Source organism: Melanostigma gelatinosum (genome assembly GCF_949748355.1).
Source record: "Melanostigma gelatinosum genome assembly, chromosome: 9".
Classification (NCBI taxonomy): domain Eukaryota; kingdom Metazoa; phylum Chordata; class Actinopteri; order Perciformes; family Zoarcidae; genus Melanostigma; species Melanostigma gelatinosum.
In genome coordinates, this window is record NC_136642.1 from 16,128,365 (window position 1) to 16,192,180 (window position 63,816).

General features: G+C 40.1%; 1 protein-coding gene across 2 annotated transcripts; it reads left to right on the forward strand.

Moving 5' to 3' along the window:
- The first annotated feature begins 30,065 nt into the window (after positions 1–30,065).
- LOC306781980 (lysophosphatidylcholine acyltransferase 1) lies at positions 30,066–60,647 on the forward strand. Of its 2 annotated transcripts, XM_079275115.1 has the most exons (15): positions 30,066–30,449; positions 39,844–39,983; positions 40,503–40,717; positions 44,806–44,918; positions 45,410–45,470; positions 45,969–46,027; positions 48,696–48,730; positions 52,529–52,583; positions 52,925–53,007; positions 54,377–54,502; positions 55,187–55,340; positions 55,720–55,818; positions 56,354–56,495; positions 56,749–57,023; positions 58,004–60,647. In XM_079275115.1, the coding sequence occupies exons 1-14, from the start codon at positions 30,327–30,329 to the stop codon at positions 56,979–56,981; spliced, it is 1,638 nt and encodes a 545-aa protein (XP_079131241.1). In that variant the 5' UTR covers positions 30,066–30,326; the 3' UTR covers positions 56,982–57,023; positions 58,004–60,647. The 2 variants fall into 2 exon arrangements, with proteins under 2 accessions (XP_079131241.1, XP_079131240.1); XM_079275114.1 differs by having other exon boundaries at positions 56,749–60,647.
- The last annotated feature ends 3,169 nt before the right edge of the window (positions 60,648–63,816 follow it).

Sequence of the window (63,816 nt, forward strand, 5' to 3'; positions counted from 1 at the left end):
GAAAGCACAGAGAATCTGGTGAAGAAGCAAAGTCAGTAATCAGCATTAATGGTATCGGTAATAGAATTATTAATGTTGATAACAAAAATGGGAGTAACATTGGGAGTCAGCAGGGCCATGGCCGGAGGAGGGACCAGGGTCCAGATATAACCACAATCCTTATATATCCATATATATGGAAATACATTATGTTTTGAAGTAAAACTCCCAGTTAAGAGTAAACATGGAAACAGTAAACATGACCAAAACACTGAGACCACCTGAGTATATCTTTACAAATTGTATAATATATGTTGCAAATTAGTGTATTTTCATCAAATCTACAGTTACAGTTGAAGACAAAGAGTAGGCAGTAGTCGTTGCATTGTTGTCTATGGGATCATGATTATAGTGGAGATATTGGCTCTTAAATTTTAATTTTACTCAAGCCGAGAATAAAAGTCTCGTTTTTTCCTTCCTTGCTTCTCCATGTACTCTGTAATGGTAATACAGTTGAGTTTAATTGCAATGGATTCACTATCCTTAGCGTCTTACCTTTCAAAGGAGCCCACAGCTATTATACATTTTGGGCATGCTATTTTAGGTGTTTCTTCCAAGGCTGCAGCTAAGGTCACATTTCAGGAACACTTGGTTCACTTTTTCACCATGTAAGGATTCTAGTAACGTCTGTGATTTTGTCCGATTTCGTCATTCCTATCCAATATTCCAATATTCAGCAAGTGGATTGCCACCAGAATATCTGTGATGGAGGTAGACAGCTCTGACATTTAAAACTGAACTGTGTTGTGTTGGGTAGTAAATCAGATTCAGGAAGTATATATTTGCACACTCATAGCAAAAAAATAAAAGTCAGGACGATTTTGCACAAAATATTTGTATTATGTTAGCCAGCCTACGAGCACTGCTGCATTAAAATACGTGGTGCTTGTGATAGTAGTTTTGCTACTACTACTACTATACGTTATCTGAATGTTACTGTTACACCATTGTAGAGTAATTTCAATATAAATGATTAATACTCACAGGTGTTAACTATGTTTCCTGCCTGTCGCTAACTGTTTGTTGTACACAATAGGTGCAATACTTCAAAAGGGTTTCTGTATTGCCGGTTGAAAACTTGAGGTGTGTTCCCTGTAGCAGGTTGAACCAGTTGAAGTGAGTCTTAAGTGCTCTGCAAAGTGTTTGTGGTCAGTTTGAGGTTACAATGTGCTTTTGCTCCTTTACAATTTAGACTCTCTCTCATGAGTGCAATAGCCTGACATCTGAAAACCACATGCAGGAATCTACCTCTTTATGCATCACAGTGGCAGCTTAAATAACATTTTATAGTTTATTTTCACATCACAAATACACCAAACATTTCTCTTTGAAGTGCGATGGTACAGGTAACCGGGTAAAACTTGAGAGAGTTTTAAAAAGGATATTTTTTTTTAAAAACAATATCATGAACAATTATTCAACGGGAAAAGTAGAAGGCATTTCTACAGAAAATGTGTAGGTTGAGATACTTAATACGGGACAGAGAGAGGTTAACGTTGAACCAATCTGTTTTGAGTAGTGTGTAAAGCAACAGTGACCTCTATGGGTTGAAAAGGGAACTACAGAATTGGAAGAGAACATGAAGTTTTATGACTTCAATTTGCACCCAACAGAAGATTTCAGAGCAGGTCAAATTCGTCCATTTTTTTTTCTTATTAGCTACTTTAATTAGAATGTGTAAAAAGTTTACATTTGTTTATGTGTATAGAGGGATACTGCACCGCTGTGATCTTGTGCATTTCTCTCTGTTTACATGAAATGTACAGAATGTGGCTCGTCTGTCAGTCTTGTCTGTCCATCTCTCTCTGTCAATCACTGTGTCTTTGTATTTGTGTGTGTGTGTGTGCGAGAGAGAGAGAGAGAGAGAGAGAGAGAGAGAGAGAGAGAGAGAGAGAGAGAGAGAGAGACTGTCAGACTGTCTGTCTGTCACCACTGATACTTGCTGGAGGGGAAACATTCAGATATTTCTGCTTGACCGTACAGCTGCCCAGCCAGAGACAGCCTCTTTTCCTGCTTGGCCCCTCCGCGGACTGCGGTGTGTGTGTGTGTGTGTGTGTGTGTGTGTGTGTGTGTGTGTGTGTGTGTGTGTGTGTGTGTGTGTGTGTGTGTGTGTGTGTGTGTTGTGTGAGTCAGACAAAGCAAGACAATGTGTGGCCGGTTGGACAGTGATTTTGGAATCTGTTTCACCCTCAGGTGACTGTCAAGCTGTCAGAAAAGCAGGTTTGTTCCAGCTCGCGATGTACCTCACCATGTTTATATTTGCAGTTATTTTCCCCTTTGAGTGCTAACATCTTGTTGACAACGCTGTACACAGAGAGGCTGGACAGGTAAATAAGTCACACAACTCTCCCGATCTGCAGAAGTATTTCAAGAAGCATGCTAAGGTAACAGAAACCATGTTGTTCTTGGAGTTTTTGTGTTTTTAATGTTTCTTATTTCTGGTTATTTTAGGAGCTGTCTAACTATTTGACTTATTAATATAGACCAAAATTCAAAGTTGTACAAAGTTATTATACATTGTCTCTGAAATTATGACAATGATTTTGGCAAAAGTTCATGCTTGAATCCAATCGAATGTGTTCAGATTGAAGCATGAGACCAAACCACACAGCAGCTGTATAAGTGTGATATCAGAACCATCCATGTGGTTTATCACTCGACAGATAATAATGAGCCTAGTTTATCGTCGTACACAAGACAATCTACTCTACTCTGCTAATCATTCCCCGGATCCCTCCGGCAACAAGGACAAAGTAAGAAAAGGCCCCTTTCTCACCTGATTACCTATTATGCTGTCATAACTGTATGATAGTTTTTATCCGAGAAAACAGCAACAACAATGACTGAACACATACATTTTTGCATGAATAAAAACAACAAAGACTTTGATTGAACAGCAATCCAAAAATGTCCATTTGTTTATGATCCAGCATCGTAATGAATGAAAGCATGTGATATTAGCCTTGGGTTTTGTTCAAGCCTGTTATCAAAGAGGAACAACAATGGCAGAGGAAGATGGAACAGGCTTGTGTGAAACAGAAAGTTTTTGTTTTTCAATTTCCAAAGCCTTCCCTGAGAGTCGCTGGGGGAAACAATCGCCCTGACACAGGTCCATTGTTTCTGGGCGGGTATGAATACAACAGGCCTAATGTGTCTGTTGTTCACGGTTTCTGGCTCTCTGCACTCATCACTTCCCAGAAGATAGGTGATGAAAGATAGAGACAACAGGATGCCGAAGAGATATCACAGAGAATGTGAGGATTTACATCTGCACTCCTCATAAAACCAGAAGCTTTTACAATGGAGCGCTGATGAGCCCGCAAGGACTGAGCAGCACTCTGTCTGTGTGTGTGTGTGTGTGTGTGTACAATGGATTTCCAGCTCCAAATCATCTCCTGTTATTATCCTCTATGTGAGAAACACCTATGGGAACCTCAGCAGAAAAGGGAATATCAACAATTTCACACAAAGGACCAAATAGCAACATTATGCTTTCAAAAACCTCTGTCTTGCATGGTAACACATGCATGTGCACAATTCTACACAAGCACACGTACACAAGCACACAGCCAGATGCAAGGACATATCACAGAGCACGGAGGGGATTACAATATTTTCCCCCTCAACCAGATTAGACAAGATCAAATTATTTCCCTTCCCTGATGCCAGTTTTCTGCTGTCTAATGCCGGCTTTTCAAACAACACAAGGTTTATTGTGGGCAGCGCATAATGCAGCAGATTTCAAATTCCTGTCAAATGCGGTGGGATAGAATACAGTAGCTCTTCTCGTTTTCAGCAGGAGGAGGCCCACGCAGGCCACTTACACTGACTGCAGTTAAGCTGTTTATGTCCCCCATTCAGCAGTTACACAGGCCAGCGAGTGTAAACACAACAGTATCTTTTTAATTGTGCTGTTTCAAGCCTCGCTTCTCTGTCGAATTAGAGAGCGGACCACTCTCTGTCTTTCCTCCCAGTCTGGCAGATTAGGGGCCTTGCTGTAAGGAAATGCCGGGGCGGCTCGGTTTGGAGTTGTCACCGAATCAGCTTAAACTTTGCTCAGCATGCATGGCGAAGAGCGATAACAACCAGATGCTTGTTTGCGGTGCAGAGATGCGGCGGCAGGGGGCGGCTGGGTGAAGGCGTGTGCATGCACGTGTGCGTGTATGTCCAGCAGACTTTTCTGCTTGTTGTCATCTTATTTGTTAGAAAGCTGTAGATAAGGGGAGACAGAGTGAGCAGAAGAGACTGAGATAGGTACTGTGTATGCGTGAGAGTGCGATAGAAAGAGAGACGTTGAGTAGGTGAATCAGTATGTGAGTAAAAGATTGTAAAAAAAAGTTTGAATGCAGTTTGAAGTACAGTAAACACATGGAGGCTAAAAGAGCAGTCATATTTCCCCATGTTAAAAAAAATGTCTCCTGCTGTAAAATGATGAATCATGTGATTGTTATGATGAGATTGTTTGACAGTTGACAATGAGAAGCTGCTAGAAGAGGAAGAAAGGAGTCATATAACATAGTCTTTGGCCTGACGCAGCCTAAAGATTGCAGTTACATGTTACAGTGTAGAATTACTGCGCCAACAGCTGCCAACTGTTGCCAACCAACAAGTTATTATAATGGCTTGATTGCTTTCCATGTTTCCATGAGGTGTGTCAAGGACAGACTTGTAACAAGTAACATAAAACAGATTAGCGTAAAAAAATGGTTTCTTTTTTTCCTCATCAAATGTAGAATAAAATACTGATGTTTCATCGATTCCCAAGTCTTTTGTCCTCCCCCATCTATCGGCTGTTGACAGGACAAAGTCGACTTTGGTGTTCTAAACACTAAATGTGTTTTCTCTGTAATTTCTTGTTTCTATTAGTTGGTGAAGTTAGCTGGTGCCAGTATTGAGCAGTGCCTAATTTGCTCAGTATTGTGTTTGCAGTAATCATGCACTCGCAGAACAAATTACCCACCTCCAACTTTGCTTCTGACATTCATGTCCAGTCCGCAGGGCTGTTAGTAATTTTCATTTATTTTCTTTAAATGTGGGAAAGAAATTGAACTTCTGTAATCACCTACAAGTGGAATAAGCATTAGACTGTCCATCTGCTTACTGACTTTGTCAAACGCAACTGTCCTGAATAAAGATTCAGTGAGTGCCCCAAAACGGCATGTATCCTTCTGGAGAGCATTGACCAACAGCACATTTTGTTATTTTATTTGGAGGAGTTGCAGATATAATGTTAGCTTGACCCTCAAATGAGGCATTGGAGACACCTTGAATCCGACTAAATGGCTTTCAGGCGTAAGCTGCATTCCTGTTTGAATCAGAAATAATGTAATGTTAGTTCAAATTTGTTTGTAGATTTTTTATGAAAAAGTGACCTAATGGTACCCAAGCATATTACTTGACGTCTTGGTTAAACTTGATACATCGCTGAAGTTTTCTCACGACCCATTTGAGAGTCCTATTCATTATAAAATGGATACGAGATACATTTGTTTCTCCATCCCAACCATTAAAAACTTCTCCAAGATTGGTTGTGATGCATTTTTAATTGTGCCATGTGCTTTTGTAGAATGATCAGCTGGAGTTAAATTGGTTGGGACGGGCAGGTTTTAAAAATTTAAACATTGTCTTTAAAAGACGGGGGCAGGGATATAACACTGGCGGTTGAAATGAGGTCCATATACAGTGAAGGAATTAACCTTTTCTGTATTTAAGAGCTGTGGAGAAGAGACAAGAAAGTCTCTGTCTGTCACCTCTGGCATTCAGGAGAAAAGAGGGGGAGGGGGTGAGTTAAGGAGGAAAGGGAATGAGGAAAGGAGAGAAAGAAGAACAGAAAAGGGGGAAGGGAGGGATGTGAAAGCTCATGAATATTATAATGACAGTCGCTTTATTTTTTATACCATAGGCACATCACACTACGGCCGTGCCGTATAAGTTCCCTGACATGAGAGTGGCATGATACTGTACATCCAAAATGAAGACAGGTGTGTGAGAGTGTGTGTGTGTGTGTGTGTGTGTGTGTGTGTGTGTGTGTGTGTGTGTGTGTGTGTGTGTGTGTGTGTGTGTGTGTGTGTGTGTGTGTGTGTGTGTGTGTGTGTACTGCTTCTATCTTAATGAAAACCATTTTAAGCTTTAAAACTACACACCATTTTTGCAACTGTTTTGTTCGTGTTAAGATCACAATTTTAGGATCAGTTCAGATTTCAAGTGTTGGATTCTTGTCAAGTACAGTAATAAAAATATGCGGGTGCATGCCAGCATACTTATAGCACATATTGATGTCTGCAATCTTCCTGTAACACAGTCAATGAGCCATTCACTTTCTGTGTGCTTTCTTTTGTTTTCATGACTTCCCTGTGTGACTCTCCCAGGTTGCTGAAATCAGAGCTTCATGTGGTTGCGAGTGTCTGAATTTAAATTGTCACACGGGAGAACTTGAGGGCGCGTGTCCATGCTGTTGAGGATGATAGCTGTTGACTGTATATGTCAGAAGAGAATGAAGGACAAAGAAGTCAAAGCTATTTTAAATTGACACCAATTGGGAAAATGTTTCTGGCTGTTTCTGGATCTATTTCAATAAAAGGACTTTCAATTTTCAAAGAAGTATCTCTGTCCAATAGTTTATGGTTTATGAGCACATACCTCCAAAACTAATGGCATCACCATCAGCTTAGCTTTGTGTTTACTGCTAATTACCTAATATGAGTATGCTAACTATTACCAAACTCATACCAATCTCAGAACCCATCAGTTATCAGTTGGACGACGAAGAAGCCTCTGGGGGCAAGGAGCTGTATCTGGTGTAGCCAGCAGAGGTCCAGACAAAGACTTCCTTTTCCTTGCATTGTTTACAGTCCGATTATTAACTTGAGATGAGACTGAAGTTGGAGTTGACAGAAGACGTGTAAGACCGCATTGTTTCACAAGTATCCAGTTTACAAGCTACTTTAAAACCCATGAAAAGCTAAATCATCGAATGCGTTCTGCCTCTTTTGCTCTCCACGCGGATTGTTTACCGGCATTCAACCAAAGCCCGCTTGAATGAGTCAATACTCCGCGAACTACAGACGGAAACGCTTCTCATGCCAAAATTTGTTAATCGATATTAATGTTATATTGGCTGAACATCAGCCTGTTAGCATTGTTATTGTGAGCATGTTAGCATGCTGACCTTTGCATGTACATTAGCTCACAGTACCGCTGTGCCGAAGAACATCCTCACGAGCCACTAGCACGGCTGTAGACTCTTATTGTTGCATTACACTGAAAACAAGATGTATTGTTTGCGAGAAATTAAATATTATTTGATGAGTATATATAGACTGTATGGCTCTCTGTTTTATATATTTTTTTCTTTGCATTTTACAAATACAAAGGCAACCATCTCAACGGTGCTGTACAGTATGAAGAACTCTGGGAATCACCAAACAATAAGTGGGTTCATTTTATTCATTTCAGCTTCTATTATGAAGTTTATCAAGTGCACTATGGCTCCCTGTACACTGAGTTTAACACATTTAAGTGTCTGAAGCATAGCTGAGGTCTAAAATAGTTTGTAGGCCAATGTCTGAGCCTGTAAATGGCATCGTTACATCATTAAAAAGTGAATCTAAATATAAATCTGTACTCAAAGTATTATTGCCTGAATCACACCTGTGAAAATTTCCGAAAGCACCTTCCATTGCCTTGATTTTTAAATGTCGGTCAGGAAAGATGTTTTAAAATACATAAATTCAGCAAAAAAAAAGATTTTATATTAATATTTTCAAAGGCAAAGAAAACATCAGGTCTGAAGAGCACTGAGGTGATGCCTATTAATCCTCTTCTATCCGACAGCAGCGTTGGAAAAGGTAGAATTGTGAAATGACAAGCCCCTAAAAAAGTGAACAAGCACACTTGAACGATTTCGACTACAGCTCCCCTCAACCATGCCTGTGGTTTTGAAAAGGAGGAGAATATGGTGAAATCTGTCTGTAGACTGACGCAAAGCCGAGTGGACAGGCAGGTAATAGGAGGGCGAGGCGGGGCGAGAGAGACAGGCATGGAGCAATCATGAAAATGAATGCAAATGGAGGCAAGGGCAGCCATGGGAGGTCCAGGAGCATGAAGACGGGTGTACTTAAAAAAGATCTGTTCAAAGGGCACTGACAGCCTTAGCCTCACAAGATACAAATGAATGGGTTTAAAATACTGGATAAGTATACAGACATTGACAGTTTCAAAAACATAAGTAAGTGTTCAGATTTGAGAAATTAAACATTTCTCCAAGCCTAATCAAGTCAAATATATATATATATATATATATATATGTGTATGTATATATATATATATATATATATATATATATATATATATATATATATGTATATATATATATATATATATGTGTATATATATATATATACACACACACACATTTGGACAGACAAAAAAACATGCAATCTTGTAAAACAGCGCCACTTTGATGATAACTAAACTCAGCTCTGATGCAAATACGGTAGACTTGGCAAACGTTTATTGTAGAGCTACATATTGATAGGATTCTATTGTGCAGGTGCTTCTGTTATGTGTGCTGCTGCGGACTGACATCTTAAGTTTGAATAAAACTGACAATCATCACACTTTTTATGATAGTTGACGACCTGCACATTGCAATCGAGATACAGATGGAAGGCAGCTTTGTTTGTGGTTGATTAGTTTAGAGTTTGGTGTCTTTCCGGATAACTTTGAAGATCAGGTTGGCCTGGGCTCCTGATGAAGTGTGGACAAAACTGCATACATAATTCCTCTGTCTCTTTCCCGCTCACTTATTTGCCCTCTTTCCCTGCACCACAGGTTCTGGCCTTCCTGCAGCTTTCAACATCTCAGCTTGTGGTTCCAGATTAATAAAACAGGAAATTAATGAATTTTGGATGAAATCCTCCCAGTTGGGGGCAGGTTGCACCTCATTAAGGCCTGTATTATTGATCACATTGAAAACCTCCAGTACCTCTGGAACCAAACTGTTATAACCAGACACCACCTCCCCCTCATAAAGAATGCTAATTGCATGGAGGTAAAGGATTAATAGCTAATTGAGCATATTTTCAGACAAATCATCATCATGACTTGACACTAAAATGAATGTCTTTAATATGCATGGGGCCTGTCACACACAGTTAGCTTGGCAATATTATGGGCAAGATTTAGAGATCCAGACAAATAAATATACCTCTCGTATTACTGCTGAATAAGGGATGTAAATGTATACTGGAATGTTTACATTCTTATCTGAGAAGCAATCAGCTGAAGTGAATAGAATAGAAAGAATACAGGACATCTAAAATTGTGAAATCTCCAATTGAGTCTCCCCAAAGTTGTTGTTCTAATTTAGTTCATTAAAAAACTGAATATGAAAAATATCAAATGGGTTTAAAACTGACAGTAAATACAGAATTCCATCACTTCAATAAGGTATTTCCTCTGTGTGACAACTGCGCTGCATCATGTGGTTCCATTTGTTTTCTCTTTGGTGACTATATTTCTTTTCTCTTCAGCAGCTTGCCATGAAAAATTAAATGGACGCTAAGTGACTAATGCATTTTCTCAGTCTTGTGTTGAGACAATAAAAAATTAACAATAGAAATAATTAATTTTGATTGGTGCCTACGGTACTAAGAAACTTGTGTTGTCCCCTTATACGTAATTCATATCTCATGCAAATTCTCCTCCTCACTTACATGCAAAATAATGTTGCTTCCGTGTTATATGAATTCTGAAAGACTTTTAACTTATGTTCCACCATGTTGTGATTACAATATGCCCCCATGCACCTCAGCCTGCCTGCAAATTTTATTTGCTTTTATTTTGAAGCTCCACCCACTCATCTAATATGCATTTAACCAGAGGTAAACATGCAGCACAAGCAAGATTTCATTTTGTAACTATTAATTCTTACCTTTCTCCATGGCATGGTTCATTGTCACACTATTGTCAACATCTCTCCTTTTGTTTTGTTGTCTGCTACTTGGCATATCGCTACCAGCGCTGCGTGCCTTAGATTTAACTGTCATTTAGGCTAATGCGGCATCCAGTTCTACTTGTTTACATGATGTAAGCCTGACTACTACCACTGTGGCAACATTCGTTTATTTGTTTCCGCACGTGATTCAACAAATAGATCCGATGTTACCGGGATACCTACTGTAAGTTTGAGTCAGCATCTTTACAAGAACAACAGAGAACCTAATTACATCAAGTCAAAGTGATTGGTTTGATATTACAGTTGGCTGGAAGTTAATATGGTCATGATTTAGGCTGCAAACTAAGCTTTTAAGGTGTGTTCTTTCACTGCTGGGTAATAACACTAGAATTGGATGAAATTGACCATTTTTACATTCACAACTTGAGTTTAATACACTGGCCACAGCGGAATTCCCCAAGTAAATGAAGCTATAGTATACTATCACCACAAGAGCTGCATGTTCTTTTTTGCTGTTTTATCCACTTTTCATGTCACAGGTTCCAGGTGTTCAGAGCAGTCACATTTTACTCATGTATTAACCGTATTTGTACAGAAACAATGAATTCCACGCCACATATAAATGGTTGTGAACATATTTAAGTGTGTATAAATAATCGATGATTTGGTTAACCCTCTTTAACTTATGTCTCCTGGACATGTAAACAAAGGACAATACAAAGAACATACCGTTACAACAAAACAATTACATACATTTCCCCTCAGCCCTGCCTCAACCCAACCAACACTCACAAGTAAAGTTCTTCCTGTAAACACTGTTTAGTACACACACACACACGCACACACACTCTTCTCTGCCCCTTACAAACCCCTTGTTGTCCCCGCATGGCATCTTGCTGAATGAGTGAATCCATCCTGACAACAAATGGGATATAAGACAAAGAATATGTTTCCCTTCACTCCCCGTATTACTAATAGATAGACTGTTGGGTTGCACAGCATAAATACTTTAACCACGTCGCCTCCATTTGTAACTGTGTGGCCCAAACAGATTCAAACAGGAACATATGAAATATCAATTTGGCATTTTATAATGGCCCTTTGGGTGTGTGTGTGTGTGTGTGTGTGTGTGTGTGTGTGTGTGTGTGTGTGTGTGTGTGTGTGTGTGTGTGTGTGTGTGTGTGTGTTGCATTGTCGTGATGCTCTGCAGGGACTCCCCAGCCCTTGTAGACAAAGTAAATTGAAGAGGAAGAGAGACCAAGCTTTTCTGTGGGGATTTGAGATGCGTTGCAGGCAGCTGTAGTAGCTCAATGCAGGGAAATTAAATTTAATCCAGCAACTTTTCTGCCCTAATTACCCCCACCCCCCAAACACACACACACACACACACACACACACACACACACACACACACACACACACACACACACACACACTTAACCCTTTAAAACAAAATGTACATCCTAAAATGTGGTTAATCCATCTTTCTATTTATATATGATAGAAACAACAAACAGTGAAAGTCAATAAGAACATACTACAATTGAAGTGAAAGTGACAATGTCATTATCTTAATATTTTAATTTTTTATTTTAGAGACGATGGTTTTAAGTATTATTGTCTTAAATTGCATGATATTGTAAGACGTCCCTGTTATTTTGTGCACACCCTATATTAATTTGTGCATGACATTCAAAGCTGTACATCGCCGGAGAACAATACAAACGTAAAATATTAAAAACTAAAAAAACACAAGAGGAAACTGTAAGAAATTTGAGCATAGAACTGTGTGTTTAGTAGATATAATAAAGTGTTCAATAATTCATAATTAAGAATTCATAATTAGTCATAATCATAAGTGTTTTGGAAATGCATCATTAAGATAAGCATAAAGTGTTTTAGGATTAGTAGCTAGATGGAGAATTTAAGACATGAAGCTTTTGCCAAAAGTTGCAAAGTCTTATCTATTATATGGAATGTTTATCATCGAGGGATTAAACAACAACTGACAGTCATTGAATGTGTTAGTAAACGCAGGGACAGAAAGGCAGACAGGCGAATACACTCCTGGGAGTTAGCCAATAGGAATCGGGATAAACGGAAGAGGAGGTGTTTCGAACGGATTTGGGTGGTTTAATTTCAAGTCTTTTGCTCTCTCGCGTGATGGCTCTCAGAGGACGGACGGGTTTTATACCTGAGGAGCTGAGTTGAGTTTTTTGCAAACGGGGTTTTATTGATTTAATATTTCATGAAATAGTGTACTTCACTGTAAATACTGTACTTGCATCAGTGGGATTAAATTCCTTTTAATTGTAAACCAGTTTTGGTAGATTTCTTATTGCAGCGTGTCGACTGTACAAAGCAGCCGGACACGTGCTCTGGCCTCCTCGCTGTGGAACAGACTCAAACTTCCACAAAACCTAGTTAGCTGAGCAAATGCACAGAGCACGTTGACCAGAAGCAACATGGTTTCTTGGAGCTTGTACTACACTCCTGTTGGACATCATGTCGATCCTGGGATGATCCATCACTCTGAGGAACACACACACACACACATCTCCGGCTCCAGATCTGTCATTGCGCAGGCTGTAAAACATCTTGTCCGTCTAACACATACACCAGAGCTAAATTGCTGTACTACATCTTAAATCAAGAGTCCATCGTTGTACTTGGTGAAGTACATCTACTCTCTCTTGTTACAAAGCTATACGGCTGCAAACTGAGGCAATTATAGCTGCATGGATTTTACACATCAACCCACACACACTCAAAGAAAATGTTATATGACTTGATTATATTATACACACAGTGACTTATATACACAAACATTTATAGCATAAGTAAATATATTTGTCCTGACATTTTGATAAAACTTTTCACCATGAAACTGGGTCTCTGTTGGAGACTTTTAGTTATGATTATGTAGTTACCCAACATTGGTGGTCTGAGATGGGACACAAACCCTTGTCCACAGTGTCAAAGTCAAAGACATTGTACATAATTCTGCTCCCTCAATGACGGAGTTGCATGTAAATGTTGGCCTTCAGAATCATCCTGTTGCTTGCCCTGCATATGTTGTGTAAAAGAGCAAGATGGAATTCCTCCACTGTCTTAATTAATGCTTTCATCACCTTATAACTTGTTGTTTTTTCATAATTTATTTCCACTGTTTTGAAAACGGTATGTCACCGCTGAAACCTCACCCAACACAGCCATACAATCCAAATCCCAAGTTTTCACCAACTCCCAGATGGATCCAGCTTGAGCTCCTTCTTCAGTGAGGAAACTCAGGATGAGACAACTGAACAGCAGCACATCTGAAAACTAAAGGTTTCTGAAAAACATTAGTGTTGAAAAGATTCAGAACATATGGATAATACAAGGGACAACAATAATCAAGTGAGGGGAAGTGGTAAAGAGACAAGGAGTCAAAAACACGTAAGTAAGAAAGAAGGAGAAATCGGGCAGCGAGGAAGAGAAAGAGGGAGAAAACAAGAGGCATCGGAGTAAAGCCTGTCCATCCAGCTCATGATTACCAGTTCAGATAGCACTGGCAACCTTTGATTTAGAGATAATCTCCTTATCCTCTCCTTTGTGATAAGTGGACATTGGATCTATCTGGAGTGACTCACTGCTGCTCTATGTCTGTCTGCCTGATTGCCTTGTCTGACACACACACACACATCCATCCACTCATGCACGCAAAGTCTGGACACGCACAAATGTACATATTGGTGAGGGTCAATATCAGGTTTTCAGCAAAGACACAGTTTTCACAGTTTCTCTCTTTCCCCTCTATCTCTCTCTCTCTCTCACTCACACACACAGCTACACACTCTCACACAGACAAACACACAGGTCTGGTTGAGCACCAATGGGATGGATAGCACCACATTTAAACACTTAACAGACCAACTAGCTGTCTTAATGTATCTCACTCTTCCTCTCCACCCTGCAGCTGCTGTGAGAGACAGATACTGCAGCTGTTTCTACTAATGGATCAAAAGACAAATGGGTCTTTAAAAGGGATAGCTACCCCACCTGGGTGGTGGTGTCTTGAGGAGATAATTATATGACATATTCTTTGTCTGGTGATTTCTATCATATGCTATTTCTTTGTATTAGCTCAGCTGAAAATGTATTCTGGAACTGCAGCAGTGCAATGTATCACATTGTACACTCCATGTTTTATGATTTTCTGTGCACAGTGATTTTGTCATAGTCAGCTGTCATCACGAACAGCTAAGAAAGATGACGCCGACTTCAGATTGGTACAAGTGACATTTTTTACTTCCCAGACAGGTTTAGTTAAATTATGAACTCCTTTTCCGATGATTGGAATTGTCATTTCACAGAGGAGCGAGATGGAGTATGAAGGAGCGAGAGGTAGTAAGTCTCTTCAATCCTTTCACACAGGTGCTGAAAAATGCACACTTTAGTATATGATAATATTGACTGATATGGCCTGCTTTCACAGTTGTTGACTGTCCTGTGCCGTGTTTGCATCTTAGTCGAAGATATTGGAAAATGCATGATGGTGAATCAGATCTGATTAACAAATATTGTGTCAGACAATTCCTTTAAGTGGGCCTAAACACAGTGACTCGTGTAGAGAGAGGGTCTGGGGTATGCAGCCATGGCTTTGTACGAGTAAAGAGAGAAGTGAGAAGTGTTCAAAGTTTCCATTCTTGTGAGTGTAAGCCTTATTTACTGTGAATTCATACAATATAGAAACATCGGTACTGCTGTTTCATCTATCTAGAGTGGGAAAATGAGGGAGGGAGAGAGAGAGAGAGAGAGAATTAAACCATTCGTCAAATGTTATTAATGACTCGCCCATATGCATGTGCTGGATAATTAACCATTCACAGGTGAATGTAACCGATAGGCGCCTTGCTTTCTCTGCAGCGAATCGAATGAACTTCGATAACATCAATGGCATCCCTCCTTTTTGCTGCACTCATTCATTCCGCTCTTTTTTTTCCATTGTGTTGTCCGCAGGATGCCGGTGTCCCTTTGGTTATCAAACTATCGCCAAAATGTGCCCATCTATCGAGGCAAAGAGAGCAAAGGAGGGCAGAAAGAAGCAGAGAGGGAAGAGCCTAATTACTTTAGCCTGTTCCACTGTCAGGTCATTAATAAAACCTAGTTATCTTCCAGTGATGCCCAGCCAGCAGCCTCCCTCAGCCATATCTTTGTCTTATCTACTCTAAAAAATATTTGGGAATTTTGTCTGTGAAAATAATTCAAGATTTTTGTCTGGGTTGGATATTAAGAAAGAGAAAAAAAACACACCAGCCATGCCAGAGATATTCTTGGAATAATGGAAAGGACCGTCTAAACGTGTGTGCTTGTGCCTGTATGTTTCTGTGTGCATGTCTACACGCACGTGTGTGTTCCAGTTGGATAAATGTGCAAGAATTACACTAGCTCCGGTTTCATAAACATTGATGGATCTGGGCAACCTGCAAATGCAGATAAGGGCTGTGGAAAAATCACTGGGGCAGGTTTTTACTTCTTGGCCAATGTATATTTAAAAAGAGTATGCTATAGGTTACATTTGCATTACTTATTCCTTTGCCCACATACATCAATGACAAGCATGGCGGGGTTGTCCTGACGTGCATATTTTACACCCACCTCTATCAAATAGAAATAGTTAGGTGATATTGAATTCATTTCCTGTAGTGTAACCTCTTGGCCTGGTTGCTCGGGAGTCTGGGAGATAGAAAACAGAGCGCAGAGTTTGTAAATCAGGTGGCAAACATGGAGCAACACTGTTTGTTACCTGCTATCATCCGTCTAGCTACAAAACCGGGACTAAGTCTACATTTTTTTCATCCTCGGACGGCTGTAGAAAATCTGGCAAACTGCTCACTGGAGTAGCAAGGACTGGGTTCGGGCGCATTAGAAACAGCCTTCAGTATGCTATTAGCATTGTGATAAAACATTGTAATAGAAAGTTTAGTTTAATTATGTTGAGTTCATTGAGGCACATTTTTTGGGTGTGTGTCAACAAAATAAGATTGTTCCAACTCATGTATCTGGCTTGAGTTTCCCATACCTTGTTCGTCAGGTATCACATTTAGACACACAAAATGTGTGTCCACATATGTTACAGTATGTTCCTAAGCTTTCAGATACAACCCATAATACCCATCCATTACCTTCGTCTCCCCCCTCTGATGACAGATTGTTTCCAGCTGCTTTGAAACAGTAGTGCCCTCAGCTGTGCACTGGTCTCTGATCACACAAGAGACGTATTCAGGAGGACATTGAATGGATAACTGGATATGGATTATAAAAGATGCTGCCCACTCAAAATATCCCGTCCAAAGCATTCCATTGTAACTCAACTCAGCACGGCAGGGAGGAGGAGTGGAGAGTTCAAATAAAGTGTCAGCAGGAAACATGAGCAGGTGTCTCCTGATGTTCACTGGGGAAAGATAAACTATATTCAGTCTAGTCCAAGTCATTCAACTGGTTATATGTAGTATTTAGAAGCAGCAAATAAGTCCTATTTGATAGCAAAAAATGTGTTATTTAATATAGTCATGAATGGAAGATCATCGCATAATCACTGATGACACTGTATTTTTTGATCTGCTTCCCTGTGTAACATTTGCATATTTCCGGAATCAGTATTTTAACTATATTGATATGTTTTAACAGATGCGGTGTACTTTGTGTGTTATACTTACATTTTGGTCACTTTATAATTGCCTTTGATGACTAGAGTACACTTTAAAGGATTCTATCTTTTAGGTTTACTGAAGGAATCGTACCAGTGGCTCAGCAGCCCATTCCTATATCCATGGATATGTGTTTCCTTTACATTACCTATTACATTTTCTTTGGAACAAAGGAAAGTTGTCATCATTAAAACTATTCACTGGCCCTGCTAACAAATGAATAATACATTAAATGGAACTCATAACAATGGCAGCGCATATGGCAGATTGATTAAGCAAGAGAAAGTATTCTGCCAATGTCAATTGTATTATGGAAAGTAAAATACAAGTAGCGCTTCATGTTCAGGTCCTTAAGTACACGTTGATCGGTAACAAGCCCTTTATAAGTCCTAATAAGATGCGTATTAACATTATTATGTATTAACAAGACTATAAAACAAGAAACGTGTTAATACATTAGTAGAATCCTTGTTTAAAGTTAGTTAGAAGTTGTTTTATAATTGTGAATAATAGCATTACAAACATTTATTGAGTTTGAATAACTTAGTGTTAAACCTTTTCTGGGCTTTTTGTTTGCTTTATTGAGATTATTGCATACTTTATCAGCATTTACTTTCAGTTAACAATGCAGTTATTAACAGCTCACTATGTTATTGCTGGTACATAATCTAGAGGTAGAATAGTGCCTTATTAAGATAAAAAAATACTTATTACAAGAACCTTGATATGAATCGTTACTAAAGTAAGCTGTTAAGGTGAGCAAATACACCTAGGAACTGCATGCATAAGGAACAATCTTGCACCTCGTCATTTATATTCAGTGCCAATGAGGGAAATAGCGTGCCCTGTAACAAAGCGGAGAGAAAGAAAGAATAAAGAAAAGGTGCGGCGGCTATATTTCATTTTTGAGGATGGAGAATTGATTTGAATTTAGTAGTTTACATACTTCCTCATTGAATTACACATTCTTCATTCATTAATACTAACATTGTCAGATTCCAGTTCCAGACCAGTACCCTCACATCAATCAGTATCAACAGCACTGTATTGTAAGTATTGGGCTAAAACATGTAAAACCACCATTTTCCCACAAAATGCATGTCAATTAACAGTGTATCCAGAGCACTAATGACATTGAATGTGTCCTTAAAGAACCCAGAGACAACATATACTCCAAACTCTTGTGAGTGTTTGGGCATGACAAAAGAACATGTTTTAGAAATAAAGATTGCATATGCTCTTTGTTTATCTTATGGCCCACTAGATAAAGTCAACATCACAGCTGGCGCACTGAGCTGGATTCAATCACACTGCTTTCACCTAATATCCCCCACCACACACACACACACACACACACGTAACCCACCCCCTATGATTCAGGGTCAGCCATGCCCATCTCCTCTACTCTGCATTTAGGACTCATGAATAAGTAATGACATCTCTCATCACCTCAGAGCACTGACAGTCAGGCCAAGAGCTTTCATCTGCTCAAGCCCGTGTTCAATGTTCATGTTTTTCTTCCTTCCTGATCATGTGACAGACAAGCAGCTGACCCGAAACCACCATAAACAGCAGCAACCTGTAAGTGCATGACGGTGAGGAAATGGAAATATCAAGCGACATTACTTGATTTTGATTTTAAAGTCATTACTCAGGCAGGGTCAGCACTCAAGTTTGCAAACTGTTTCCAGCACTAACATTTACTTCTTAAATATTCTGAGCAAAAAAGAACTTTTTTATTGTATATTTTTTAAGTAATTATAAAGTTATATGTAGTTAGGTCATTTAAATACAGGCTGTTTCTGCCATGAACTAGAATGAAAAGAGAGTCAATAAAGAAAAATGGCTTAAAGTGAGGACAAGAATGAGGTTGCTCTCAGGCCACTAAAGACAAACACAGATGCAGTTAATTCAATGAAAACACAAAGGCAACAACACCTTTCTCCTATGTTCATTGACAGCACCTCCCCCGTTGAGCACTTTCATAACACAAAAGACCAATAGCAGACTAACCAGAGCAACAGCTCGCGGGGACCTAGTGGTCCCAGGCAGGAGAAGCAAGTTCAGCCAGCTATCATACTCTGTCACAGCTTCCGTCACCTGGAACACTCTCCCATCACACATAAGACAGAGCACCACATACAGGTTCTTCACACACAACCTCAAAGCCTGGCTCATTAACAACCAGGTGTGTCAGCACTAACAGTCTCATGCCTGCCATGTCCGTATGTAGCCTGCCTGTCTGCCTGTCTGCCTGTCTGCCTGTCTGCCTGTCTGTCTGTCTGCCTGTCTGCCTGTCTGCCTGTCTGCCTGTCTGCCTGTCTGCCTGTCTGCCTGTCTGCCTGTCTGCCTGTCTGCCTGTCTGTCTGTCTGTCTGTCTATCTGTCTGTCTGCCTGCCTGCTTGTCTGTCATGTTTGATCCTGTGTCTGCAGGATTGTATTGCACAGCTCTGTTTGCTTGTTTTTGTGTTGTTGTCTTTTTAAACAGTTTTTAAATGTTTAAATGTTTTTAGCGGCTTCTAACACCGTGCCCAGGGACAACGGTTGAAAATTAGCTTTTTTAGCTAACACTGTCACATTTACAGTCATGTTTTTATTAATGTGTGCTGTCGATTAATGTGAACTGTCCCTGTACAAATAAAATCTTAATAATAATAACAGTTAAGACCAGAATGATCGATTAGATAAACAGATGTTCAAATCACTATCAACAGGGCTTGGGGGAAACAAAAGCATGAAGCAAAACAGCACAGCAATGACCATTAATAACCGAAGGAGAGATCACCAAAAATAAAGATTTTGCAGAGTGCCTGTTTGAAAAAAGAAAGAAAAAAAGACAGAAATAGGTCAAATAGGCATCAGATGTCTTATAGAACTGTTTTGTAAACAGTGTCAACAAATGTCTGCCGTGAGAAAGGTCTATTGGTGAGTGTCATCAAGTGTGTTGAATGCATTTCCTTCTCTTTGCAAAGCTGATTTTTCTCAAGTTTGAAACCTGCATTGTTTGCATCCATGTTTACTTATTAGTCGTCCTCTTCTTCCCTGCTTTTTGCTGACACATTGCTGCGTGTCTTGGTGCACCTGTAGATGAGTGGAACTGTGTAAAACTATTAGCTAGAATGTGTATCGTGTCCACTGCATGCATCCTCAAACAAACAAAACAGGGACCAGCCTACGAAAAAAGTGCTCAATAGCTGCTAATAGGGAGAAACTCGATACGGTACCGTTTAGTTATGGCTAGGGAAAGATTGTGGTTTTGCTTAATAAACACCAAAAAAAGTCAATGCCTCCTGTGTCTACACCACAATCTTCACCTCTCTCTCACCAGACCTGGACCTATTTTGTAGTTGCCTACAATGCACTGTGAGTATTTCCACTACAGGTCTGTTGATTCATCTTAAATGTTACAGCGGTGATGTATTTTCACCAGTAGATTCATTAATTTCTTATTGTGGTTTGGCTCCAGTACATGTTTTCTGTCCTTTTGAAATATGGTTAAACATGTAGTGATGGATTTGCCTTGAAGATATGTTTTAGGCGGTAGTAACTAATAATATCAATGCCATCTCCATCCATTCTCTCTCTCTCTCTCTCTCTCCCCCTTTCATTGAAATGTCCGCCTCTTTTGTCATTTTTTAAGAGGTTGGCCGGTGCCCTTCCCTCCCCACCCTCCCCCCTCACTTTTGCATATTCATGTCATGTTAAATTAATGGATTAAGTTATCCCTGGCTCAAAATCAATCGTGGCTTGCTATGCCTTATTCCTTTACACTGGACCGCTATCCAGAGAGAGAGAGAGAGAGAGAGGGAGAGAGAGAGACTGGGAGAGAGAGAATGCATTGAGACACTGATAAGACTCAGTCCCATTATATGTCATTTTAAACAAAGAAGCAAAGCAGCCTGTGGAGACTCCCTATCAGCTATTAAACAGAGACGTAGCATGCAGCCTGAGATTGATGATTAGCATTTTCTCCTGGTAGAATAAAGATGCCGGCCTGGACCAGCGATAACTGGAGAGAGGAACAGGAAATGCTTCCCTTTTTCTCCCCTCTTTTCCTCCTTTTTCTTTTAGTGTTGTCTTGATACCATGAATATCCATATCCATAAATGACTAGTTCTGTCTCTTTTTGTCTCTTCTTCCAACTTACTCTCATGTTCTCCCTCTCCCATCACTCTCTTGACACCCTTGCTTCTCTCTCTCTCTTTACCAAGGCAAATAAATGCACAGGCAGTGTTGCTGTTCCTTTGTCTTTGCGTCCTTGTGTAATCTGTTAGGAGTGGACAACACGGAATCCCTCATGTCACAGCCGGAGACTTGTAAGTTCTGGCCAGATACAAGGCAGAATGACACAGAATGAAAGGGGGGATTTAAGTAAGAGTTTGATAGGCCATTGTTTTCTTTGCTGCACGACCAGTGTCAACCATTGTGCTGGGACAGTTTAAACACCATGTAAGGGCTGCAAGACAGCTGGGTTTTAGATATAGAGAAAGGATGTTTCTGCTTGATAATTTGTCTGCTGTTGAATGCCGTTGTATGGCGCCACATTGGAAAATTACATTCACTCTTCAAAACTACATAAAATCCTCCCTTACATTTGTTCTATTTTTTCCTTTACAAAACTCTTTTGAGAGGTTTTTCAAGAATAATCTTTTTCTTTCTCGTAATTACAAGTTGTGGAACGTGTCATCTCAAGTCACCAGAGTCAAATGCGCATTGACCTTCACATCTTTGCTTTCCTCTGCGGTCTGCTTTGACTTTTGTCTTCTTCATTTAATTCTTTCTGTGATGGACAAATGCATTTTTTCTCAATTATGCAAGGCAAACATTATTTGGACTTTAATTAAACCAGTATGTCTATTACTTTATGACACTCGATAATATTTAGACCAGCAGTTTGTATGTTTTAATTCTGTTCCTGGAATTACCGTAGTTATTTTATGATATTATTTCACTGAATTCTGTTCTCTTCAGGAGTCAACACTGAGAGTCAGAGAATAATATGATACAAGCAGATACCTATTGAATTCATGTAAAAAGTTGAACTGTTGGAAAATCTCTATTGAGTTGTAAAAGTACAAAGATAAAAGGTTGGTAGAGTTGTGTGGTCTACAGGTTAGGAAAGTTTATCAGGCTTGTGATGTCTCTCCAACATTCCAATCTTTGATTTCTTCTCGACCCCCAAAGTACCAAAAACAACCAAACTTTACTGATAGTTTCAAAAACCTTCTGACTTGTGCATTTTCATAACCTTCCAGATGGTGACATATCAGTCAATTTCACTTATTGACCAATATTTTAATTCCCTTTTCAATCCCACTGTTATCCATAATAGATTCATATTGATTTCTAACAATTTGACTTTTCTACTTTTTTTAAAGTCCCCCAATATCTGCAGTCACCTCCACATTTGCAATGCATGCTTGTTCACCTATCAAGCACTCCACGTTTCAAGATTTTTTAAACTTCACGGTAAATTGCAAACTACATATAACTATATGATTGTTTCTTTATGTTTTCTGAATGCAGCAGCCTATGCAGATGTGTAAAGTGTAAAATCCTTGGTTCTTTGAAGCTACAAATTGCTGCTTGTGTACATGTACTGCACATACAAACATTAAACAATGTCCACAAATGAATTGTGTATATGTGTGCAGTACACATGCAGTAGTAACACATATACATACAGTAAAGACTACACACATTTATGCAGATGTAGATGTCCACACACACTGAGAGACACAATGTTTGTCTTGTGGTCCTCCCAGTGGTCTTCCCAAGTGGTCAAAAGAACATCACGAGAGCTCCTCCACTAGCTCATAGCTATGTACTGCAACAAACAAAATCATGTGTGACATATCCCACTTTGGAGCAGCTGACAACCCATACATACATGTGTCTATTAAGAAATAACTATTTAAAAAATGGTAAAAAATGAAAAACATATAATATTGTTGCAAGTTTTTTTTATGTAATAACAAATGTTCTCTAACTCAAAATACTTGACTAGTGGATAAAGCCAAAACACAGATATGATATGATATGTATATTTAGAATATCTGTGTCTCATGACACATTCTTAAATATCTACCACACGTTTGCTGTTTATTTTGCCAATTTTGGATAAAACTATACTATTTAGTTTAAAAAAAAAATGTTCTAAGCTACATTGTACAAAAATATATTGCTTTAGAAAATATAAATATGCTCCTCAATTGTGAATGCATAGCAAAACCAGATATAAAACATGAAGACCTCACTAAACAAAATAACTCCTGGTCATCTTTAGATGTTGCATTAAATCAACATAATTTGGCAGAAATTAACATTTCTACAAAAAAACTTTGATGTGCTTTCCAGACAATATTACCAATTATGTTTTACTGAGTCGCTCTATTGGGTTAATTCATTGTTTCAGGTTCTTCTTCTTGTTCATTCACATTCTCAACCCAAATTGTCCACTTCTAAGTGCCTACGCTAGAATCATAATCTCTGACCTCTGGGTTGTCAGCACCGCCTCAAAGATTCAAACTGCCCTGGAGAAGATGAAGAAATGGCAGAGGGAAAGGAAACAGGAAAAGAGAGTGTGAAATGACAGTCCCACCGTTTTGATACCTTTGTCATCAACCTAGATGGTCAATTAAAGTAAACAGTATCTGCCTTAGAGAACAGGATGTGACAAGAGAGTCGGAGAGAGAGAAAGAGACGGATAAAAGGACACATTTGTTGCAGTGTTGACAGATGTGTAGACACGGAATGACATTTCCCCAAAAGACTTGTGGCATCAGCCTTTCTGCAATCTGACTGTGAAGTCATCCTCCCACGCCGCCTTCTTCCATTCCAGCATTCCCTGACTAATTCTTCCCATTAAAGGAGGATCATTTTGTTTTTGTCTACAGCTTTTCAATCTGCTTGTCGAGAATATAATTCCGCCTATGTTTCTTTCTCTGAATCTCTCTCTTCTTCTCTACCCAGCCTTGTCTACCTTCAAAATGTCTGAGGATTGTTTAAAGACTTTTTTCCTTAGAACAGTAGCAGCAGTAAATGAGAAGTCTGTGTGTGTTTGTTAGCATGTTAACAGTGCAGCTGTAGCAACAGCAGTTATGTGAATGTGTTTCTGCTACCACAATGTTTTCAAGGACAAAACTTCTTCATGTCACAGCTCCATTATAAAGGGGCCGATTGGGACCTTAAGACTTTGGATTGGTTCTGCTACTCAGGTTTTTTAACTTTATAATTGTTTCCACTCAGTTTTAGCAATGAAACCATGTGAGACTGTCAGCCTCTAGTTGAGCAAAGTGTTTAGAGACTGACTTGAGTGAGTCGAGCAAGAAAGTGCATTCCGTTGCCTTTTAAATGAGTCAGGCTAGCTGTTTCCACCTGTTTCCAGTTTTTGTGCTCAGCTGTGGCTTCATGATTAACTTACACCCTTGATAGTGGTATCAATCTTCTCATGTAACTCTTAGCAAGAAAGCAGATATACCCATCTCCAGAAATTCCTATTCCTTTAACTATTTTCTATGTTCTTTGCATTTTAACCATCAAAATCCCTCTACTGTGTGCTGGAGCACATCCATATGCTGCAAAACATGAAATATACCATCAAATATGAAGCCACCATGCCATCTTAAACCCGGTGGCTTCAATTCCCTTATGTTTGCACTGGCAAATGAGAGAAATAAACTAATTCTTGGCAAACATAAACCAAGTATGAAAATAAAAGTCAAAGCGAAGCCTATCTTATGGTCTTCATTTGAAAGAACCTCACACATAACAGGAGATGTGAACCAGTGAAGTGATGGGTGTGCCTTTTAGTGAGTATCATTTAAGCCAAATCATATACATAATGGATTATTCCTACTAAATTATGAAGCATAACACCTGCCACACTGTGATGTTGGCAGTGTTTTCAGAAACCAGAGTGATGCTTGTTGAAAGACCTGGTTCTTAACCAGTGTATCATGATAGTCTGGTGGAAGATCCAGTGAGCATTGTGAACTTATTCCAATTATATTACTTATAAAATAAATGCGAGGAATTAACCTAAACGATATAAATGATCAGCTTGTAGCCCCAGTATTCCATTCTAAAGCAAGGCCTTGGGTTTTATGTGCATCCCTCATACAGACACACACTCACACACAGGTCACCGATGTCCTCGTGTCTTATCGTGGTATTAGCACTCAGGCAGATCAGTGGTTTCTGTCAACTAACACTCGACCCTTGATGATAGCACAACAGGGCATGGGTATCTGTATTGTGCGTGTGTGTGCATGCCAGACTTTATCTTTTTCCTCTTCCTGCTCTCTATCATCCAGTCACATTCCAAAGACATGACCTCCCCTTTCATTTCCAAAAGGGCTGACATCTCTATTTGTTGTCCCTCCTCTGTCTTATTCAGCGCTTCAAACTTTGTATCTTTCGCTCATTTACTTTGTTTCAAGAACACCATTGAAAGTGAAACGTATACAGAGAAGAACAAAGCATGTTGAAAATCCCAAATTTGGTGTCATTTGGTCACTCAGTGCTAGAGGCTTTCTCTCAAGGCCAAAGTCCATCTCTTCACTATTCCAGCAAAAAATTGAGAAAAAGTGTCATTAACGTGTTTAGTATGACAGTCTCACCTCCTGAAAGGCTGACTCTTTTGAGATGGACGGTAATGATGTTCCCCATCAAACACTAACCTTCAGAAGAAGGCACTCGGCACCACTTACGGAGTTCTTTACAAAGAAAACACATACAAACACACGCCTGTTCAATCCCTCTTTACACGCCCCCCTGTGTAGCATGTCCTTGTTTTTTGCCTGTGTAAAATGACAGTTGTACAGGTGTCCAGCAGGCAAAGCAATGCTGAGAGACAGGCATGCGAGAGGACAGCCAAGCACTTGTGTTCGCCACAAAGATCTTTCTTGTCTTACAACTGGCTGTCCTGCCCAGCATGTGGCTTTGGTTACAAAAACCGCTCTTCTTGCGGGAGCCCCCTTCATCTCCCTGAAGAACACAGAGGACGATGGAAGGTGCTTTCCAAAATGAGCGGCAAAGTGGCTTCCTCTTTCAAAGGGCTGTGGATGTACACGGCTCATGGATTCCTGTGTTAGCTGTGAGATAGTGCAGCACCTGGAGAGGCCATACAGGAAGATAGGACAAGAGACCAGAGGAGAGAGATGAGAAGAAAAAAAACCAAAGAGAAGCCGCTTAGATTCGATGCCAGAGAAGGGACAGCAGCTCTCTCGGATTTCAAATGTCCGTTGTGTGAAATTGTGGTTTCAAATGCTTACAACCCCCCCCCCCCCCCCCTGCCTGCTCTCATCATCAGCATATCATGAAATGCGTAGATTAGCTCTTTCACAAAAGCATGCTGCACAGAGCCGAGTATTGTGAATTCCACTTGTACCTGTTTGACAAAGTCCCCTCTCTGGGACAAATCAACACTATTATACTTTTGGTTTGAGTTTTTTTTTATCTTAAAAAAAATGTGTTTTCTCTTGGAGCCAAATGTAATACAGAAAATGCAAGTGTTTATATTGCATACAAAGACAAATGAGACAAAAGGAAAAGTCTTTGTTGCTGAAGCTCGGGACAGCAGTAAAACAAAGGGCCTTTGATGATTGACACATCCAGAGAGTCCCCTGCCAATCTTGCGCACAATCCATTTCCTCAAGCCAAAGTGTTCTCTTTGTGTGTTGAATATGTTTTGGAACATGCCGGCCATTGATTGACATGGGCGCAGGGGCTGGTAAAACATTACTGTGGTGTGAAGCAAACAGCAGTCCGTCTGTCACACTGCCTCAGATGTTTGGCCTGAGGGGGTGTACTGGTATAATAGTGGTGCAAAAATCTGGACATCCTCTCTCTCGCTCTTGTTCTCAGTCTCACTCCTCCCTTTTCCTTTAAGTCATTCTTGATGCATTCCCGATTGAATTTTTGCCCTTAAATTATCGACCTGGTCTTCTGTCTGTCTGCACAGATCTGCTGTGTGTCTTTCTCGTATGCTCTGCCTCCACTCGCTTTTGTTTCTTTAAGACACATTCTGTCTTCAAATTTCCTTCATGGACAATCTGCATGAGCTGATTTGGTCAAGTGCAAGAAGCTGTTTCAGCTTTGGATCTGGGTTTAAAGGCACATTGACAGTGATGGAAGGCCCCCAAAGTGCTAGCCATCATTCACATGGCCCTTGTGAAATGGAAGTACACATAATTCTTCCCTTACTTTTCCGAATGCATTACATCCTAGGCCACTTTTGATGATGATCACTACAGTAATGTTGACAAAACTACATCAATACATTCATAATCATCCCATTATTGGTTTTCCAATACATCCTACATCTGGCTTTAAATACTATGTACAACAATAATAGTGACGTATTTGTACTTGTTCAGGATATTGAAACTTCCTTACCTACAAACAGTTGGAAGGCATAGTATTGACACCCACTTCGAGTCACCACCTTGCACCCTTCTCTCTCCAAGTGAAAACAATAGAAAAAATGCTGTATATATAAAATGACCTAATACTTGTGTATTTCCAAAATGTCATATGGATTGATTCAACACTGGCATTACAATTTTAATCAGCGGTGTAGAACCAGGTGTTAAAGCGCATGCGGCAGCCCTCCGGGCCATAAGAAATTGGACAAGGCACCAGGAAATTGTGTCTCCTCCAGAAACAAGTGTTTTGTGATTGTTTACCCCATGTCTTTAAATTGCATTTCTTCCTTTTTAATTTAAGCACCTCAGCTATGGGATTGAGGGAGGGAAAGAGAGAGGGAAGGGGATGTAGGAGGAATGGGGAAACCTTTGTTTTTCCTTTTTCTATCCCTCCATCTTCTCCAGTATTAACCCTGTCTGATGTGGTTCCTGTCAAATGCAAATGTCATGACCTGATATGGTCAGCCCACAGGGCACTTTGACGACACGTTCCACACCCAAATTAAAATATGAGGTTGAATGTTGTGTGCGTGTGTTTGTGTGTGTGTGTGTGTGTGTGTGTAGGTGTGTGTGTGTGTGTGTGTGTGTGTGTGTGCGTGTAGGTGCGCGTGTGTGTAGGTGTGTGTGTGTGTAAAATGTGCATGCCGTGTGTTTGCGCACATGTGTATGATTGACTGGCTGATCTTGACATACTTGCAATTACAAAAACCGTAAGCAAAAACATGATTGCTGAGAGGACAGGGAGACATCAAGTGTGATGAATAAAATACAGTTTCCAAAATACAGCACCTTTGTTCTCACCACATGCTTGAGTACCTGTATGAACACATGGTCCAATCAATAGGTTTGTGAATGAGGAACTTAAGAAACTGCTGTGCACGCACAATTCAGCTTATACGCAATAGAGTAAAGCGCTGTGGTCAAGATATATTCTGCTCTTAGTTTTTCTTTAGCTTCACAAAAACTTTTATTCACAAAAAAATTGGCTAGGATTTCAAGTTATCCTTCTAAACTAAAGTACTTCAGTGTAATTAACAATTCATCACATACTCAGACAGTGGACAAATAAAAATAGCCAAATAAAACGTGAAAGCCAAGCTTTTGTGGTACGTTCGAAATTGGCCAATCCACAACTTCACTAATTTTAATGACATCCTGTCTAAACACAAAAACATTTTATTTAGTTTTCCATTTTATTTTTCATCTTCTGATCATATCTTCACAGTCACACATTCACACCTTCAAAACTTCTTCTTCTCACATAATTCACAATGATAATCAAACGTTGCATGGTGTAAAAGGGAGTCAATAAAGCAGGATGTTGTAATTGAAACCTCAATTCCTTTATAAGATCAGCAGATAATGATGAAAACGAGGTCACTGGTGACATTCATGTTACATTCCACTCAAAGAAAAGTACATTGTTGCTGGAAACTACACATGTAATGAATGACAGCTTTTTGGTTGCATTTTATTCTGTAATATATTTCTCAATATCGTTTCAGCCTACATTAATGTCGGGGGTGGAAATCACCCAACACCATGATCCATAAACGCAATGTTTATTAGCAAGTCACATACAAGCCATCTCTGTCTACTAAAACGTGTAGTTTCATCTGTTATAAAGTTTTGTCTCATTGTATTGTGAGTAATTATTCTTATCCCTTTAAACGATTGTGGATTTTTTTTTGGCTGCATGCTTTAAAACCTTATCTATTTTTCAGTGTTTACTCTGATGGCTACTGCTGCCAATAAAGTGGCAGAATTCCCTTGCTTGATTGGAACAAACGGAAAAGTTGTTACCAGTGGACTAAAATTGTGTTCGTGGATTTGTATGGTCCACAAGAGCTGTATCTGTAACTCTGTGTGTGTGTATCATATGTGCTTCTGAGTGAACATATGGCTGGGTGTAGTCAGAAATACGCCCCTGACTGTGCTGTGAAGTAATCACCACTAGAGGGAAGCATACAATCAGCTATGAAGAGCCATTCATTTGAAACAAGACACAATACGAAAGTAAATCATAGGTCAAGAGTTATTAGGCCTCAGTTAAAGATAAATACAACATTGCCAAATGCCCTATTTATAGTCTACCAGCTAATAAATCTCCTGTAGGTTTTTAAACCATGGTGCTGAGTGTGTCCATATTTTAAAACACATGCACGTTTGCTGTGAAACATAAACTACGTGCAATATATCTAACTAAAATGCATATTTTTCTTCTTGTGTCTTATTTTTTATACGTTTGTGGCATTCATTCAATCATAAAATATAATTAGGTTGGAATTAGGTGAATGCCATAACACCTCTCGGAGTGCATTAATTTGTGCATAAATTAAAGTGAAACATATTTATATTCATTGAGATACGAACAAACTAAATATTTGAACTTCAGGAGCTGCTGATATCTTTGGACAAATATTGCCTTTTGTGACTAAAATCATATGCACTTGACTTGTATCAGTATGCAATTCATAGTTCTCAATAATTGTGCTATGATAACACATAAACCATCTATAATATATATATATATTAATAATACATTTACTGTAGCTTTAGGCTTTATGCTCCGTTTCCCTTTAAGATTAACATCTCAGAAATTCACAAACGTATAATTGCAGCAATGTTTATGTTAAACATTATCAAGAAAAAAGAGGGTGTTTTAATTGATCCAGATGTGGTTATTGTAGGGCTATAGTATTGCATTGTGAGCCTATTTTGAACATGTTTCATATTTTGTCCATGCCCCTGGCCAATAGTAGAAATGTATCGCAAATATCACAAAGATATGGTGCATTATACAAATTACGATATTTTGGACAGTTATGAAGGCAGCATCTTCTAGGCACAATGATGTAGATCGGAGGATGTGCTACGCATGCGCACTGTCAAAAGAGCAGAATCGTGGCTCCGTTAGCATCCAGAGCTAGCTGACAACACAGTGTGGAGGAAGGCGCTCTGCGCACTGTAGGCAGAAATATATCGGCGACTTCAAATATCCCCAGCTAATCCTTGAGCTAACCATTATCCCTCCATGCTTTGCGGGAGAGGAAGATAACCCTGCACTGCCACCTCAATTAGCCACCATGCAGGACTGATAAGGGAAACTGCGTGTTTTGCGTGAGGAGACTACCTTTCGGGCAAAATCAGTGTCTGTTTGCAATATTGAGAACTGAGTTTCAACCTCGACCAACGTGACCTCGTCTAATAATGAGGTTACCGAGTAACAGACAGTGTGCGATGGAAGGAGATGGAAAGAAGATGGACCAAGCTCCCCCGTTTAGAAACCCTTTTGTGCACGTCTTGAAATTCACCCCCCTGGAAAAGGCAAAGGTAACGTTAACGTACAATTATGTTTGCAGGCAAGTGACGTTCTCCTCTACAGCTATAACTTAGCTTTCTACATGTTGCTGTCGTAGTTTGTAGAACATGAACACTTAAGTGCGGCACCGTGGAGAGGCTGTCACCATTAACTTGGCAGTATTTCCTGAATTACAGGTAGTCAGCTGAGCTAGTCTTAGCTAGCCTACTAACAGTAGCCACATACATGTTGCTTTCTCCCTCCTGTCTTGTTTGGTTGCTGCCTTGCTTAAATACTGCTGGAAAGGGCTGAGCATTTTTTATAAAAAAAAAGGACGGTTAGCCACCGCAACGGCATACATTGTACACATGAGCATGCAACATTAAAATCAACACCTCTCACCCAGGAATGCGTTAGCAATCCATTCAGATGAAATATAGCTATTTTAGTATGGCCGTCTGTCCAGGGTGGGCCTAGCTTGTTGCACTGGTGTCATAGCTAGTATCAGAAACGAGCATTTTGTGCGATACCCTTTCCCGTGAGTTCATGAATGTTTTAAACGTGTTGTAAACACGGTACCGTTTTTCTGTGCATGCCTTTGGTGGCTATCACCGTGCGTCCCACTTAACCAGCAACCAACACGTGTGGATATGGAGGCTGGAGAAAGGGATGAACAACTGACAGTCATGTTACATTCCCCCACCCCTCCCAAAAGTTTGAGCTTATTTATAAGACATATTTTGCCCAGCTGTTGAAGTTAAAACGTTTTTGCAATTGGACGCCTGATTAAAATGTTACAATTTTGCAACATGGAGCAGATATGCAGGCAGTTCAGCTATCTGTCATTCGTGTTGATCATCTGATAGTTATCAGGCTTTCATGCAAAAAGGTGTTCACTTGCAGGCTAAAGCTTCCAGACACAGGTTTGATATATTTTTGTGTTCTTGTGAGCATCACATTATCTTGCTCTCTCAAACTGTCGCTGTTTAGAAATTGGAAGGCACACGTGGGACCTTTTGCTCACCTCATATGATCCCTTGTGACGGCAACATAGGGATTCAGATGAGGTTTAAGAGACAGTTTTAGTTGTTGTCCATGGCCTTAATAAGCTCTGTCTCCCTATTGAACACTATATACTTCTTATCAAGTTTGAGTATGTAGTACATTAACATCAGAGAAAAGTATAATTATAGATGCCAGCATGCATTTTAAAAGTGTTTGATACGAGTGCATTGTTCATGTACTCGTATCACCCGTAGCTGTAAGGGAAAGAAATGCATACATGTATTAAATATTGGCCAAACCAGTTCCCTTATCTTTGTAAAGCTTCCAAATTTGAAATTGGCTTTTGATTGACGTCCAGCAGTGCATATATTGTATTATTTCCTGTGAGCACAAAACAGTTCAACACAAAAATTTCTATGATATTACCTGCCAAAATGGTTACCATAAAGTGTAGTTTATAGGGTATACTATAAAGTATTAGTAAACGGTGTGACATTGGGACACAGCTGTGTGGTATTTTCAGTAACAGAGTTCAGTCCAAGGTTAGAGCCTCAGTTTTATGAATGGCATAGCAGGCATAAGTGAGTATCTTGTTACAAGTAAGAATCGTGACTTAGGGAGGTTCACACACATTGTTTTATTTTTTCTTTCTCGCTCCTTTGACGGAGACGGAAAGGAAAAAAGGTAGAGTGACGGGTGGATCAAAGCCAAGAGAATGGACAGGTTTTCTGGTTTGTCCATTAAGGCTAACACAATAAAATCAAGGAAGTTATCAACGCAGGACTGTTTATTTATCAACACCAATTACACACTTCGAGGGATGTAAAAGCGTGTTCAACGTGCTTCGTGATTAAATATGCAAATTACAGTTACAATAGCAGAATCATGTTTTATTTTGACAACTGTACCAACAAAAAAAAGGCCAAATATGAGACACAACTCCCTAATCCCCTAAAGTGGCATTTAATTGTCATCTTTTTGGTAACAGAGCTTTTTTGCTAAAGCCAAAGTGTGTCATGATATGATAGAAATAAGAAGGCTCTGTCTTATGAAACTGAGCACAATTGTTTTCAGCATGTTGCGCTGGTTTTGTTTCCACATCCGCAGCAACGTGAAAAAGTCAAACTCTGAACTGAAACATTGAAGATATGAGCAGGAAGTGAAAGTTCTGTCCACCAGTTGACCCGCTAACCGACCGATGAACCCACAGAGTGCTTTTATGGATTCACAAAGAAGATGAATTGCTTCATGTACCCCATGTCCGTTGTAAAATGACGGTGCTAAGTGACAGTCACTAAATGGCATGAGATGAGGATTATTTCACCAGCAGTGTCCAAAAGTATCTTTTGCATTTAACAGCCAAGCAGACTGGTAGATTAAAAACGTTCACTGGCCAAGCATATTTTTTACCGGCAAAAATAACAAATTGCCTTTGTTTTCGATATTCTTGTGTTTAAGTACCTTTCACTGTGATAGTATTATGTTTAATGTATCTTAAAGAAGAGGCTGTAGGAAATTTGAGTGTAGAACTGTGTGTTTAGTAGTTATAATAAGTGTTTAATGATTCATATTTGAGAATTCATAATTAGTCATAATCATAAGTGTTTTGGAAATGCATAATTAAGATAAGCATAAAGTGTTTTAGGATTAGTAGCTGAAAGTAGAACTAGAGACATGAAGCTTTTGCCAAAGTTGCAAAAGGCTTAACTTTTATACTGAAGGATTATCATAGGAGTAAGCCATAACAGACAAGGTGTCGTATACAAGTCCTTATGGTGGTGGTGGTGACACCAAAACGTGGTGGAGAATCTCAGCATAGTTTTGGTACAAACATTTACCTGCCAGTGTGGTGGATAGCCGTCAGATTTACTCCTCAACGGGACAATCTGCCCGCATTTGGCGCTTGGCGGATGTCAATATAATTACTGTAATAAAACATGTACAATGTTTTGTTTTGTATGTATTGCATGATTGGCCAGAGATGGATAATACTGTATTGTCTCCAATTTATTTTTATAAGTAAATCAGTTTTGGCTATATTATGTTTGCAATATCCTCGATGTTGCCGACTAGAAAGGATTACAGAAACAGATGAATTTTGTTGGATTAACCCGTTAACCCGTATGCTTGGAGTTGGATCATAAAGCTTTTACCTTTACTGCCTGTAAGAACAGGCTAACGTCCCGAAAGCTTTGAGGCTGGAGATCAACTACAAAGAATCCTGTTTCTAATTAGCCAAATTGGCGTCATTGCTCACAGTGCAGGAGTCTGTGCAGTTGAGGCTTAAATTGCTGGAGACTTTTTTACTAATCTTTGACTTGAAGTTGACCCAAATCTTGGAGCAACTGTGGAGACTTGCAGATTCTCATTAGTAGACTCTATTATAATTCGGTTGCCTGACCTTTAAATCCAAATAAAGATGCTCTTGCAGTTTTGCACCTTGATGAGCTAATTATTTGATCACAGAGTTGATTAGCATGGACCTAACATGAGAACATATTTCAGGGTTTTAGTTGCCGATCTAGGTGCATCAGCAAATATTCCTGTCCCAATCAAGCCTTAAAGCCTACAAGTTGGTAATGTGTCAGAGTGCAAGCTGCTAATGTTTAAGTTGATTTGATTCCCATCTTAGGTTAGACGAGCCTAATTTACAATCTTTGTGTGATTTATTGGGGAACCCCAAAAATACCTAAATCTGTTTAGATCCTGCCAAAGCAGCAATGAGTTAATAGCTTATTCCCACACTGTGAAGAACAGTATTTAACTGTTACAGTAACAAACAAACAAAAAGGTTTCGGGGTTCAGAGGTGGAGAGAAGACTGTTACCGCTGGAGTAATGTATGTTGATTTATCTGGTTATGAAACAGTCTCAGTGTAAAACTGATTCCTCGGAAGATCTGGCTTCCCTGCAGTCGAATCTCCGGCGGGAGGTGGAGAGCTCTGCGCCCGGCAGCAGCGGCTCCTCCTCCTCCGGCCAGGAGCAGCGCTACGCCTCGCTGCTCCGCAGGTCCCAGCTGGGCACACTAACTCCACGCTGCTGGAGGCCCAGGTTGTATTGCTGGGTCCCTTGGAGGAAAGGGAGGCACAGGAGAGCCAGAACCAGGACTTCTCAGGGCAGAATGTCAGACCTTGCTCCAGTAAAATACGAGCTTTTCTAAAGGGAATGTGGTGCTCGGAAACACTGCAGCTTTTGTCCACAGGGACCGCCAAAATACACACAAAATGAAACGCGAACTCAATTGAATCAATTGCAACCTTCCTACAAGTACAATTAACAAACAATTTAACGACTGCAAAGCTGCCAGCTAAACATAGACCCATAAACACAAACTCGTACAACTAACGCATACAAACTTGCACGAGCGTTTTCCACAAGACTGATCCTTTCAGGCCATAACTACAAAACAGGCAACTGTCCCCAGTATGCCTCTCCGGATGAGTTAGCCGCCACTACCTTGCGTGCATTTTCGTAGACACATGCAGCCACTTTCCCAGTTAGTCTCCACCAGATCAATTAGTTTAGCCGTGAGGTTATCAGCTGTGTCTGTCAGGGTTTCCGCCTGGCACAACGTTAGCGCGAGTCCCGAAGTTAGCAACGGCTTAAGCTCACAGGTGGGCTGACTTTAAGCTAGACCTGCTATTCAAGCCTCTCCTGATTTTTGTTTTCTTTCTTATTCTTTTAATAATTGATGGTATCATTCGGTCAAAATTGTTAAGTGTTTGTTTGCATTTTGAAAACGGGAAGCTCATACACATGTCTCTACTACCAATAAAAAGGTTAGTTTGATTGTTTTTCTTTTTATTCACTGTTCCAGTATCAATTTAGTCAAAAGTAACATCAGCTACATGAACTACATTATGCTTAGAAAAAGCAGGATACACTGTTAGTTTAGACAGTCTCTAAACTTTGGTTGCATATCAATAGTTAAAATGTAGACTGGTCTTAACCGTTCAGGGTCTTCTACTTCAGTGCATAGATAATATCAGCAGACCGATAACGTCTAGTTCACAATTGACTGCAATTGCTGCTTTGCATTTCGTCAGTAATGCCAACATAAAGCTCCACTGTTGTTGGGGTCTGACCATATGGCTTCAACATGTGCTGTGAACAAAGATAATCAGGCCTTCCCTTTTGCAAGCAAAGGTTTCATCCTGATTGTGGTTTGATGAGAGCAAACCTCCTCTGAAGGAATTTCACATTTGGGTGTGAATTTCCCCCCCCGCCCAAAAGCTATGGTTCCTGAAGTCACCTGAATGCACCGCTGCAATCTCATTGGCCGAGAGCCAAGACAGCACCAGGACCCCAGTGGTTCAACCACTGTTCTACAAAACTGCCTGCCGCTCACACCTCAAGGCTTTTTCCCTTCGACCGCCGTCGAGCTAGGGAGCACACAAACGCTCTCTTCAGCATGGACCTCAGTCCTGGCTACAGAAGATCCAGCTCTCCCCCCCAAGCATCAAGCTGCCAACGCGGCCTCATCAATCCCTCCGGCAGGAAGACGAGGACGAACCCCCTTTGTCAGCCGATGATTACCGGGGGGTATGAACGACGTACCCCACCGACGTTAACCCACAGGCCTCCCCTCTGCAGCGAGGAGACCTGCATCCGCGCCAGCTCAAACGGCGCGCCGATGTCCAGCCGAGCCTGCATCCACGCCAGCTCAAACGCCGCGCCGATGCCCGCCGAGCCTGCGTCCACTCCAGAGCGAGCCACGCTACTGGGTGCGACCGACTCCTGAACACCGAGCTACTCACAGTCTGCGCCCGCTCCGAGAGCCGCGCTCCCAAGTCAACACTCGAGGACTGATCGATTCCCATCACGGGAACGAGCCCCATCGAACGAAGCTTCTCACAGTAAGATTCATGGTATCTGGGCTTAGCTTAGCATAGCTTATTCATTGATGTGTTATTACTCCCGCATCCTGTTGTGTTAAATCACTGTCTTGTTACACCGTGCCATCGCGCAAACAACGCGGACCACGGACCCCCGCTATATTGTGTATTGCCTGCTGTAACTGCCTGCATTTAGATCCGTCACTGAATGGGAGTTTGTGTATTATCACTGAAAGACTGAACCTATGGTGGCCAGACCTTCGTCTCGCCGACCGAGTTTCGGGGTGATAGGAAACAATGCTCTCATCTCACCGCAGTGATAAGGGTCTGTTTTATTTGGGATTTATTTTCATTTGTTTTATGACACTCCGTGTGATATTCTCTCCTCATTAAATCAGCTCTGTGAGTGAAGTGTGGAATCTCGGCTATCGTACATAGCTGCCGGCAGTTCTACCGACAGCGGCACTTTGTATACGATACGTCCAGGTCTCCCCATTCTCACTACAACTCGGGCCGCACACAGAGCGTGATTCATGACCCCCCCTCCTCTCTCTCTCTCTCTCTCCCTCTCCCTATCCCTCTCTCTCTCTCTCTCTCTCTTCGCTCCCTCCCTCCCTCTCACTAACTCACACACACACAGTCAGCTGCCCCTGGGTAACTGAGTTGACCTCGGTTGCCTCACACACACATATAGCTTTGAGCTAACCTAGCTACCTGCGGAACAGCGATCAGCACATGTAGACACCGGGTCTCCTGTGGCTCTCCGCCATTTTGGGTCTCACGCATGAGAGACGTCACCACGTCCTCACCACGTCACACGTCACTGAGCTGTTCCCTCGCTGCCCCCCCCCTTTTGCTCACCCACACACACACACACACACATACTTGTATACAGACATCCTCATCCATTTTATTCATTCTTTAGTTTAGGCATATAAAATTGTATGATAACGTTTATTGGTTGCAATATTAATTGATTTGATCATTTACTATTTTGATTTAATAAACTGTTATACTTTAAGGAGCAGTCGTCTGTGATTACTTGTGCATATATATATGTGTAATGAAACTATGTAGTAGCCCTGTGTACGAACTTAACCCTTCACTGTCACTGAATGTGTAGTCGCACCCGACTATTGACATTATGAGTGACCACTAATTATGAGACTTAGTTTTATCGTTTGGTTATTGGTCCCTGTTCGCAGGGTGGTGCCCCGTTGTTATTAATAATCATTAATAATTGTTACATACATTAATAATTCTATTGATGTCAAGAATTCAGTTTCTTAAATGCTGATAACTCAAACACGCTCCTTTAGATCCCAACACTGTCAACAAAGAGTAGACCTCTGCTGTTTTTTGTTTTTTTTGATTTACAGTATTGTTACGATATAGGCTCTACTTGGCAGCCATTATACAATTCCCAAGTTGCATAATTCAAGATTAATGTTTATTTTGTTTTCACTCTCACTCTTAAGACTGTGACGAGCCTTATTGCATGACTATATGCCCTGTACAACAAAGGCTGAATTCACTCCAGCTCCTAAAAAGCCTCTCTGCTTTTGTAGCATTGCCTTTATTTTAAATCTTAGTGACATTTATGCATTCTTTGGGTCTGAATAAGTCTTTTAACAAATGCATTATACAGTGGCTCTCAAGCATTCCTGGCAAGGCCCATTTTATCATCGGAAGAAAGTGCCAGTTGTGCAAAACTATACATATAAGGTCTGTATAAAAAGAGAGCTCGGCTATGTATGGCAGACATATATAATTAATTCATATATCTTTAGAGGATCTTGGGGAAAGTAAACAGTTTGGAGTACTATGAAAAGAAAGAGAATCTAGGGTGGTGTGTCACTGCAATAACCGATAAGATTAGAGTTTAATTTAAATTTGCGACTCCCTCACACAACCCAACAAAACAAATATTTAATGTAGATAAGGTTATTTCACAGAGCAGGGTTATGTTTTGGGGAAGGAAAATGTGTAAAAAGTGTTCCTGTAAGGCTTCATCCACACTAATATGTTTTCGTTTTAAAACAAAAAAACGATCTCTGTCCACACTTGCGTTTCAGCATCGTGCAAAATGATTTCAGTCCATACTAGCAAGCCTGAAAATGGATATCACATGACTATTCACGTACACTGGGCATGCGGGTAAAAATTAACACTTACAAATCAAGGTTTACTAGATTATGGGTCAACACATGTCTCAGTCATTTCCTATTCATTTTCTGCTCTTACACTTGTATGTCTGCTGGTGGCTGAAGTCCCTGTCGCACTGGAGAACATGTATGCTTTTGTTCCTTTACAGTTTCTGTGTGGACTTCACAATAGCTGTGCACAACGAAATAAGGGTTAATTAGAAAAGGGAGGTCCCTTTGGTTTTGTGTCCGTCAGCAACGACTGTAATTAGTTATCCATGTTGAATTAACCACTGGGTATCGACAATCAAGGCTGTTTGTTTTCTTCCGTAAAAAGGGTCATGTGATAGGGACGTGACGAATCAGGGAAGGACATGTCGTGACTGCTAAGTTCTAGTCAAGTAGCCAACACGTGCGTTGATATCATCGTTTTCAAACTTCTCCGGTTACGTCGTCCACACTAGGAGGTAACAGAGGACTTTTCAAACGTCTCTGTCCTCGGGAGCATTTTCAACTCATCCGTTTTTGGCACTCTAAAACGCCGGCCTAGTGTGGACGCTCAGTGTAAACATAGCAAAATATATGCGTTTTTAAAATGTAATTGTAGTAGTATGGACATGGCCTAAAACTGTATAATCTCCAACTGATCTCCAAAATGTGCTGCTTACTGTCAGTAGTTAAACAAGCAGGCGTTAAATGTATTGATTTGAATTGACAATACTGTCAGACAAGACCTCTCCCCGGATAAGACTATCCCCTATCTGATAAGTGCAGATCGGCTTCATGCTGCCCAGAAGTGGTTGCTACTAAGACAAATATTGACAGAAGATAAGCGCTGCAATCAAGGAGTCATAAAAAAGCTGTAAACGGTCACCAGTAGACCAAACAAGGTTTTGTTAGAGCCTTTAAGAATGAAGAACAAATGTTTATATGTAACATGTGCATACTTAGGTGGTATACGGGCCATATTGTGACCCAAGACACACCATCTGATTTAGATTGTCTAGTACAGGCCATGCTGCAGGCCTGCTGCCCTCTGTACTGGGTAGGACAGATGGCTTCTTTACATGATGCCAGTTAAACTACTTACACTGTTCTGTTTTTTACTTTACACCAGATGCTTATAGTTAATTGCTTCTCATTGTCTGATGGGCTTTCTGTTATTGTGCTTTGTTAGATATGTAATAAAATCAGCTCTGTTCTCTCATCTTTCCTTCCTAGAAACAGTGTAAACACGCCGGTGTATTTTTAGAGATCGATTGATGCTTTTTGGTTACACAGTTAAAACTTAGCATTTATTGTGAGGCAAATGAAAAAGCCATCGAGTTGGAGTCAATGACAACTTAATACTGCAAAGACTAATGTCAAAGTGTGACTGATAAGACATGTGTATTGTTGAATTTGTTTCTTCAACCCTGTTCTTGTTTTTCTCCATCTCTTACAGATTGCTTTTATGACAGTCACACTGTTCCCCATCCGTCTACTCATAGCTGCATTCATGATGCTGCTGGCCTGGCCTTTTGCCTTCCTGGCCTCAGTAGGGCGCTCCAAGACCACCGTGGAACCCCAGTGCCTCTGGAGGAGGTGGGTGCTTTCTTATGTATTTGTGTGTCTGTTTGTTTGGTGAATTTTAAATGATTTCTTTTGCAGTTTTGCACATTTTTAACTTCCCGATCCTACCTGGTTCTTTTAAAACTTTCATATGACAATGGCTATTATCTGGCCTATTTTAGTGCTGATGCCAGCTACTTAATGGCATTCTACGCAAATCCTCGATCTTGGCCAGGATGTCAATTGGTCTGGTGTGATGACAGTTTAGCTTATGACTTAATTCCAGTGGGGAAGAGGCAGAACAGAGTCAATGGGGTAAAGAATGTTAAAAGTGTTATTTCTAACTCTTAAATGGTGTCGTTTTCACTCGTGCCATGACTCACTGAGCCTATTTATTTGATATCACATATTAATATTAACCCCAGCCCGAATCTTCTATTCCAAAGATATCACGAAATTGGACGTATGCATCTAGAATACTATATGTGTTGGAGATGTTATCCCCATCTGCAGTTGAAAAGTGCCCCTCACGCATGCATTATCTTGTTCCAGACTGGTGGACATAATTCTGAAGATCCTCATGCGGGTCATGTGGTTTGCGGGTGGTTTCCATTGGATGACTGTGAAAGGGCGAAGGGCAATGCCTACAGAAGCCCCGATCCTCACCCTGGCACCCCACTCATCTTACTTTGATGCCATCCCAGTCACGATGACAATGGCTTCCATTGTCATGAAGGCCGAGAGCAAGGATATACCTCTCTGGGGCAGTAAGTGACAAATGCATACAAGTATAATATTACTGTCATTGTTACCTCTATGAATATGACTTATGTTGTGAGTGAATAATAAGATAATAATAATAATAAGATTATCCAATCTGAAAAAAGAAGATCTGACTTTCACGACAGCATCACAAAATTTGAGAATCTCTATGCATATACACCGGTATAACCGAAACTTGTTCAGCCACATATGGGTTCCAGGGAAGGTTAAGTATATACAGTATGCAGTTAATTCTGGAAATCATTAAGACTTTTCAACCTTCTACAATGTTACATAGTCCTAATGATATTGTTAAAACCATCCATAGCATGAGGAAGCATAAATCAAACATTCTTCTCCGGGTTATCACAAGAAAATAACTCCTTCTAACTCATAACATTGTTAAAATGCTATGGATCTAATAATCCTGGACATAAGACATCATTGCCAATTCATTCTTTTATTTTACATTATTGACAGAATTGTTAGCTGGCCCACTTTTAAACCTGAACCAGAAATGGCCTTGCTCAGTCAGTTCCAGATCCTATTAACTAGATTGCAAGTTCACTTACCTGTGTAGTTGCCAGGTAAGGCATTTGATCTTATGCCCCTGGCAGCTGGACATGCAGTGAAAGGCCTAGCTGTGTGTTATTTCAGCCTTCCTTTCTCCTCCTGCTCTGCCTACTAAGTCAGTAATTGGCCACCTATTTATCTCCAGGCTGAGTGAACCTTGCCACGTTACCGCAGCCTTACTTGCTTGCATTACAGGATTAAAACCATATTTGGACGTATTTGCTCATAGGCTTGTTGTCTATTTTGTCAACATGATGTTTTGAATAAACCAAAGTTGCATAAACAATGGATACATCTTCAGGAGTCAATAGTAGTATTATTTTTGGTTGAAAGGTGTAGTTCGACTAGTCACATTGGCCTTGCAGTCGGAACCAGGCCCCAATGATTGGTCAAGCAAGTGGAATCCAGAATAAGCATTAAGACCTGATCAGCCACAGTGACGTGTAGTGTCTCTCAGGGTACCAGCTAGAGCCCTAATCCCTTCCTTTCGGCAGACGGCTCACAGTTGGAATCGATTTCTTCTTTCCATGGCCTAACTCTCTCTTTCTTAATTTTTATGTTTGACTCTCAATAACTTGTTGTGGATCTCTCTTTCTATTTGACTCTCTGCCTCAGGGCTACCAGAAACATTGCTTTTCTAATTATTGTATGTATTGTTAAAGATGGAATGTACGAGAAAATGCTTCTTGAATTAAAATAAAACTTTTGCAAATCTACCTTGAATATTCAAACCCAGTCTTTGTCAGATTAGTTCCTCTTTTATTTCCTTGTAAATGATGCCTTCGTACTTTATCAATGCTTAACAGATGCCCTCAATCTTTGCCCTGCAAATTGTACACTATGCAAATACATTACACCAGGAGTTTTCCTCTTATACTGCATGGAGTTTGTGTTCGTTGCATTACTCTGTCTGACCTTTTTAAGAAGGAAGTGGTATAGTGGTGGGTGTGCTAATGCTTGTGTTTGGTTATTTCACTCGCAACAGTCATAGTTAGAAATCAGGTTGTAAAATAGTCTTCTCCGACCTTCTGAGGCAAATACAGTTTGGCTGCGTGGTAACAATAGATACAACAAAATGCATCACTTCATACAGCGCATTAACAAGGCAAGTAAGTAAATTGAAGCAACTGCAGTAAGCACTGACCACTTCTTTTTTTCAAAGTTTTTAATAATTTAAAGAGATAAGAGTCTTAACTTAAATCTTTGTCTGGGACCGAAGGCGGAATAACTTCTGTACTCATAGAAGGCAGTTTAAACTGAAGCTATTTGTGCAACCTAAGAGTATGACTGCTTTGCAAAAGTAATAACTTCCAGCTTAAGAAAGTGGGAAATTTGTCTGCGATGCTCTTATAGATATAAGATATAGACTGTACCAGCGATTTAACCTACGCAAAGGGAGGGATGACCATCCTACCATGTCCTATAACGGGTCGGCAACCTTTTCTATCCAAAGAGCCATTTTGCCCTATTTTCCACCAAATAAAATTTGTCTGGAGCCGCAAAAGTGTGGAAATTGAGCCTGTTCCACAGCGAGGAGGCCTGACCACGTGTCCAGCTGCTTTGTACAGTCGACACGCTGCAACAATAAATCGACCAAAACTGGTTTACAATTAAAAGGAATTTAATCCCACTGATGCAAGTACGATTACAGTTACACAATGGAGTAAATTACTCCTAAGAAATATTACAATATTAACCCACTTTGGAAAAAACTACCTCTGGTCCCAGGACACAGTGTCCCAGGACAACCACACGCTAAAAGAGGCAGAAAAACACTTTCTATCTCCCGCCCTCATATCCGTTCGCAACTCCTCCCCTTCCGTCTTTCCCAATATCCATTAGCTAACTTCCCTGTGCACTTCTGTAAACGCCTGTCTTCAAGTCTCTCTTTCCCTGAGTTCCTAACACATTCAATGACTGTCAGTTATTGCTTAATCCCTTCTATGATAATCCTTCAGTATAAAAGTTAAACTTCTGCAACTTTGGCAGAAGCTTCATGTCTTATTAGCTACTAATCCTAAAACACTTTATGCTTATCTTACTATGCATTTCCAAAACACTTATGATTATGACTAATTATTAATTATGAATTGTTAAAGACTTTTATTATATCTACTAGACACACAGTTCTCCGCTCAAATTTCTTACAAAAGCTATTTGATATCACAGCTTATAAAGTTGTATATATAGTTATATTATATAAACAAAAACTATAGTTTGTTGTATTTATGAAAATATAGAATAAGAATAAAGACAATTCTTGACATTTTTTTTGCAATTTTACCTGTTATAACAATATCAAACTCTTATGAAGAGGAGTTTGCTGTAGCAGCTGAGGAATCGCTCTTTTTCACTCATCTCCAGCGTGACACTTCAGCACATGCTGTGTGTTTGTTCTGGAAGCATACAGGAAATGAAGACGTCCACGCAGAATTAAACTCTATTTTCCTCCGTGACTTTTCTTTTTTTGGATTTGTCCATTGATAGTTTACCGGGGCGGGGGTCTGAAAATCATGTTTAGCCATCTGCAAGGAAAAGTGCTTGACAGGGGTAGAGGATTTAACATATAAGATTCTGTTCATTCTTGCTTATAAATTATATTCTCTCTGAACACGTTTCTCTTTTTGGAGAGTCATGTGAGATAACTTATTTGATCAGCGCAATTTGCCTGCTCTTCTTTCTATTTCCTCGTCTTAGCCCCGTGTGTCACGGTGTGTGTAAACCTCGCTTGAATCAGGAAACTTGTCAGAATACCCGTATTTGGTTGGCTGAGCTGCATCACGTGATGTGATTTGCAATGCATTGGTTGGTGTGTTTCCTGCACCGCCGAACAAGTGCCGTAACGGCTGAATAAGAGGCGCCGGTTAAAATTTCAACTTGGTGCCCAATATGTATAATTCCGAATTATCTATCGGTTTTTAGTTCCTGGGTCCGGATCCGGTGCGCCAGTTGGGGACCTCAGGGAGCCGCAACAGAGAGGCTAAAGAGCCGCAGGCTGCCGACCCCTGTCCTATAAGGTACAATGATGGGTCCTGAAGCTAGAATTAGCGACGTAATTTAGGGCTGAGTGATACAGGGGGGTCGTTCTGCAGGTTCTAAAAGGCCCTCTCAGCACTGGAGGCACATGCGCACATGACTGTCATCTGCATACAGATTGTACTTGCAGAATCTAAACTTTTCACAAATGTCAAATGAACACCATCATAGTGGTAGATGATGGAAAGAGGAGCAATGCTCTTATTCCTGGCTAGCTTTTCTTAGCCGGTACAGTGAAGTGTTTGTACAGATATAGCCTGTATTACCAGGTTACATGAAAAGGTCTGGCTGAGGTTTTGCAAATTTTGCAAATTCCAGTTAAAACCAGATTTAAGAGCTCCTCCTTCTCCCTCAGCTAAAACACTAAATGCCTATAATGCAGAAAAGCTTTAGTTGCTTAGCTATCAAAAGGAAAAAAAAAAAAATGAAGGTTTCTGTATTCATTTGCATTTTCTCTACTCTGTGTCTGCTTTCTTGCTTCTAGCTTTGATAAAGTACATCAGGCCAGTGTTTGTTTCACGGTCAGACCAGGACTCCAGAAAGAATACTGTGGAGGAGATCAAACGCAGAGCCCACTCTGGAGGGGAATGGCCTCAGGTAAAGAGATGGACATTCTTCTGCACACATGTGAATGTGGTTGTGGGCACACGTACGCGTAACAGGAACAGATTTTAACATGAATAGACTTTATTTCAATCTTGACCAAACAGCGGATAGTAATACCAAAAAATCATCTATTATGATTTGCTGATACATTGGGTTTGTTGTAAAAAGCATTGTGTCTGTACAAAACACCCTTAAGGTTACAACTCTAGCCCCGGTTTTCTGATAGCATGCGTAAGGTATGGGGGGGGCATAAAAGACCTTGACATCCCTGACAAGTACAAAGCTACAGACAACAGACAAATGGACATTGTTCCATTAAAATCCAGCATTGCAGAAAACAATGTGAGAACTAACTGCACATCTGAGTTGTTGCAACTTGCAATATAGTGCAAGCTAATGCACGTATGTATGCTTTGTACCATTCTATGAAGGATATGGCTCGTGATTTTTGTAATTTGAAAACCATTCCTTCTTTCCTACAGATAATGATTTTTCCAGAGGGAACGTGCACTAATAGATCCTGCCTAATCACCTTTAAGCCAGGTAAAGCTTTCCCCTCGTCATTTTTCTTCTCATTCAGCTTTCTTCTCTCTTTCTTTGAAGTCATGCTTGCAGCTTGCTAGCATGCACTGACATTTCATACTCAACCTAGTGGGAATATTAATTTAGCTTTAAGTGCGATGTGTGGTCGTGTCATCGAGCAATAAGAACTAAAATCCTAGTCTGCGTTCCAAAGGTTTGAATTATGATGTAAAAGTTTTAAGTTAACCTTACTTTACATTTTAATAGATTTTCTGTAAAGAAGAACTCTCATAAGATATACAAATGTCTAACAGGAAAGAAATAGGGTTGGGTGATTGGCTGTAGCTAAAGCTGATGGACTTTATTTGGTAGATGTTTGAATAACCAAATAAGTGCATTGGTTACACTGGTGTTTCTCACAGTCAAATTTCATTGAGTCCACCTTTTCAAATGTGCAAATTCTAATTTGTGTGCTCTTGTCAAAGTGAAATAAATCCTTTGTCTTTTTTACTCTTGCAGGGGCCTTCATCCCAGCTGTACCAGTGCAGCCTGTGGTGATTCGTTACCCGAATAAACTGGTGAGATTGTTCATGGATATGTTAGTAACACAGCAAAAAAATCTGGAACTTAATAACAAAATGTTAGGGGGCGGATTGTCAGAGACTCCCGACCTATCTCCTTATTCACAGCTTAACTGTGTGATGAAATGCAAACTTTATTAGTTTAACCTCAGTTTCCCTGACTCCAAAAGACTTCACCTTCAGAAGGACCCCGCGCAGATCGTTTTGATTGGAATTACATTCGATGAACAGAAGACTGTAGACGATCTACAAGTATTAACAATTTAATAAGTCAAGCATCAAAGCATAAACAACATCGATCTATGGTTTCACAAAACACAAGAATTGATTAAGTATCCCTAGCAATGGTGTTTTGTGAGCCCCGTTCTATCATTTCCCCGTTTCTTTATTCATTCTCATGAGGAGTTGACCTTGTCCTGCACAGGGATGCGTTATCTTCACACTGTGGGGGCTGAATCTCACCCCATCGGGAGGAGGCCAGCACACTTGTGTCCAGCTGCTTCCTACAGTGGACGCGCTGCAATAATAAATCTACCAAGACTGGTTTACAATTAAAAGGAATTTAATCCCACTGATGCAAGTACGATTACAGTTTTACAATGGAGTACATTACTCCTATGAAATATTACAATATTACCCCACTTTGGAAAAAAATCTCCTCTGGTCCCATGAGACACAGCAGTCTCTCGGAACCACACGCTAAAAGAGACAGAGAAAAACACTTCCTATCCCCGCCCTCATATCCGTCCGAAACTCCTCCCCTTCCGTTTATCCCAATTCCTATTGGCTAACTTCCAGGAGTGTATTTGCCTGTCTGCCTTTCTGTCCCTGAGTTTACTAACACATTCAATGACTGTCAGTTGTTGTTTAATCCCTCTATGATAAACATTCCATATAATAGATAAGACTTTGCAACTTTTGGCAAAAGCTACATGTCTCAAATTCTACTGTTAGCTACTAATCCTAGAACACTTTATGCTTATCTTAATTATGCATTTCCAAAACACATATGATTATGACTAATTATGAATCATGAAACACTTTTATTATATCTACTGAACACACAGTTCTATGCTCAAATTTCTTACAACACACACACACGCCAGGGTTGAGGCTACTGTGTGTGGGAGTCCAGTCGTTCTCAGGGATGGCGAAGGTGCTGTTCCTACAGGTTGCTACACAATATCTCACGGACTAACCCGCTTCACAACACATCTAGTTACGAGTTTAAACCACCTGTGTGTCAGAGCGTCTTCTTTGTATGGGAAGCGCGTGAGTGCCTCACCCGGAGATTCAAACCTTTACTCTATGACACACGCAACACTATTGCAAATGAGCACACACATAATACTTATACATTTAATGCCTGTAAATACCGTTAGCATATTTCTACAATAGTATCCACGAAGGAGAAAATGTTCTGCATAATGGAGAAAGATCAGCGAAGTCAGCAGAGTCACACAGGGTACTTTGAGATCCCCCTTCAGTCAACACTTGGTGTCATGGTCATACTTTGTCATTTTTTGTAGCTCTTAGGTTCGGGTTGGAGAGCGATAGTGTTCAAATATGGGGAAAGCGGTGCACATTTTCAGACTTTGTCTCTCCTGGAAGGCTTTCATAGTGTTGCACTTGGTTGTTCATGGGAAAAGTGACAAATAAACAACAGCCAGTGAACGTAGTTCAAACCCTGGCTCCTTTCTCAGCGTCACACATCGTGATTTGGTTATTACTGTCTGTTTTTGAGATCGCCTCACGCAGACGGTGGCTGTTGGTAAATATGCTGAATTTGCCCTGTTGAAGTTCTGGATGGTCACTTGAGGCTGAGTTTGTCCTGGTATTCCGTGTCGAATGATGGACTCTTGGTTACAAAATGTTTGGCAGACCAAAGAGGCTGATTCAGTTGCAGTCATTTCAGTCAGAATTCAGTGAAGTGTACAGAGCCACTTTCTGATAGCTTCACTGGGAATCTGGTTAATCATGATATGACTTAGAAGGCAAGTCCAATGCATTGCTCAGGCTTGTTAGTGAGGCTGTGGAGACCCAACTGAGGACATTGTGAGAAGGACATTGTTTTGGGGATCTCCGTTTTTACTGAATGAGGAAGTGCTTTGTTGTTCTGCTTTGAGGTCAGTTGCAGAAATCACAAATGTGATTGCAAACCTTCAGTTTAGGCTATTGCAATCAATAGTTACATAGTTAACACATATATTTAAGTATAAAAGTGCTAAGTCACCGTTGGAATGCACTACAATGAATCCAGTATTCCCCACTTTTTGCTTTAACCTGGTTTCAGAAACATCAATGGAAATTGGAAAGTAGGTATTTTAACCTGAACACTTGGCAATGTCAACCCAGAGCTGTGATTTTAAATGTCCAAATGTGTATTCAGAATAATCTCTACATTTTATACACTTACAAATATGCTAAAACTGGTGTACATGTTCTATCGAAGGTGGCTGAGGAATTTCAACCACTGTATTTAAGCAAGTGCATGTATTTCCTGTCTTACACTGTTCTCTGGTTTTTGATGTGCAAATAAGAATGCAAGCTTTGTCCTCCTCTTTAGTGCAAGAAAAGCTACAGCAAGGAAATTAACAATTGGTCAAAATAATACACCTGGGAAATATTTTACTAATGGTGTCCTTGTTTCATTTATGTATTACAGGACTCAATCACATGGACTTGGCAAGGGCCTGGAGCGTAAGTACACGATTTCTTCATTTCATATGTGGTGTGCCTCAGTTTCTACGAACTCATAGTTATGGCTGGAGGAAAGAGACTGCCCTCATTATCAGCCTCTGTAAGGCAAGGCAAGTTTATTTGTATAGCACATTTCAACAACAAGGTAATTCAAAGTGCTTCACATGAAACCATTAAAAGCATAAAGGCAAAAGTAAAGGAGATTTAAAACATACATTGAAACAATAATCGATGTCTCCCTGAGACATTACGCTGCACGCAATCAACCATACACTGCCGCAATTCTGCAATTACTCGCACACAAACCACGTCTGGAAAAGATCTCTGCCGATCTGCATTTTATAGTGTACGCCTTGCACGAACTCGGTCCCGGAGGAAATGGCGATATATTGTGCAGTCCTTTTAAAACCATTAAAAGCATCAAAACATAAGGCAAAAGAAAAGGAGATTTAACAGCAATTAAGAACAGTGTAAGAAATAAAATACAGTAGTGAAATGCAGAAATGCAGGAAATTGATTAATATATCAATTGAATGTGGTTCAATTAAAGGCAGCAGCAAACAGAAAAGTCTTCAATCTTGATTTAAATGAGCTGAGGGTCTCAGCAGACCTGCAGCTTTCTGGGACTTTGTTCCAGATATGTGGAGCAGAAAAACTGAACGCTGCTTCTCCATGTTTAGTTCTGACTCTGGGAACAGAAAGTAGACCGGTCCCAGACGACCTGAGGGGTCGGGATGGTTCATAAGGTAGCAGCAGATCAGAGATGTATTTTGGCCCTAAACCATTCAGTGCTTTGTAAACCAACAGTAGGATTTTAAAGTAAATTCTTTGTTGGACAGGAAGCCAGTGCAAAGACATCAGAACTGGGGTGATATGATCCACCCTCCTGGTCTTAGTGAGGACTCGAGCTGCAGCGTTCTGAATCAGCTGCAGCTTTCTGACAGACTTTTTACAGAGACCTGTAAACACACCGTTACAGTAGTCCAGTCTGCTGAAGATAAATGCGTGGACAAGTTTTTCCAAATCCTGTTGAGACATAAGTCCTCTAATCCTTGATATATTCTTCAGGTGATAGTAGGCTGATTTTGTAATTGTCTTGATATGGCTGTTCAGGTTGAGGTCTGAATCCATAACTACAACTAGATTTCTGGCTTGGTTTGTGGGTTTTAACATCAGTGATGGAAGCTGAGTGGTGATTTTCAATTGTTCGTCATTGGTACCAAAAACAATTACTTCTGTTTTATCTTTGTTTAATTGAAGAAAATTCTGGCACATCCAGTTGTTGGTTTGTTCAATGCAGTTATCCAGCCCTTGTATGGGATTATAGTCCCCTGGTGACATAGTTATGTAGATTTGTGTGTCATCTGCATAATTATGATAATACACTTTGTTGTTTTCCATAATCTGAGCTAGTGGAAGCATGTAGATGTTGAACAGAAGAGGCCCCAGTATTGAACCTTTGGGAACACCACATGTCATTTTAGTCAGCTCCGATGTGTAATGAGCCACAGACACAAAGTATTCTCGGCCCTTCAAGTAGGATTCAAACCAGTTAAGTGCTGTGCCAGAGAGTCCCACCCAGATGTTTTGTCTTTCTAGGAGTATGGCATGGTTGACGTGTCGAATGCGGCACTGAGATCTAGTAACACTAAGACTGAACTTCTGCCATTGTCTATGTTTAAGTGGATGTCGTTGAAAACCTTAACAAGAGCAGTTTCAGTGCTGTGGTGCTGTCGAAAGCCTGACTGGAAAACATCAAAGCAGTTATTTACGGCCAAGAAGTTGGTCAGCTGTTGGAAAACCGCTTTTCAATTATTTTACTTATAAATGGGAGGTTTGATATTGGCCTATAATTTTTCATCGTTGCGGAGTCTAAACTAACCTTCTTTAGGAGTGGTTTAATAACTGCAGTTTTTAGGGCTTGTGGGAAGACACCTGAGAGAAGGGATGTGTTTACAATTTGTAAGAGATCAGTGGTCATGCAGTTTGAAATATTTTTGAAAAAGTGTGTTGGTAGAATATCCAAGCAGCAGGAGGATGACTTCAGATGTAGTATAATGTCTTCTAGGCTTCTACGGTTGATTGAATGAAATTGTGTCATGATATTTGAATGGATGTTATTCAGAGATCGTGACAACACATATCCTGTGGTTGGTGTGGAGGCACTGACTGCTTGTCTAATTTTCTGAATTTTGTCAGTAAAAAAGGAGGCAAATTGATTGCATGCCCAGGTGGATTGGAGTTCAGCAGCTACCGACACTGGAGGGTTTGTTAGCCTGTCGACGGTAGCAAATAAGGCGCGTGTATTGTTCTTGTTTTTGGTTATGATCTCAGAGAAGAATGACTGCCTTGCATTTCTAAGTTCCAAATTATAATTGCGAAGTCTCTCTTTATAGATGTCACAGTGAACCTGCAGATTAGTTTTTCGCCACCTGCGCTCAGCTTTCCGACTCTCTCGTTTCTCTATTCTGACCAGCGTAGCATTTCTCCAAGGAGATCTTTGCTTCCCCGAGACAACCTTCACTTTAGTGGGTGCAATGGCATCAATAATATTTTTAACTTTAAAATTGAAGCCATCTACAAGCTCATTGACTGAGAGGCAAGAGAGGGCTGGTGTGGAGGAGAACTTCTGAATAAATAGTTCACTGGTGTTTTCAGAGATGTAACGCTTTGTCACAACCTTGGTTTGGACATTTGTGTGCAAGGAGATTGCACTCTCAAAGAAAACAGAAATGATCAGAGAGTGCTACATCAGTCACAGCAACCTTGGAAATGTTTACACCTTTGGTGATGATTAGGTCCAGAGTATGCCCCCTGTTGTGGGTGGGTCCTGTCACATGCTGAGTCAGATCACAGTTATTAAGGACACCACATAGTTGTATGTGAGCTGTAGCATCCTCAGAATACTATGTACTGTTCTGGTTTCGCTTCCATGATTATGGTGGCTCTTTGAATGCAGTCAGCTGTCTTCCCAGGTCACCTGAGCAGAGCTGTACGTTTGAATAAATCTTTAAAAGATACTCAGACATTCTCTGTCACTCACCACTTTCAAAACTGCACTTAAAACCCACCTAATTCAATCTGCTTGATGCCTGTGATGCTATATGTATGTTTTTGTTTTGTTTATTACTGTATGTCATCTCTCTGCCTTGTTTATATATTTTTTGCTTTTATTGTTTCTGTCTTTACCATATACGGTGCCTTTTGAGTATCTTTTTAAAGTGGGTTGGGGTTATACAAATAAAATGTATTATTATGCCTGTCAGTGCAAATAAGAGGCGGAATGAGGCGGTGCTTTGCAGAATGCAGGTGGGGGAAGAAAAGAAAATCTGCTAAATGTCTGGCGCACTGGTGCAACCAATTAAAATGTTTAGTCGCACTTGACAGATTTTCTTGTCCAAAAATGTTGAAGGAAAATGACATTTCCTTCTAAACAGTTTAGGAGGAACACCACATTTACATATGTATTGATACCTAAATTGATCCATATGTGAAAAGCTGTGACAAGCATACTCTAAAAGATTGGTGCATATAAACATGGCAGTTTGGGTTTTAAAAGTAATTAATTAAAGATACGAATAATTATAAAACTGTTTAATCTAAATCTAAATCTTCCTATGATTTATTGTATGATGGCAAAAACATTAATGAAATTTCTGGAAAAAGTGAAGCGGTCCATTTTAAACGCACTGTATATTCTCAGTGTTACATCATTTGCCTCATGGACATGTTCCCCAATCAAGGCTCTTTGTTTCTGTAGATGTGTATTCTTGACGATGATGTCTTGTTGTTATCCAGGTTTGAAATCTTGTGGCTGACTCTCTGCCAGTTGCACAATGAGTTTGTAGTCGAGGTGAGTGTGAAGTTCCCTCTCCATACTTTACTTATTATTGTCGCTGTAGATGATGACATATTTGGTCACGATGCAATTGTAGTATTCCAAATGTTTGAATGTGTGCTGTGTGAAAGGATGCTCCTGTTGATTCCATCCTGTTCTTTCTTTTTAAAATCTATAGCATATGCAACAGTACAGACACTACAGACTTGTTTCTCTTTTCCTTCTTTCATGAATGTTGAATTTAATGCAAGGGGATACATTGTTCTTTCATTTGTCCACAATAAATGGAATATTTGTTTTGATGATTGTATACATATAATAAAATATAAATTAATCATCCCCATTTCTCTCTGCAGTTCCTTCCCATCTACACACCCTCACAGGAGGAGAAAAAGAACCCTGCTCTCTTTGCTGTCAACGTGAGACGTGTCATGGCTAAGTGAGTTAATTGCGCGTATGATATTTGGCAGTTCTTCCGTCTGAATGTACAAAAAGCAAAGTAAAACGTATCCAGTAATAACTCTTCACTAACTCTATCGCTGCTGTTTGTGATGGCGGTTTTTTACATCACGTACTTATTCCACATATTTGTCAGTTGTGTCTAAACAGAGAGCAAGAGAGACTAGAAGAGACACAAAGTGCAGAGCAGCAGAATCAATTGTTGACCATCACGTAGAGACAGCTTCAAATCAAACCTGTGATCAGATGCTGCTTCAAGCAGTCGATGATCGGCCCCATATCCTGATCGGAGGATTTTGCACCAACCAACATTGGCATCCTCCTAAACTGTCTTATACAGTGCTAAGGTTGCACAGGCTTGCTACCTGTGTTATCATTCTCACCCACGCTCTGTGCTTCACTACTTGAGGCTAGGGATGGGAAATGTAAGTTCTACAGATGGACAAAAACAATAAACTATAAACTAGTGCTGGGTAAGTTAACGCGTTAATTCTGCGTTCACGCATTCATTAATTAACGCCGACAATTATTGTATCGCGCATTTTTTTAATAAAAAAAAAAAAATCTTTTTTTTATTTATTTTTTTTAACTGAAAGACAAGAGACAATACATATACATAACAACAAGAGGATGGCAAGAACAGTGGGATAAAAGCCAGCAAACATCCTATAGTCAGACTGTCTCATGTTTATCGTTTAGTATTAGAGATATGATGTCCCTTCAGGGTTGCCGTAGAGAAAAGGCGACTTCCGCTGCTCTCCCTGGAGACTACTGGACATCGCTGCGGTAAAGTCAGCAGACGCTCAGATCTCTGTGGTCAACTCAGCAGACACTTACATGTTAGTGCACCTATATGCTGAAATTCACGGTAAACGCATTTAAACGGCACAGATCGGGAGCGAGCGAAGGACTTTGAAAGTTAACGGAAACGTGAGACAACATCCGGTTTCTTCAGACGAACATCCGGTTTTCAGAATAAGATGCCAACAAAGTATGAATTATATTCACATTAAGTATGAAACATGCTACCTGCATCTCGTGAACCAAATGTTATTGCCCTTTTGTTCATATAGCAGTATTTTTAAAATAAAAGTGCGCAATACACTACTTTATAATTCACTGATAATTATAATTTAACTTTGCCATAACAATGCGATTAATTGCAAAAAATCCATGCGATTAATCGCGATTAAATATTTGAATCGTTGCCCAGCACTACTATAAACATTACTCTCAACATCTAAGGAACCATATTGGCTCCAACATTGGCCTTCATGAGCCTTCAGCAAAGTTTGTATTGATTTGCACATACTGATGTCCCGTCATTGTCTCCTCTGTGCCATGCTCAGAGCCCTGGGGGTACCCATCACAGATTACTCATTTGAAGACTGCCAGCTGGCCATGGCAGATGGCCAGCTGAGACTGCCGGTCGACACCTGTCTGCTGGAGTTTGCTAAGCTCGTCAGGAGACTGGGGTGAGTCACTCAAACCTTCCAATGCAATGCTCCCATCAAAGAGAACCAGGTATGGGGTAAAAAGGTGAGACCGTGGCAAAGTACTCATCAAACGCCACAGGGACCCAGAGTCAATTTGTGCGGGCATGGTTTGGATTCCAGCTAACGCAACTGGTCGTATGCACAGGTGGTGAAGGCAGTTTGGGATTGTGTCCTTGTTGCTGCACTATTAACTTCCATTTGTTGGTCAGGTTGCCTGCACAGTATAAGATCTGGAGGGGGATAATGGCCACACATGGTTTGGGTTCTTGGTGAAACTCCTCTCTGGCAAGTGAAAAGAAGCATCTGGCAGCACTATGTTTATTAGTGGAGGCACATGACTGTCTACTCCCTCCCCAGTCCAACACTTGGCAGTGACAAGGACCACTGACGGTGCAGGGAAGAGAAAAGGAGCATAAGGATAGAAAACCTGAGAGGACATATAAATGGTTTGGACAAAATACGGCAAACAATTGAATAGACTGCAGCCCGAAAAACAACAGTTTAAAAAAAGATATGGTACAGTCTTAAAGAAGGACTCTGCTGTACTGAACGTATTGTTTTTTGTTTTTTTCTTCTTTTTGATTGTGGCTTTTCTACATTTCCTTGTTTGCACCATGGTCAAGTTATTCATTGAAACATGGTTTATTCCCCTTGCTATCCCAGGCTCAAACCCCAGAACACTGAGAAGGTTCTGCAGGATTATGGGAACAGAGCCAGGAAGCTGGAAGGTCAGAAGCTGGACTTGGACGACTTTGCGCAGTTCCTCGATGTGCCAGTTTCTGAGACGCTGCGAGACATGTTCGCTCTCTTTGATGAGGTAAAGACTGTGGATACTTTTCAATCACGACCATGATAGCTCTACTGTCTTCCTAAGTGGACACCAGCAAATAACTTTCATCATCATGACTCTCACATTACGTCGTACTTGCTTTCACTGCAAATATAGAACTGAAGGCGGCTGAGGCTGAGGTTCAATACCAGATACTTTTTGAAACGAATCAGAGCACCGTGTTTTTCACTCGGGAATACATTTGCAGTATAGTACCCAAACAAATAATAGAGGCTTTATTGCAGCAATGTGTTTATGACCTAAACAACAACCACCCGCAGCTACTGTGAAATAAATAGATACATAGCCTTGCTCACATCCTTGGTCTTGATCTCCTGTAACGCATAGTTTTCCATTGTTCTTCCAGCATGAAGATAACTGCATGGATATCAGAGAGTACGTGATAGCCTTATCTGTCGTATGCAGACCTGCCAAAACTCTGGAAACGATGAAATTGGCCTTCAAGGTATGTTCCGTTCCAAGCTCTAAGCTTATCAAACCACCAGACAGAGAATGGAGTTCTCTATGCTTGCTTGGGATCAGCATTTGCTACGTTAAAATGCCACTTACTGTCGGTTGTCTTGTGTTTTGCATAACGGAGTAATAATAATGTTTAGCATACTGACAAGTTTACACATATTTTCCCCCACGTACATGCTCAGATCTGCATTTCATAATTATCAGAGAAAACGTGCATTTGTTATCTTTTGCAACCAATTTGTTTTTGTGACTGCACGAGAACCAAGTGTCTCCAGTTTGAGTCGTTTTCATGTTTTCACTTGAATTGCTTTTCATAATTCTTAAAGTTGAGCAAGTTCTGTGACCTTAGGGCTCATGAAACCCATTGAATACAGATGTATTATTTAGAGCACCCTCAGTTATTTCAGACAAAGGGAACCCAATTTCACTGGCTCCTATTCTGACAGCCTTTCAGAGTGGTATGCCTAAAGGCAAAGGCAAAGAGATGACACCTGCATTTCTCCCCATTGTATCTTCTCCAGATGTTTGAGGCAGAGGAGGATGGTGCCATCACAGAGGTGGAGTTGGCAGTTATCCTGAAGACAGCTTTAGGAGTGACTCACCGCAGCGTGTTACGCCTGTTTACTGCCATCGATCCTGAAGACTCAGGGAAGATCACATTTGGTAAGAGATATAATAATAATAATAATAATAATAACAACAATAATTCTTAGTTGAATCTTTGTTTTGAACTGTGCTTGGTCATCAAAGCGGTAGTCTTTTTTCATGGCTATCTTTTTTTAACCCTCTTTTGAGGAGCAGTAGATTCAACAACCAGGCCACTTCAGTTTTACATGTAGTTTGTCTCCGGGCATTTTTTAGGCCTTTTGTCTCATGTTGACTTTGCCTCTGGCGCCCTCATGTGGTCTTTCCACAGATAAGTTCAGATACTTTGTGGAGCTGCAGCCAGACTTTGCTGAGGCCTACCTGTACACAGAAAACGCAAGCCTCCACATCAGCCCGTGCCACGGTCACCGAACAAAGCCCAGCCTGTCTTCCCGGAACCTGCCATGCACTGCCACCACCAAAACAGCTAACGGCATCTGCCCCAACTTCAGCCCCAAAGACCACGATGGCACAACAGATGGACTCCTCAAGAAACACAACTAAAATGGTTTGAAAATGAAGTGGGAGAAAACAACAGCTCTCCTGGTGAGAGGGTGTTGTTTGGGGCCAGAAGGTAGTTAACTACCTGTTAGTTAGTAACTTGTTCAAATAGTAAGGGACTACATTTCAGTAACCACTACTACAAATATGAAGAAAGTTTACCTTACCCCTGCTTTTTTTAAGTGTTGTGTCCATAAAACTTCTGAGGTTATTTTCAACAAGGTACAGTTTTATTTTGTTATGAATTTATTTTCCTTTCTTTTTTTTTCACAGCAAGGATCGTCTAAATTCCAAACAATAGCTCTTTCAGATATAATGCTTGAATACTTGAAGGGCAAGCACTTATACAAATTCCGAGGGGAAATGTTTTTCTGTTCCTTCCAACATCGTGCTAACTGTGCTTGGAGCAAGAAAAAACACCAGCCCTGGACAGTAAAGTTAATTGATTTTCTTCGGAAAGTTAGTGTTGGATTCTCTTTAATTTGTAACTTTTCTCTCTTGAATGGTAGCTGCCTTGTTAAGTGAAAGTGCAGAATGCATGGGCTCATATAGTTTTGAGCAGTATTTATCTAAAGAAGGGAGGCCTGAGGGCACCAGTGACATTGTATCACTACGTGGAGGTGTGAAGCTACAGCAGACACATTTGAGGTGAACTCGGGTCTCGGTGAGTTGACGGGCATAACTGCTATCGGGCTGTTGCATATACATACAGTGATATATTTGATTTAGCTCAAGGTTCAGTGACAAAAATGTAACTTGTATGATGTCATAATTTTTGACACTGTAGCTGGGTTATGCGCATGTATTTTTCTCTTACGATATCAGTACTCTTATGCCCAGTCATTTCTCATTCACATGAACTTCACACATTTCTTTCAGGTTGGCCAAATTCAAGTGTCTTTTTTTGTTTTGTTTTTATTGTTAAAATTTCACAACGTGGACCAAAAATGCATTGAGTGATTTAATGTCACCTGTCTCATTTGTACTGTCCTTTTTCTGTCCTGTGGTATGATGGCTGGGACCAGGAGGGGGACACAGAATATGCTCATTGAAATCATCGTTCGGTGGCTTTGATGGGTATTGTAAAGGCAAGGTCATACACACATGTCTTACACTGCTACATTTGATTCATTCCTACAATTTTCACAGCGTATTCCCAATCTGTCTGAAACTACCGTTCAGGTGTTGAATGATCTAATATATAAACAATGGCCCGTTAGTCACCTGCTTTTATTCACTAATGGATTCATGTTGTAAAATAGATCCCTAGCACCTTAGCATGTAATCACATTCAAGGGACCAGTCTGGAAAGAGAACATATCCACATGTGGTAACATTCATGCCTTGTTAGTTTTTTTTCGAATTGGCACACAGTTATTTGAAACACTGAATGTGATTTTATTACTTCTTAGTGCACGGACATACAGCCTGTGCCTCACTGGGCCTTTGCGTTATTGTTACCATTTAAGATTACACATTTTAAATCACAGTTGATTAGTCGTTAGTGGTCTTTACATTTTTGATGTTTTACGACACGGAAGTTATATCATGACTCGATTATCATTTTATAATTTGTCCAGTATTCTATGATCTTTTTTTGTCCGATATGAAAAACTATCTTCAATTTCAATCAACTTTTGGATGTATTGGCAAAAAAAGAAATCTCACACGATGATTCTCATTTCAAGCATTTGCCAAAAATGAATCGACTGTTTTTTAATAATCTTTCCGTCTCTGGAAACACAGAAAATGACACCCAACTCAAATGAACACATCTCTTAGAATGTATAGTGCTTTACATGATGTAAGTTTAAAGCACAACTAATTGTTAAAGGGAACACCTTCTGAACAGATGACATGAAACGCATTCGAACGTTTGGAGCGAGTTATATTTGAAATCCGTGCATTGGTGGTTTGATTCGGTTGACTTTTTGTTTATAGATGTCACAGCAGAACTTCTTCTTTTGTAATTTCGTTGTGTTGGTGAGCCTCACATGCCCGTCACTTTCATGACCATGGGTACTGTACATACATCCCCAGTATGGCTTGCGGTGAAGCGATATTTCACATCTCTTAAGCCTTCTTAAGATGCTTTTAAAGAGTTCTGATATGTATTTTGAATATTCCAAATGCAGGACATTTTGTGAATTTTTGATATACGTATATGGATGATTTTTATTTTCACTGCCATGACAAAAGATCTGTGATCTTCTCTCTGCAGATTGTATCGATGGTGAAAAATGAGCCTCATTTTCTTTTGTATAATACTGCAATTGTTTTGTGCTGTATTCCTCCTACACAATGTAAAGTTGTATTGTTATGTTATTACTATTATTGCTGAGTTGACTGCTTCGAGACAAAAATGCAGATTTCTTATGGAAACCGATAGCCTTGAATCTATAGAATTTTTATGCTAAAAAAAAAGAATGTAAAGACAATCTTGTCACAATCAGAAGCTACTCAAAGCGACCTGCTGTCTTATGTTTCAGGCATGCGGGTTGAAATAAGCAAAGTGTAAGTGTGTCAGGCCTCGAGGTGAAGTCTGCCACCACATGACAGGCCGCATAGCAGAAACACCCCAGACTGTACGCACACATAGACTATATGTTAAATCACAATATATTTAGTATTCCCCCCCCCCCTTCTACTTTGTTCTTTTTAAATTATACATTTCTATGCTTGCACTTTAGGTTCTTTACTTTATTTAAATTTTTTAAGAAATATCACATTGCTGTAAAGCATGTTAAGTTTGCAGGTTGCATTATTATAGCTCCTTTTTGTTAATTTGTATTGCATTCGTATATATTTGCTGGAATAATTGGAGCACAGGGGAAATTAGGGATCACCCATTGAATGAAGCTGTACCTCGTCCCACTTTGGTTCTTGTACCGTAAACAAGAGCTCCGTTTGTTTAAACATCTAAAACACTTGTAGAGCCACTCGTCTGCCTCGTCTCAGGACTGTGGACATTTAGCAGCTTGTAAACGTCTAGGACTTGGCAACAGCATTCTGATTTGAATGGTTTAAAACTGCACCGTGAGTGTTAAATGTAGCCCTAAGTGACGTGATTTTACAGCAGATCGTTAATCATACAATGTACTCTGTACGAGGGAAACATACTGTTTATGTACATGGGAGGGGAAATGTGATTGTAAATGTTAAACTGAAACAAAGTTGATCTTCGAGATCTGAGCCAGAAGGAAATGTATTGAGCCACAATAACCCCTCTTTGTTTACATTTCCATGTTCATGTCTAAAGGAGGATATTATATTTCATCAGGAAGTCAAATATATATATATATATATATATATATTCAATATTTACATTCGGAACAATGGCATTGGGGATGTATGGAAATACTGAGTCCCTTTCACACTTGTTTCACTTCCCTTTATTTCAAATACCTCTGTAGAGGCGAATCTCATTTTTGTACTTGCTATCAATCTGATCAAATGTAAACCTGCAAGAGATGAACTTGTATTTATGCTACTGCTGCCTGCTTAGTTTGTCCAGCAGCGAGCCTAAGACGAAAGCCTGCCTTTCTGATGGCTTATTGTCTGCGGACCAACAAACTGAAAGTTCTGTTTTCTCTGTCGCTTTACTTCCTGTCTTTTTCTTTACTCAACAGGTTTTATTTTATGAACGCATTTTAATGATGAGTCATTACTGCAAGCTACTTTGAATTTGTCTGTTCAGGACTGCTATGATATGACTTGTTAATATGACTCTTTGATTGAATAAAAAAAATGAAATGTGAACATACAGTTGTGTCACTTGGACAATGTTAATTGTGTGTGTTTGGTTGCATGATGTAGAGATGGAATGTGTTGTGCACAAAACGGCAAGAAAGTGTTTCCATTCTGCTCAACTTGAAATAGTAACCAAATTCCCTGCACCACCTATATATGTCTCCACCTTGAGGTAACATGGTGTCAGTGCTGTCTAGTGCAATTGCATCAGGTATGTGGAAGTTTTTCGTATAACTTGTCTCCAAAATATCTTTGTGACACATAATTCTTATATCTGCATGATATTGGAAAGACTGGCAGCATGTATATGATGTGGATCTTATAAATAAAAATATATTCATTCAATGTTAAATAATATGAGCTATACTTGTAAGCTTATATTGCGGAGTTGTGAGGTCACTGTAAGTAGGTCAAAAACGCCAAGCAGGGCATTCCGTCGCCTGTTCGCACGATAGAAACACTTGCTTAAACCACCAGATTAGGGCAGAAACTGCCATCTTAGAGTAGGAGAAGAGTTCTCTTTATCACAGAGAGTTCGACATAGCTTAGAACTGCACCCTTTTTCGGCACCTTGAGTGTTAACAATATGCTGTTACATCAACATTTCACACACACTGACGTTCCAGAGAAGGCGGGATCCGGACCTGAGCCAGTGTGGGCGGAGATGCCCAGTGCTCCAACAGGCCATTTGAATGCTAGAAACAGATCCGCCTCCAACTTTGCGTTAACCAATAGGCTTCCATCAGAAGAACCTTTAACACGCATGCGCACTCTGTCTAAGCGCATTTTAGCTTTTCATTCGCTCCTACAGAGTGAACTTTTCTAGGTCCGTGCACGTTTAACTGCTGGTCATAATACTTCTGTTACAAATAAAGCTTATTGCTTGAATTGAGCTAAACGCCTCGACCTAAGTCTGTTCACCTGAGTTTTCTCCTCAACATGAGTTTTATTCTCAACAATCTTAATAGGCAAGTTTAAGTTTACGATCATCAAACATACCTGCAAACTTGTCACTTTTCGGTGAAATTCACCGTTTTGAATCAAAAATATATCCACGTGAATCGTGTAGATCCGTAGAGTTTTTTTTCGGGGGGGTTCAACTGGCCAGCCAGCGTTTCTCAGATTGGAGTGAGACGAGGAGAAAAGGTGATGTCGTGATCTTCACAATAGAACATCTTTGACGTGTCAAGTCTTGGCCAATCAGCGTTCAGATGTGTACAGCGTCTTTCCCTCCGTTAAAGTTTAAGTTATGTTATGTTACGTTACTGTTCAGACTTGCTGGGTTTCGTGTTCAGAATAACTTTCATGACCACGAAACATGAGGCCCAGATACTGATGAGATGAGGTCAAAGAGCTTCAGCTTCATTTAAATAATTGAACTGGATTGAATGCATATTAATTGCAAATGAGATAGGCCACAATTCTAACAAATGTACAGTAACAGTGGAAGTTACCGGTAATATTAAGATGTACAGTAACAGGGTTCAATGAAAACGAATCACTTTATTTGTACAGGTGATGGTTCTCGCTACTCTTGCTATCTTTGTTTTTATTTGACCAAAACGTTTGAAAATGAGACTTCGGTCTCTATGGATTTTGTCTAAATAAAGGTTAATAATAATAATAGAGCTGACATAGTGATTAATAACTGAATAATAAATTAGTTGTTTGCTTAAAGTAAATGTCATCACTTAATTTTCTTCTCAATGTACACCAGAATGCTACATTTTAAAGCTCATATTTCAAATAAAATTCTCGGAGCACCCATTCTTCCTCGCACGCCACAATGAGTGTTACTATTCGTTGTATTGAGTGAAATGTCGACAACCATTGGCTGGAACCATATCTTTGGTAAAGATGTCCATGTCCTCTTCAAGATGAACTGTAGCCGAATAACTTTGATGACTGTGTAACTTTTCCTCAAGTGCCATCATTATAAATACCTGCTAAACTAAAAATATTACTATCAACCGCAGCTACATGAGTGCTTATCAGCAAATGCTAGCATGTTAAACAACCTTAAGCTGGCTAAACATCAGCATGGCTCTAGACTCGTTAAGTCTTTAGGGTAGGCTATGTAAGAATCAATCCTATGATCTTGTGTGTGAAGGGCCTGTGCTCATATGAAACTTCTCAAAGTAGATTTTCTGCTGGAGATCCAGATCTAACAGCTTGGGCAGAACAGAAACTTACAATAGAAAATCATTTCCCAGGCCAAGGTGGAGCATTGTTGTCAGTACGTAAGGTCCAGTGTTTTTGCTTTTCACTTCATTTTCAGGATGGCTGTGTGAGTAAGCTGAGGGAAATCTTTAGTTGTTGACATTATGTTAAACGTTTTGCCTTTGTTTGAAGGAAAGACAATTTTTTTAAGGCCCCAGGGTTACATCATTTGTATTGTATGATTTCCCCCTCATACCATTCCTCAGCCCTCTTGAATCCCCTTTTTGTCCCCCCCCCCCCCCCCTCCCCTTCACCATTCTTCTCTCTGGGTATCAGCTGTTGCATTCATGAAAACAAGACACTCGATTATGTTCACCTCATCGGAAACCTCATACATCTAGCTCGGCCTACGTCGACCCAACAACTTCTAATATGAGGCCCGAGGCTTGATGGATTGTTGTGGTGCCGCGGCGTTGATGTGAGGGATTAGTGACAGATTGATCACTGCGATTGGCTTGCAAACAACAGTCATTTTGGACACGAGGGTCATAAATATGTCCGTGGGTAGCAGCTTGATTGGGTTATTTTAAAGCCCCGGTCCTGTTTAGGTTAAGTTTGAAATAGGAGAGGTCTGGATGTCAGGGCAATGAAAAAAGGCCACCTGGTTTGATGTGTGGTTAAAAATAGGGACTTAAATGTTGTAGATTGAGATGAACCGTTGGATTTAACAGGAATTAAAGGCACTGGAAACTCAATTTCTTCATCAGCATCTTACTTCGAGTGATGGGGTACTGAGATGCAAAAGTTCAGTTTATTCTATTTGAATTGAGGAATTTCTGTATTTGTCTGTGCTTTTTTTCACGAGTTTGAAGTGGGCAGGGCTCGGTTGGAAAAAGATGATGTCACTTACTCCCACGAACCAATCGGG

Coding starts and splice junctions, on each gene's coding strand:
- LOC306781980 (XM_079275114.1), top strand. CDS start 30,327: ATGAGGTTACCGAGTAACAGACAGTGTGCGATGGAAGGAGATGGAAAG. Junction 52,584..52,924: donor ACAATGAGTTTGTAGTCGAG/GTGAGTGTGAAG, acceptor TTCTCTCTGCAG/TTCCTTCCCATCTACACACC. Junction 56,496..56,748: donor CTCAGGGAAGATCACATTTG/GTAAGAGATATA, acceptor GTCTTTCCACAG/ATAAGTTCAGATACTTTGTG.